The 60,948-nt window shown below is 35.4% G+C and overlaps 4 protein-coding genes and 3 pseudogenes across 5 annotated transcripts; 6 read left to right on the top strand and 1 right to left on the bottom strand.

Annotated features, from left to right (window-relative positions):
- The first annotated feature begins 3,817 nt into the window (after positions 1 to 3,817).
- Positions 3,818 to 4,762, top strand: LOC119040868 (olfactory receptor 8J1). The gene has a single exon (XM_037133977.2). It carries the CDS (start codon positions 3,818 to 3,820, stop codon positions 4,760 to 4,762), a length of 945 nt encoding a protein of 314 aa, XP_036989872.1.
- Positions 4,763 to 12,096: 7,334 nt separating this feature from the next.
- On the top strand, positions 12,097 to 13,053 carry LOC119040862 (olfactory receptor 8U9). The gene has a single exon (XM_037133972.2). It carries the CDS (start codon positions 12,097 to 12,099, stop codon positions 13,051 to 13,053), a length of 957 nt encoding a protein of 318 aa, XP_036989867.2.
- Positions 13,054 to 17,045: 3,992 nt separating this feature from the next.
- LOC119040861 (olfactory receptor 8U9-like) lies at positions 17,046 to 18,006 on the top strand. The gene is given in 2 exon segments (XM_037133971.2): positions 17,046 to 17,375; positions 17,377 to 18,006. Coding segments are annotated over 2 exon segments (960 nt in total).
- A 4,739-nt stretch (positions 18,007 to 22,745) lies between these two features.
- Positions 22,746 to 27,503, top strand: LOC119040849 (olfactory receptor 5AL1-like; annotated as a pseudogene).
- Positions 27,504 to 38,993: 11,490 nt separating this feature from the next.
- LOC128625775 (olfactory receptor 5AL1-like) lies at positions 38,994 to 40,156 on the top strand (annotated as a pseudogene).
- Positions 40,157 to 46,047: 5,891 nt separating this feature from the next.
- LOC119040865 (olfactory receptor 1038) lies at positions 46,048 to 51,701 on the bottom strand. 2 transcript variants are annotated; one of them, XM_053659171.1, is made up of 2 exons: positions 51,682 to 51,701; positions 46,048 to 46,996 (listed from the first exon to the last, which is right to left on the bottom strand). In XM_053659171.1, exons 1-2 carry the CDS (start codon positions 51,699 to 51,701, stop codon positions 46,048 to 46,050), a joined length of 969 nt encoding a protein of 322 aa, XP_053515146.1. The 2 variants fall into 2 exon arrangements, with proteins under 2 accessions (XP_053515146.1, XP_036989869.1); XM_037133974.2 differs by lacking the exon at positions 51,682 to 51,701 and having other exon boundaries at positions 46,048 to 47,007.
- Positions 51,702 to 59,609: 7,908 nt separating this feature from the next.
- On the top strand, positions 59,610 to 60,617 carry LOC119040850 (olfactory receptor 1038-like; annotated as a pseudogene).
- The last annotated feature ends 331 nt before the right edge of the window (positions 60,618 to 60,948 follow it).

Here is a 60,948-nt window from a genome sequence, read left to right as displayed (position 1 = left end):
GTTTCCCCTCAAAAACAAATAACAAAAACCTGAGTTATTTTCTCTCCTTGAACAGGACTCCCGCCTGGAATCCTGGAATAGTCTTCCTGTAATTTTTTTAATAGTGGGTTTCATCACATGTGTTATGTTTCACTCACATGTCACCCTCTCAGAGTTTCTTTCCCATAACACCCCTTGTGAAATAATTCTTCCAGGTTGCTCTGATGCATCTTCTTGTTTAATTACTTATGACACTTACTATACTCTGCAATGATCTTGTTTATATGTTTCTTTGTCAACCTTCTGTCTCTTCCTTATTATTGACATAGAAAGTCCATGATGTGAGAAACAAGTAATTTATCTGAAGTTTGAACATTTCCTGGTACACATAAGACATCAGCAAATACTTGGTGAAAAATAAGTAAATAAATAAGTAAATTAAAGAAATCAAGGGAGGACTTATATTTGGTGTCAGAAGCAAACAGATATTAAACAAACACAACAAACAAGTACTAATAATCTATTAGATGTTATTTTTTAATCTGGTAACTTTCTTTTTATTTTATTTTTTAAATATATTTTATTGATTATGCCATTACAGTTCTATTTCCCCCTTCATTCCCCTACACCCTGCAGACCCCCCTCTCCCACCATTCCCCCCCTTTAGTTTATGACCACATGTCTCAAGTTCTTTAGATTCTATATTTCCCATGCTATTCTTGCCCTCCCCCCTATCTATTTTCTTCCTACCTTCTATCCTACTTATTTTTTGTACCTTCTCCCCCCTTCTCATTTTCCCCCTCCCCTGTTGCTAACCCTCCAGGTGATCTTCATTTCTATGGTTCTGCTCCTGATCTAGCTGTCCTCTTAGTTTGCTATTTGTTTTAGGTGTGGTTCTTAATAACTGAGTTGGCTGTCTTTTCACTGTTTATCTTTTTTATCTTCTTTTTCTTAGGTAAGTCCCTTTAACATTTCCTATAATAAGGGCTTGGTGATGATGAATTCCTTGAATGTGACCTTATCTGAGAAGCACTTGATCTGTCCTTCCATTCTAAATGAAAGCTTTGCTGGATAGATCAATCTTGGATGTAAGTCTTTGGATTTCATGACTTGGAATACCTCTTTCCAGCCCCTTCTTGCCTGTAAGGTCTCTTTTGAGAAATCAGCTGACAGTCTAATGGGAACTCCTTTGTAGGTGACTGCCCCCTTATCTCTTGCTGCTTCTAGAATTCTCTCTTTCATTTTAATCTTGGCTAATATAATTCTGATGTGCCTTGGTGTGTTCCTTCTTGGGTCCAAGTTCTTTGGGACTCTCTGAGATTCCTGGATTTCCTGGAAGTCGATTTCCTTTGCCAGATTGGGGAAATTCTCCTTTCTTATTTGTTCAAATAAGTTTTCCATTCGTGGCTGTTCCTCTTCCCCTTCTGGTACCCCTATAATTTGAATGTTGGAATGTTTAAAGATGTCCTGGAGGTTCCATTTTTTTGAATTCTTGTTTCTTCATCCTTTTCTGTTAGGTCATTTTTTTTCTCCTTCTGGTCCACTCCTTTGATTTGAGTCCCAGTTTCCTTTCCATTACTATTGGTTTCCTGTGCATTTCCATTCATTTCAATTAGTTTATCCTTCATATGTTCCTCTAATTTGTGACTAAAATCAACCAGTTCTGTGAGCATCCTGATCACCAGTGTTTTGAACTGTGCATCTGAAAGTTTAGCTATTTCTTCATCGCTTAGATTTATTGGCTCTGGGGCTCTGAGTTGTTCTTGAGCCATGTTTTGATCTGTTTGTTCCTCTTATGGACGAGGAGGTGATTACCACGGCAGGGCCACCCAGGTCGCTGGTTTGTGATGCTGTATGTGGGGGCGAGTCAGAGAGGGATAATGGCGGTCCCCTCTGCCACTTTCCTCCACTGGGGCCTGCAAGATCTGTCTCACCGCGTCGCTCCTTCACCAGTTTATCTGCGCTAGAATGTGTGACTCTGGTCAGCTTTCAGTGAGTCCACCGCCTTGGGCCCTCAGTGGGTCCACCCACTTCTCCACACCTGGGATCCGCCCATGGCTGCTGGAGCACCTGGGTCAAGGGCCCGGGTTGGTCTGGTGGATCTTTCCTGCCCGACCCTGCTCTGCTACTGGCTCTGCCACTGGCTCTGCCCCTCTTACCAGTTTGGCTGAAGGGTTCCTTGTTGTCAGACTTCCACGTAGTTCAATTTTCTGTGGCTTGGCTGAGTTTTTGTTGCCAAAACTTTAAACTTGGTTTAAAGTTGGTTTGTTTGGTTTAAACTTGGTTTGTTTTTAAACTTGGTTGTGTGAGAAGGTGCAGTGCTTCCACCTACACCTCCATCTTGGTGGAAGTCATAGATGTTATTTTTGTTTCATTTCTCTAATTATTTTTATGCATCATTACAGAACAGTTTTCTATTTTTTATTTTATTTTTTATAGAGAGAGAGCATGTCAACAACTCTGAGCTTATACAGCTCAGCCACTTTTGACATATTGTCATTTTAAAAACTATTTAGGTATGATTGGATATAAAAAGCTGTACGGAGTTAATGTACAATACATGATTTGACAAATTTAAAGATAAATATGCATTACAGAAACCATCACTACAATAAACATCCATCACACCCAAAACTTGTCTCTTGTCTTCTTTATTATTATTATGATTACTATTTGCTATTATTTTATAATTATATATACTTCTGTAAGTATATGTAAAATTTAGCTAAACATTAGATTTTGTAACTTCAAAGCTGCAGATAAAAGACAATCATAGGGCTTCTTTGGACCAACTGCTTCCCATTTGTCCAATTGTGATGGGGAAAACCCCCAGTTGGCTTCGTTAGGAGCAGGTTAACATCCTTAATACAAAATTCTCTGAAAGAATATTCAGTCATATTATAATTATAGTGTGTGGATTAGAGGGAAAATACATGTAATATAATTATCACAGATCATTAAAATAAATATTTCCTAATATTACAACAATAAAAAATAACAAATATGTTAAAAATATTAAGAGAAAGATTAACTAAAATTAAGGCTAGATGTATCTTACCGAATTTTAAAATAATATTATGAAATCATATAAATAAAAGTACTGGTTAAACTAAAAACAGTGAAAAGCATGAGGATTTGCATAAACTTGTGGGACAAGAAGGAAAAGGAAGAGTGTCCAGTAAAGCACAGAAGGGATGGAATCTTCAGAGAAAAAATTTTAAACTGTAAAGATAATCATAACCTGTTAAATAAATCTGTAGACACACCTCTATGTATTTCTGTTTGAGTTAATTACACAGAAAATGAGTAAAAACAGTAAACAAATGTGGGTGGTAGAATATGCAAGTTCACTGTGCTAATAGAAGTTACAGAAGATAATAAAGAAAATGGGACAGAATAATGACTAACATCCACCCTGAAAAGAAAGCAAGAGTCTCTGACACAGAACTTGTAAGAAGATATTCCATCATTTCTGGAAAATTCCTCAAGTTTTTCTCATACTCAGTGCAAGGGACATAATATAAAATGTTTGTTTGCAAGCTAATAATATAGTCATAATTTAATATGATGGTAAAGAAGTAAATCTTCAAAGTTCATGATGCTGGATCATATGTTTAAATTGCCATACTTGCATTTTTTCTCTCTGAAATGATTGGAAAGCTTATGTATTTGACCTAGAACATTGAGTTTAATTACTGAGTTAGAATAATACATGATTCCTGAAATCTCTCCCAAGGAATTGCCCCTGCCATTTAAAGACAGTGCCAGGAAATAGTTCCTTAAACTCTCTAACCACTTTTCCTTTTCTTCTCCAAACAGATGACATCTAAACTTTTTCATGGCTCCTGAAAATTTCACCTGGGTCACTGAGTTTATTCTCACAGGGGTCTCAGACAGCCCAGAGCTCCAGATCCCACTCTTCTTTGTTTTCCTGGTCATCTATGGGCTGACCATGGCAGAGAACCTGGGCATCATCACCCTCACCAGTGTCGACTCTCAACTTCAGACTCCCATGTACTTTTTCCTCCAGCACTTGGCTGTGGTCAATCTTGGCAACTCTACTGTCATTGCCCCTAAAATGCTGATCAATTTTTTAGTAACAAAGAAAACCATCTCATACTATGAATGTGCAGCCCAACTGGGAGGGTTTTTGGTTTTCATTGTAGCTGAGGTTTCCATGTTGGCTGTCATGGCCTATGACCGGTATGTGGCCATTTGTAACCCCCTGCTCTACATGGTGGTTTTATCTCGCCAGGTCTGCCTTCTGCTCGTGTCCCTCACTTACCTCTACAGCTTTTCCACAGCTGTTGTGACATCATCTTCTGTGTTCTCTGTGTCTTACTGCTCTTCCAATGTAGTCAACCATTTCTACTGTGACACTGTCCCTCTGTTAGCACTGTCCTGCTCTGATACTTCCTTTCCAGAAATGGTCATTTTTGTATCTGCAGCTATAAACTTGGTTTGTTCTATGACCATAGTTCTAGTATCTTATTTCAACATTGTTCTATCTATTTTAAGAATACATTCATCAGAAGGAAGGAAAAAAGCCTTTTCCACATGTGCTTCACATATGACAGCAGTCATAGTTTTTTATGGGACACTATTATTCATGTATTTGCAGCCTCGAAGTAGCCATTCATTGGACACAGATAAAATGGCTTCTGTGTTTTACACACTTGTGATCCCCATGCTGAATCCCATGATCTATAGCCTGAGGAACAAAGATGTGAAGGCTGCCTTGAAGAGATTTCTGACCAATGTATGTTCTATTAAATCAATGTAACTTCAGAACCCTGTAAGGAAATGGAGAGATGGGTAAGATAGGCTGCCACTGTGTCAGAGAAAACAAAGGTCGGGGGATGACTTACAGGTTTTCAAGTAATCCTGGAAATTAAAACAGGCTAGGATTTGGAATTCAAAAATAAACTAAATGTCTGGTAGTTTAGAAATATACAGAAATATACACTTAGCAATATACAGAAATATACACTGAGAAACACACAGAAATACAAAGTTACTAAGTAACTTTACTTAGTAACTGCGTACTAAGTAACTTTGTTAAGGAGTATGCAGGTAGCTGGATTGAAAGAAGTATTTTTAGGAGTTAGGAGAATCTAAGTTAATAAACAATTAAATAAGTTAAAACTAAGCAATAATATATAGATGAGAGAAGTAAGTCGAACTTTCTTAGTCTTTTACTTCTTTTTTACTTTTGGACATGTTCTGGTACAATGGATCATTTTATCCTACAGAATCATAATTGTAGGTGACTAAAAACCTTCTTACAGCTAAGTCAGCAAACTTAAAGTGATAGTTTATTTAAAATAAAACTCCCTAACTCTTCCTTAATATCATTTCAATGAAAAAATATACAATACTAGTGAGTTCATATTCTATGTGCTAATACATGCTTGAAATGATTTTATTCTAATTCATATAATTTATACAACTGTTTAATGAAAGACACACAATTATCATCATTTAATATGCCTCATTCTGTGTACTATTTGATAAACTTTGTATATAAATTCTAAAAAGTTTTTCTTTTTAAGTATGAAATGTACTGCATTGTGATATTATTACATATTCAATGGACCATGTTTGTCGAAATTCCTTATGTCATTAGAGGGAAAATTTAATTGTTTCAGTTAAATTTTTGTTCTGTTTTCTGGTACTTTTGATCAGTCACTGTACCCTAAAATGTGTTCTACAACTTGGATTATAAAGATGTGAAAAGACTATATTTCAGACTTACCATATCAGAATTGAGTCAACCAATGTGATCATAAATCAATGGAGTACTATTATTCGTATAGTGCACTTAACCATGCTGAGCACTTCCAGTAAAGAAGAACAATAATCCTTCTTCAAATTAATTTACCAAAAATATGTAGAGCTCTAGATAAGCCATGTGCCTGATGCATGAAGACTATCCTAGAAAATATTGTATTTTATTCGGATCCTTGAGTATAGAGAGAATGATAAATGCTCAGTGCTTAATGATAAAGTGGATTAAGTCCATTAGAAGATCATGTACAAACTAACAATGCTATGAGTGCTACTTTATTTATAAGCATATTCTAAATATCTTTTCTACTCCTCAAAAGTTTCTTCATAAAACCATTAAGTAAGTACTCACAAATCTTACTTGTTTAAACCTCCTCTGACTGTGGATCAGACTACTTGGATTTCAGCAATTACTTGTCATATTTTTTTAAAAGACAATGTCTAGAGTAAATAGATGCCGAACAATGAATTTACTAATCTATAATTGTATAGACCTTAGTATTACATTTTACATAAAAAGGGCAATCTTGTTTAAAAATTACTATTTTAAAGGAAATGAGAGAAAGCAAATCTTCTTATACTGGCAATCAAAAGTGATATTGTTTTATGCCTAGCAACATGATGGCAGATGCAAAAACTGGCATCCAGGATGGAAAGGTCCAATGTCAATGAGAGAATGAGGTGGAGAACAGGTGGAAAGCATGAAGACATTTTGGTGCCCTTGTGCCCTGCGTTCTGTGTCTTCATAGCCTGTATAACATACATTATGTGTATGCATAGCCTAAATGTCTCTTAAGGACCACAGATTATCAGAAATACAATACTGGAATGTCATCTTACAATGATAAACAATATGGCACAAGAAGACTGTGTAGTGTTTCTGAATTGTGACTTGAGCATATTAACTATAGAGGGAGGCAAAAAAAAAATCAGAGACCAACATACCAGACTCATAAAACTGCTCTAAAAGCTTAGTTGTTTCTCATATTCAGTAGGGACTGACATCATTTATTGTTACCTACTTATGATGGCAGAGACAAACTACAAAGATATCAAGTATAAAACAGGAGTAAGATTATGACGCCCAAGGGAGGTGGGAGCAGGTAGAAGAGAGTATAGGGGGAATACGATAGAAGAAGACTTGACCTGGGGTGATGAACATACAATACAATGTACAGATTATGTTTTATAGAATTGTACACCTGAAACCTACATAATTTTATTAACCAATGTCGCCTCAATAAATTCAGTAGAAAAGAAAGATCATGACCCACAAAAAAGCAAAACGGAAACAATTTCTAAACTGGAGTTAAATGTCATTGCATTTTTTAAATATATTTTATTGATTATGCCATTACAGTTCTTCTATTTTTCCCCTTCATTCCCCTCCACCCTGCACACCCCCTCCCCAACCATTCCCCCCCCTTTAGTTTATAACCACTTGTCTCGAATTCTTTAGATTCTATGTTTCCCATACTATTCTTGCCCTCCCCCCTATCTATTTTATACCTGCCATCTATGCTACTTATTTTCTGTAACTTCTCCTCCATTCTCCTTCTCCCACTCCCCTGTTGCTAACCCTCCATGAGATCTTCATTTCTATGGTTCTGCTCCTGATCTAGCTCTCCTCTTAGTTTACTTAGGTGTGGTTGTTAATAACTGTGAGTTTGCTGTCCTTTCACCGTTCGTCTTTTTTATCGTCTTTTTCTTAGATAAGTTCCTTTAACATTTCATATAATAAGGGCTTGGTGATGATGAACTCCTTCAATTTGATATTATCTGAGAGGAACTTTATCTGCCCTTCCGTTCTAAATGAAAGCTTTCCTGGATAGAGCAATCTTGAATGTAGTTCCTTGCCTTTCATCACATTTTCTAAAACAAGAAGGTAAGAAAAGCTAAAAATCAAAAGTTTTGCATTACCTACTATGACAAGTTTTGAAACAAATATTTCATTCTGATTCATAAATTAATTTATGTGAAAAGACTTAATTAAAATAATGAAAATGATTTCACTCATATGTGGAATCTACTAAAGAAACTGAACTAACAAGCAAACAGAGACAGACTCACAGATGGACAGCAGATGACAGCTAGAGGGGAAGGTGGCTAGGGGTGGAGGGATTGAGTAAATAGGGAAAAGGGCTCATGGACATGGACAACAGTGTGATGATACTGGGGGGAGGGATTATAAAGGGACTTAATGGTAATGGAAAAACACAATGAAGGTTAAATTTTAAAAAATTAAGTGTACATTGCTAAACAAAAGAAACCAGCCTAAAAATACTATATTTATATGACACGCAGAAGGCGGAACTAAAAAGATGGTAAACAGATCTTTAATAATGCTTCCATGAAAAAACAAATTCTGAAAGTGATGTGTTATATGAAATTTGATGTCATCTGTACTGAAATAAAGTTCATGGACAGATTTGAGGTTCCCAAGATTGCATTTTTCTATTGTCATAATCATTTCCTAAGCATAAAAAAAATCTCTAATTTACCAGTAAGATAAGAGTTTTCCCTTAATTATATGTAGGCTCAAAGAGCTTGTCCAGAGACAAGACTAAGGTTTCTCAGACTTTTTTATTGTTTTCTGCTTTTAATATTGTACTATATATAATGATCAAGCATCCAATACCAAATCACAGCATTTTATTACAAGACACAAACAGAATAGACATTTAGCCAATTGTACCAGATATGTTTCCCAGGTGGACAGACTAGGAGAGGGGGGATAGAAAATGGTATATTTATTAAAGAGTTATCATCTGGAACATAGAGTTTAAACATATATATTCTTATCTTGATCATTACTTGTACAATTGATCTAGGTTGTGATTTCTAAGCATTTTCTATATTTTCTCTTTTAATCAAAGTGTCCTGTTAATATACTGTGAAAGAAAATGTAAGATTCTATCCCTCTCTTCCTCAGATTGTAACCAGTTTTATAATGAAAGATTTCTTTAAATGAAAAGTAAGGACAAATTTTAAATTTATAATCAGTATATAAAATCCACCCATTTTTTCCCAACACACTAATTTGACAATATATTTCTTATTCATCATCTAGTTTGGAGTGAGTAGGCTGCCAGTTAATGCACGAAACCTTTATTTACCAAATGTCTAGTGCACGCAGCATGGAGGGGCAGCCCTTGGAGAAATTAGATACACATTTCACAGAAAGCTATCTGTCAAAAATTTTCTAAAGTCTTATCTGCTTTTAAAAGCAAAATCTGAAGACTGACATTGATAATCTACAACAAAAATACTTTTAAAAATAATTACGATATTTTAAGAGTTAGGAGAATCTTAGAGCAATAGTGATACTCCAGGCAGAGCCATAGATACAAAGTTCTTCAAAAACGAGGAGTGAGATGAATAAAGCTTCAGCTTTCCTCCGCATCCCAGTGGAGCTGGGCCTGTACTTTTCCTGATGATGCTGCTTGCATCATGCTTTGAGGTAAGATCCTTTGGGACAGAGACATCGACAAAACCATGGAGTCATCTGCTAACCAGCTCCATTATGAGGAGAAACAGGAGCACCCTCTATCCAGGTAGGTTCATGAGTATATTTTTAAATGGTGGCTTTCACTCACAGACGTGTAACAACATTGCTACAGTAGCTGAAGATGAAAATTTAAAAATTAAAGGTTAAATACAATGGACTAGGATAAACAAGTTTGAAGTACATTTTGCAAGTTAAAGATAAAAAGTGTTTTCTCTGATTTTATATTTGTCTTAATGAAAGTATCATCTAGGTTTAAAACTGAAACAAAGTGAACAGTTAATCTCCTCAAATCACTTTTTACATATGTAGCTAAGTTGAGTTTCAATACATTCTAGTGATTTTCCCAAGTTCACGTGTAGTTAATTAAAGTCAGAACCAGGTCTAGAACTTAAGGTTGAATAAATACATTATTGTATTCATATATTTAGGATTTATAGAAATTATACATGTACATAATTCCATTTTTTGCATGTTCTCTATTGGAAATTTTTTTTGCTTTAATTATTTCCCTAGTGCTTTCAATAATGTTTTCCCAGGGAAACATTATCTCTAGCACATCTCTCCTCAAAGTCTTCAAGTTACAGGGCCTCCCTTCAGACATTCCCTCTGTATCCAGCACTTAACCCCATCAGATTTTGGAGCTCACTAGTCTCAACCTGTTTGATTGCTATCTTTTTCTCTTTGCACTGTAAGCTTCTGGGGGGCTGAATTCTGACCATTATTTGTTGTCACCTCAAAACCCAGAAAAATATTTAATACATAAGAAATAGTCCATCAAGATTCTATTTTAAATATTTCATCTTTATTGTGTTCTCTCCATTACCATTTAGTACTCTTATACCCCCTCCACCCAGCAATCATCACACTATTGTCCATGTCCATGAGTCTTTCTTCCTTTTTGCTTAGTCCTTCCAGCCACTAACCACCCCACTAGCTGTCATTCTGCCCTCCATCTATGTGTGAGTCTGTCTCAATTTTCTATTCAATGCATACAAAATTGCAAATGAGGTATTGACTTATGTTTCTCATATATGTTAGCTATAAATGTATATAAATCTAAATATATACATATATATACTTAGATTACACGAAATAAAAATTCCGGTTTAGAATCTCTAAGGAAGTTTGGCATATGACTGACCAAATTAGAAACTATGTCAAACCATGCTTTCTAGATTGATAATAGGTAGAGTTTTTACTCAGAATTAGTGGCAACTGTGTTAGACAAAGGTCATCACTGTGTTCCTACGGATATTTCACAAAGTAAAGAATATGACCTAAAAATGAGGAAAAAATATTTAAATATAATTATCATAATATCAATCTTAATCTTAAATTAATCTTTTATTCTATATTACCTAACATTTGGAAGAGACCACAATAGTTAGTAAGTAAGTAAGTAAATGAATAAATAAAGCAGCCTGACCCTCAATCATAAAGTGTTTAACATCTATCCAGGGAAGCAATATGGAAACTGGTGGTTGTTATAAATCTGAGGAGAAATATAAGTGAAGTATGTCTACAGTGATTCTAGAACACAAATATAAGCTATGGTAACTCAGCATGGGAAGTAGTTCTTTAAAGAAGAAGTGATATTGCAGCAGGCCTTAAAAGATAGACAGAATTCTCACTTCAACTATGTTTTTTGAGAGGGAAAGGGACTAGGAATGGTGAGGACAAAATTAGAGAAGCATAGAAGGGGATGTTGTTATCAGCAAATGGAGACCAGTTACATTAATTGTACCAGTGGAAGTCCTCTAATGTCAGAAGAGTGGCGTGGAGTTGGGGTTATAAAATTGTTCAGGGACAAGACTGTGAAAAGTCCCACATGCCTTCAAATGTAACTCATGCTTTATTTATTATAAATCAAAATGGTTAGTGTGTATCAATGTCAGAGATTCTTGTTGTGGAAGTAGAAAAGACAAATGAGAGAAAAACAAATGAGAAAAATATAGAAAATTTGAATAAAGCTTTCTTTCTTTCCAGCTTAGTCTATGGTCTGCTTTTTCAGGGCTCTATCTTCAGACTCTAGTGTCTGGAAATTAACAGTTCTAATACATATTACTTGATAAGAAAATGAATAATTTGAAATAGGCTCCTAAGGAGGCAGCAATTAGGCATAAACAAGACAAATGTCAAGGACAGAACATGCAGATCAAGTGGGGCATCTCTCCTGGAGCTACTTATAAGTCAATTCCTTATCTACTTGTATTGGTGGAAATGGTGATGGTGTTCTGTGGGAAAAGTATAGCTTTTGAAACTGTGTAACTACTAGTAAATCGTGAATTCATTTTTTAAAAATCTATTTGAGTACTATTTGACATAAATAAAACAGAACAGAACATAGTAGAGCACAAAAGAGCATACAGAATAAGTGTTCCTAATAGCATTAGGACATGTGGAATTCTGTCTGCACAGGTACAATGGCATCTGGCAAAATGATGCCACTGCAGATTTGCCTTCCTTTGTGCTATGTCTGTTAACATGTTTTAGTAAAACAAAAGCTTACGCATTTTAACAAGGCAGCTTATAGTTTTAAATACTTCACTGAATAAGACCTTTGAATAGAAGCCAAGGCAATGGGGACTGTTCTACAGCAACCACCTTTGCACACACAATGGATTTGGGAGAAGAGAGGTGTGCCTGCCCCACACACATCTCTGTCTGCTCTCCATCCTGTGCCCAGAATACCAGTCTGATACCACTCTCTGTTAGCAACAAAATCTCTACAAAGTGTTAAAATATAAAAACACCATGTATGGCAATGGCAACTTGAATTTCCCTCTTTTCTCTACTTCCTCATGTAGATACCTTAAGGAGATATGACACAGACCAACTGCACCCAAGTAAAGGAGTTCATTCTCACGGGCCTCACAAACCAAAAGGAGTTGAAGATGCCTCTCTTTGTGGTTTTTTTAACTATCTACCTCTTCACAGCAGTAGGCAACCTGGGTTTAATTTTAATCATAAGAACAGATGCAAGACTCAACACACCAATGTATTTCTTCCTTAGCAACCTGGCTTTTGTCGATTTTTGTTATGCATCAGTCATTACACCCAAAATGCTTGGCAACTTCTTGTACAAACAAAATACAATTTCATTCAATGAGTGTGCTATTCAATTAGGCTGTTTCCTCACTTTCATGGTATCTGAGTGTTTGCTACTTGCTTCCATGGCCTATGACAGATATGTGGCCATCTGTAACCCTCTCCTCTACATGGTTGTAATGTCCCCAGGGATCTGCATTCAGCTTGTGGCTGTCCCCTATAGCTATAGCTTCTTAATGGCACTATTTCATACCATCCTCACCTTTCGTCTCTCCTACTGCCACTCTAATGTCATCAATCATTTCTACTGTGATGACATGCCCCTCCTCAGGCTAACTTGCTCAGACACTCATTCCAAACAGCTATGGATCTTTGCCTGTGCTGGTATTACATTCATTTCCTCTGTTCTAATTGTCTTTGTCTCCTATGTGTATATTATTTCTGCCATCCTGAGGATCCGCTCTGCTGAGGGCAGGCGCAAGGCTTTCTCCACATGTGGCTCCCACATGCTGGCAGTCACCATATTCTATGGGACCCTGATCTTTATGTACTTACAGCCAAGCTCTAACCATTCCCTTGACACAGATAAGATGGCCTCTGTCTTCTACACAGTGATCATTCCTATGCTGAACCCCTTGATCTACAGCCTTCGGAACAAGGATGTAAAAAACGCCCTGAAAAAAGTCACCATCAGTAGAAAGAAACCAGGCTTCTGTGTTCCTGAAGTTTAAAAAGTTATTTGACTATACGGAAGTGTCTTGTCCTTTATGATCTGTTTTCTTTTTTAGTAATCAAACTAGCAGAGTGTCTTATCTTCAGTTGGTTCTCAGTAAAGATTTATTCTCTGCAAACTGAACTCATTCTCCAAATTCTTTGTAAGCCAGTTTGGCTTAAAATAATAATTTATGTGTAGCAAGTATCACAAGAATTTACATTGTGTTATTGCTCAAGTAAAAGAAAATTACATATTAAAATTTCATGATCTCATCTGTTAGTTACATAACTAGTTGCTGGACAAGAATAGACAAAGTGAAGGCTCTTGGAATACCAAGTTTAGGCTTTTAAGAGTATTTAAATAATATATTTATGAATGCTTTGATAATATATTTCAAATTAAATGCCAAGGGACCACTCCAAACTAATGGTGTCAACCAGGAGTGATTCTTCCCCCAGGGGACACTGGGCAATGTCTGAAAACAGTACTGATATTCATCATGACAAGGCGTATAAAGGACAACTTTTGATCTCTAGAGGGTTGAGGCTGGAGTGTTGCTACTTGACCTACCGGGTGCAGGAAAGCCTCTCACACAAAAACTTATCCAGCCCAAAACAGTTGCAGTGCCAAGGTTGAGAAAGCCTGCCCTAAACAATTGTTTCCTAAAAATTACTGGGGCGATAATCTCATTCTAAAGGGGAAGCTGTACCTGTACTGTTCCTCAAAACCAGAGACAATGTTAATTGGTCCCCAGCCTGCCTTGGGATCCCTGTGGGTTGTGCACTGTAATTTTTCTGATGATTTTACTTGCATCAAACTCTTAAGTGTGATCCCTGGAGATAGAGTCTCTGACAAAACCTAGCAGTCTGTTGCTGCCAAAACCCATTTGGAGAAGAAGTAGGAATGCCAATTACTCAGGTAGATTCATAGACTGTATTTTAAATTTGGAATCAAGTTAGGTATTTTTGAAAAAAATTAGAACAGAATATTTTTAATAAAACACTTTGAAGGCATATTTTCTGAAAATAGGGTAAGGAGTATTCTTTCTAATGTTATTTCTGTATATATGATATTACATAAAATATAGCTCTTATTAGTTTGAAATGAAAATGAGACTTGAGCTCTCCAAGATAGAATTTATTATACTGTTTGGATAAGTTAGGCACCAAGTTCACTAGACTGTAATCTATACCAAAGCTCTTCTTATTTTTGCAAAAGCTAATAATTTTACCTATGATGAAAAGAGAAAATATTGAAACCAAATCATCAATATGTCCCTTAATACGCTGAACATATATAAAGGACATTAATTATGAGTTAGGGGGATGAATATTAAAAGATTATTACAACAATTAATCTTTAACTCTCCATTACCAAGTATCTACAAGGGGCTATATTAGGAAATGTTTGAAAAGTCATGGCTTCTCCCCATGAAGTCTACATTCTATAAAGAGAAGAAATGTGGAAACAGATGGCTGCTATACGTATGAAATGTTATGGAAATGAGTTATGTGTAAAACATTCCTTGAGCACAAAGAGGAAAACTGTTAGATATTACAGCCTGGGAATTATAAATGAGGGAGGTTTTTATAGGAGAGCTGGGATTTTGGTAGGCCTTGAAGAATAATTTGTTTTCCCTTCAACTCTTCATTCTCCATATACCTGGTAGAGATGAGAATAGAAATAAGCATTTATGAAAGTAGGGAAACTTCTAAGGGCATGTAGTAATTAGAGACTGCAAAACAATTGTTCTGATTAGATTACTGAATGTTGGTTGTGGCAGATGAGAAGAGATATGAGTATAATTTAAATACAAAAATTATATTCAATATTTTATAATTTTTAAAAATAAATATCTGGGTTGGATGGTAAAAGGATGAATACAATGGGCTTTCAAGTTATTTGCACACATGTGCCTCGAGATCAGGGGAGATGACTCGCTGAAGGTCTTAGAGCTGCCAAGCAGGGAAGCCTTTCCTGTGATCTTGGGACTTGGAAACCAAACTTCCAGTCAAGCAGTTACTTGTTTGTTTCTAAATGAATTTTAAGTATTTGTGGGATCACAGTTTAAGCTTTTAAAATCTTTAATGTCCTACCTATTGCATGATGGTAATTGGCAGCAATGATCAATATTAGTGTATTCATTGTCTTCAGATAAATGCTCAAAAGTGGAACTGCCGGATCATATGGTAGTTATGTTCTCCACTTGTTTGAGGAAACTCCATACTGTTTTCTTTAGTGCTTATAGCAATTTACATTCCATCAGTAGTGCACATGTTCTCTTTTCTCTACATTCTTGCCAACCCTTGTTATTTCTTCTCTTTTTGATAATAGCTCTTCTAACAGGTGTGAGGAGATAGCTCATTGTGGCTTTGATTTGCATTTCCCGGATGACTAGTGAGGTTGAGCATCTTTTCATGTGCCTATTAGCCATCTGCATGTTTTCTTTGGAAAAATGTCTAGCATTTGGATCTTCTGCCCATTTTTAATTGAATTATTTAGATGCTTTTTCTTTTGCTATTGAGTTGTATGAGTTCTTTACATATTTTGGTGGATATCAAACCCTTATCATATATATGATTTAAAAAATCTTTTCTCTCATATAACAGGTTGCATGAGAACTTTCTGAGATCACCTGAGCAAGAGATGCTGCACATAAAGGCCATTAGTCATTGAAAAGACAGGGAATATTAGTTCATTACCTCTCCTATATACCAAGTCATGTCCATTGTGTACAAAGCAAGTTATTATTAGTTTCTGCAAATGTGTATTTAATTTTTATAGGATAAAGAGAAAGGTGACAATGACATTATGAATTTAGTAATGGAATCTTTATTTCTTATGTATTATTACCCTGTCCTAAACCAAAGTTTACATTAATGGTCATATTCCATTTATGAACAACAGCCCAAAATACATGTAAAGAATATAAAGAGATTTCATTTAAATTAATATAGTCTAGAAATAAAAATTAACATAAAATGTAAGGCAAAACTATGTTTATAAATGCACTACCAAGTGGTAGAATTCATATATATCTATATAAATCTATTAGAAAGGAGATACCACTTTTATTTCAACTAAGCAGATGTTTTTAAAACGTGCTGAGGATCTTCATTGCTTTTGGTCAGGAGAGATGCTGCTTTACACATAAAGCTGTCCATGAAATAGTATAACAAGAAGCATTTGGAGAAACTGAGGCATGAGGGGACAGAATAAACTGGGCATGTTGAGAATATAGTGGTGGGTGAGCTCCTGCATCAGAAATACACAAGGTTGAACTCCAGCTGTGCCAGCGACTCCCTGTCTGAGCTCACTCCAGGACTTATCCTCTCAGAGACAGCTCTCCCTCATCTGTAAAACTGACATAGTAAGCCAGAAAATAAAGAAACACCTGTGAAACATGTTACTGCGTTTTTCATAAAGTTATCCATTTTGAGTATTTGCTTTATACACACAATTAAGAGGATTGTGTAGCAACCAAAATCGGTGAGCTCTCCACAGTAAGGAATGAGTGTAGAGCAGACAGCATTCTGCATCTGTCAGCATGGCTGCAATGTGGGCTTTATAAAACGGGCACAGTGACGGGTTTGTCAGAGCAATGTCACTGCAGAAGATTCCTTTTTTGTGTGTGTTGTTAATGTTAAGACTCTTAAAATACCAATCATAGTTTCCAAGTTTTGATTAATTAATATTAAATTTTAAATAATGTAATACTCAAGAGCTTGGAAAAGAGAGCCAGTCTGGACTAAATCTTACCATACAGCTCAACTTTATAAATGCAGTTGATGTGGGTGAAAGAAATAAGTCTTTCCTCTAAAATATCTACTTTTTCACTTTGTCTCATCCCAGAGTCCAAGTATTGTACTAATCATTTTAATACTAGTATTTTCACATTAGTAATACAATTGATCTTCAGTATGCTAAGGTTTAAAAACATTATTAAGGTTGAAAGGTTAATTTAATTAATATGGATTCTCCTCTCTCCATCCAGACACAATGAAATCCATGGCCCAGATTAATTGCACTCAGGTTAAGGAGTTCATTCTCATGGGCCTCACAGATCGTTAGGACTTGAAGATGCCTCTCTTTATGGTTTTCTTATCTTTCTACCTCTTCACAGTAGTAGGCAACCTGGGTTTGATCCTTGTCATTAGAACAGATACAAGACTCAACACACCAATGTATTTCTTCCTTAGCAACCTGGCTTTTGTCGATTTTTGTTATACTTCTGCCATTACATGCAAAATGCTTGGGAATTTCTTGTACAAACTAAATGTTATCTCCTTCAATGCCTGTACTGCTCAGTTAGGCTGTTTCCTGGCATTCATGACAAGTTGAATGCTTGCTACTTGCTTCCATGGCCTATGACAGATATGTGGCCATTTGTAACCCTCTCTTCTACATGGTTGTAATGTCCCCAGGGGTCTGCATTCAGCTTGTGGCTGTCCCCTATACTTATAGCATCCTAACGGCACTATTTCATACCGTCCTCACCTTTCATCTCTCCTATTGCCACTCTAATGTCATCAATCATTTCTACTGTGATGACATGCCCCTCCTCAAGCTAACTCACTCAGACACTAGTTCCAAACAGCTATGGATCCTTGCCTGTGCTGGTATTACATGCTTTTCCTCTGTTCTGATTATTTTTGTCTCCTATGTGTATATTATTTCTGCCATCCTGAGGATCCGCTCTGCTGAGGGAAGATGCAAAGCCTTCTCCACTTGTAGCTCCCACATGCTGGCAGTCACCATATTCTATGGGACCCTGATCTTTATGTACTTACAGCCAAGCTCTAACCATTCCCTTGACACAGACAAGTTGGCCTCTGTCTTGTATACAGTGCTCATTCCTATGCTGAACCCCTTGATCTACAGCCTTCGGAACAAGGATGTAAAAAATGCCTTGAAGAAAGTTGTCATGAGTAGAGACAAGGCTTTTCTGTTCATGAAATTAAGAAAGTGACTTAAGCAAATAAAAAGTTTTCTACTTTCGGTCTAATGTTTTTACTCTCAAAAAATATCAGAATGTCTAGTCTTTTTGAAAAATTTTTGGGGGTTACATTTGTTAATAAGATTATATAGGTTTCAAGTGTGCGTTCCTATGATATATGATCTTCATACTGTCTTGTGTGTCCACCACCAACAGTCAAACCTTCTTCCATCACCATATATTTGCCCCCCTCTATGCTTTACTCCCTCTCTCACCACCCTGCCCTCTGGTAAGCACCATATTGTTGTCTGTGTCTATGAGTTTTTGTTTGTTTGTTTTTCTTGTTTGTCCATTTGCTGCATTTTTATATCCCACATATAAGTAAAATCAGATGGTTCTTAACATTTTTGTCTGACTTATTGGACTTAACATGATATTCTCAAGGTCTGTGTTGTTGCAAATGACAGTATATAAGATCTGTACTAGAAAAGTCCAGGCATTTTTAATAAAATGAGAATGGTTTGTGCAATATTGATGTAACCTGGCAACCAAGGAGAGTGAACTGGAATGCACATGCATGAACAATGACAACTTCACTGTACTAGTCGGGGGGGCAGTAGATGTTGTTTAGTGAGCATGTGTACTCTGTGGCCATCGCACTCAAAATGCCTGAGCAAGTAGAAAAATGAACGTGCATCAAATTTTGTGTTAAACTTGAACATTCCTCTGTGGAAACTATGCAAAATTCAGAAGGCCAAGCTATGGACACCTGGTGATTGACAGCTTCATCACAACAATGCATCCACTCATGCCTCACATCTCCTACAGTTTTTTGGCTAAACAGCAAACCACTCAGGTGATGAAACCTCACTGCAGCCCAAATTTGGTGCCCTATGATTTCTGGCTTTTTCCAAAATTGAAATCACCTGTGAACAGGAAGAAATTTCAGACCATTGAATAGATTCGGGAAAATATGATGAGGCAGCTAATGGTGATTGGAAAAACCGTGTGAGGTCCCAATGTGCCTACTCTGAAGGGAACTGAGGTGTCATTATCCTATGTACAATGTTTCTTGTATCATGGATCCTCTTCAATACATGTCTCTATTTTTCATAACATATGGCTGGATACCCTCTGGACAGACATTACATATATATAGATGTCATATCTCTTTTATCCAATCATCTTTCAAAGGATACTTTTGTTGTTTTCAAGTCCTTGTCTAATCTTAATATTTTATAAAGATGTTCTTTTAGAATAAAATTTCTAAAAGTAACAGTAACCATAAGGATTTATGACCATAACCTCATTTTTTAATGTAAAATGTATTAAGAAAAACAGTCTTAAGTTCATAAGAATGTATGCCAATTTCCTAATTTCTCAAATGAAAGAATGCACAAAAAGCCATTACCTGAATATTTAATTAGTTACAGACAGAACAGGGACCAATGTTCAGACTCTTTACTCCTGCAAAACCCCAAGTTCAAAATCCTCTGGTTGCATCAACAATATCCCAGACTATACAAACATACATAGTCTGAATATTTTTTCTGATTTGTTAGTGTCTTGAAAAAATAAGACAGTATAAAACTTTTTCATATTTATACAAGTAACAAATTATCTTCATTAAAGAGAATAGTACTACATCTTAACTTTATTTATATCATTAATTTAACATGTCTTTCTACTTACCTAGAAGTCTGGTTTGGTCTCAAAAGACTGTTTGAGAGAACTGCTTGTTTTTATACCTATGAGACTTCATTATATTCTTTTTAGTTTTCTTTAAAATATAATAATAATCTGATTCAAGAATATAATCCCAGGAGGACATCACTCATTCAAAATAAATATAGTCAAAATAATTGAAACATTAGATCATTTTTTCCAGGGACAAGGATCTTATGCAGTTATACCAGCAAACCTTGGGTAAGTTGCTTCTTGTTGATTAACTTGTAGCTTATAACACAATGAGCCCAGAAGACAATGCAGCCTAGTGAAAAACATACATGCTTCTTGTCACAGAATGGCTTTGGAGTATGTGTGGGCTTTCAGGAGCTTATCTATTAAATAAAACGTTCCTGAGTTTGAAGTCTACTTAACGATTGAACAACAGGGAAAAAGTAATACTAAATTGTAAGCATTAGCGTATCATCTTTTTTCTTTCCACAAGCTTAAAGACCTGAGTTCTCATCTCAATGCTAATAATGAATTTGAGGGAGCAATTGATAAGTGAGAATTACAACACACAGCTGATAGCTGTGATAGAGTTAGAGCTATGGATAGTTGAACATATGTTTCAAATAACTGCAATGATAACTTTACAATTTTTAATTACGCAGAAAATGGTTTCGAGTTTATGATTCATTCATACCACTTAATAATTTGTTTAAATCTAAGAGCCATAAGTATGCTTAATGACAAAAGACTAGAAAGGTGCTATTAATGCCCAGATAGATATTACCTTCAATTAAAAATATTTCTTAAAAAAATCTTAAATCAGGGTCCACTTTGATTTTCCTGTATATTTTGATGTATCATAGAGACACAGGGCTAGTCTGATCCACAGGTCTCAATGTCTCTTCCCTCATCTTTGATTTAAACATACTTACCTCCCATTTGATGATTTTAGTTGCTCCTAAATTATCACAAAGTTCCTATAGCGAATTTTGAGTCAGTATTCTATATACCAAATACCATAATTAAGTCGAGAGAATTCATAACCTCTCATCAGACTGCTGCATTCACTGTGTCGCAGCTGTTGTGTTAAAGAGCATGGATTCCGTGGAGCTTAACATGAATGTGAACCCCAGGTCTAACATCTGCTATATCAGGTCCCAGATAGTTTACTCCACTTATGCATGCCTGTTTCTGTCACAATATGAAGATAAAAACAATATCAGCTGCTAAATTTATTGTTATAGGATCAAAACAGATAATGGATAAAATATTGAATAACAAAAAATATTTTAAAGTGATCATTTTTAAATTTACAATAGTGTGATCAAGGCCAAGGGATTGGGGAGTGAGGGCTGGGTACAAGGGGGCAAATGAGTGGGGAGAATGGGAGACATCTGTGATAGTGTTGATAATAAAAAAAAAAGAATTTCCAGTTAAAACTGAAGACTTGCTATGTAACATTCATATAGAAGGAAAATTGTCGAGATTTTTACTTAAAATTAGATAATGATTTTATAAATTGTTTTTATCCTTTTTTGAGGACAAATTGTTTTCAATTAAAAAGTATTTCAAACTTACTAACAAATTAATTCACCTGTGGAATATACGACACTAAGACATTTCTCCCCAAAAATGTGGGATTATTTTTAGTGGTAAATAATTAGGAATAATTCATATTCACATGGGCACAAGTTATAGGACTACCAATATGAAAAGTTAATATGGAAATACTGACAAACAAAAAATTATAAAATAGCAATAAATATATACATGAGATTGAAATCAGTTTTCTCAAAATAGAATATAATGCACAATGTAAAGGATAAATAGAAAAGAAGGAAGAAAGGAAAGGAAAGAGAGAGGGATAAAAGATGAAGTAAGGAAGGAAGGGAAGAAAGAAGGGAAGAGTAAGGACCATGATATCACCTCATAGATGTAACTACAGTTAACTTTTCGGCATATAAGATTTGTGTATCTTTTTCTCTGTAAACATATAATCTATAAGTGACATGAATATAGAAGTCATTTATCACTATGTAACCTATTTAGCATGTTGCTCTTTTTTTTAACTTGTTGTATTGTGAACATTTTTAGTTTGGGTCATGATTATCTGAACTCTCAGTTGAGTTAAAATTTCTAATATTACACATAACATAGTATATAACTATAAGTTTTATTTAATTAATAATTTAACAGAGTTATTGACCATCTTCTTTCTATTAGATACTATTAGAAGTACGTGATTAAGCTGGGTATAAAATAAAAATATTATTGCTTAAAAATAACATTTTCAGGGTTAGGATGTGTTACAGACATGTTAACAATTGGTCACAACACAGTGTGGCAAGTGCTATAATAAAGCAATTGGAGAATACAAAAAGGTACATATGAGAGACTATTAACCTGGCCTGAAAAGTCATGAAAACCTCTAAGAGGAAGTGATTTAACAGAGTACAGAATGTTAAACAAAAAGAAAGTCAGGCAAAGGAAGTGGTGGCAAAAGACCACTTAGCCATAAGAAAAGATGAAATACTGCCATTCGTGACAACATGGTTTGACCTTAAGAATTTCATGCTAAGTGAATCAGTCAGAAAGGACTAAGAGCCATATGCTTTCACTCCTCTATGGGATATAAAATGGAAAGTCAGAAACACAGACAACAGTATGGTGATTACCGAAGGGAAGGGGGTGGGAGTGGCATGGTAGAAGGTAAAGGGGGGCAAATATATGGTGATGGAAGATGATTTGACTGTGGGTGGTGGGCACACGGTTCAATACAGAGATCACGTATCACAGTGATGTGCACTTGAAACCTATACGACCTTATTAACCAATTCCACACCAATAAATTTAATAAATTTTTTAAGTGAGCAGAGAATAAAGTGTGTATATAATGCTGGCCCACAATCTGAACAACTAAGGCAGTTTGGAATGTCTGCAATATAGACACTATATGAAGAATATCACAAGAGACCAAACTGATCTAAGAAGAAGGAACTAGATTTTCAAGAGTTACGTCAGCCTCATTAAAGAACATGGAATGTATCTTCAGGACAATGAGAAGACACTGAAGGTTTAATCAAGGGACTATAAGAATGAAGTTTGCATCTGTAAAAGTTTATAAATACAAGGAACAGAGAGCAGTAGAAAAGACTGGAGGCCAGAATGAAAGTTAGTCGTCAGTTGCAAAACCAAACCAAATAGTCATCGTGACTGGATCAAGGAACTGACTGAAGTGAACAGACTTGAAAAGTATATAAGGTATAAAGTTGTGAGGAATTGGGAACAAATTAAATATTGCCACGAGAAACAGAAAAGCATAGCAAAAAAACAGACTCTTGACTCAGAAAACTGAGTGGATAATGGGACCGTTCATTGACATAGAAAATATATATTTCAGGTCTTAACTACCAGATCCAAATGGAGATACCAAATTCTTTTCTGTATGTGATACTTCTGATGGACATATAGAATGCCTAAGTGGTAACTTCTGGGAGGCATTTAGATGTACAAAAATTGAATGAGTGAAAGAAATCAGGAATAGAAATATAGAGAGAGAGATGCCTATTGAGGACATAACATGGGATAAGACCACTGAACCAGAAGGTGTAAGAAAGGAAAGTGGGGGCTTTGGAACAAGCTTGAAGGACATGTATAATCTGTGGATAATAAAAGCAGAGCCTCGAAGGTAAAGACTTAAATGCATAGGTAATAAACTCAGAGACTACTTTGTTCTGTAAACCAAAGTTGTATTCAGATGAGTTCATCGCTGCCAAGTCGCCAAAGAAAAAGAAGCTTTATTGGATTTGGTGATAGGGAAGCTGATATTAAACTTGGTGAGGAGATTTCTTTGTTTAATGGGAAAGGAAAATGGATTATACTTGGTTACATTATAAATAGATTGAGAAATTTTGGGTAGATGTGTGTTCTGAGATGTTTGGTTGAACAGTGGAAAAGGAAGAGAAAAGATAAAGGAGTAACCAAGATAAAGTTTCCAAGATGTCAATCAAAATTTAAGGAGAGTGGATGCTTTTCATATTTTCTTTCTTACACGCTTTTTAATTGTATATCATTGTTTATGCTTTTACAGTGGTCCCCACTTTTCCACCTTTGCCTATATCTTCACCATCTATGGGGTGCATGTGAAGTTATCAGAGACAGTGTAAATGATAAAAGGAAATCAAGTTAATTATCTTCAGCTCTGTTTAGGAAAGAAGAGGATAATTTTAATTTCACTATCTTTTAAGCATTCCAAATCCAGTTTGGATTTATAAAAATGTTCTGTGAAATTTAGTTCTTCTAAATGTTGTCCAAATGTTTGCCATTCACTTTAGACCATTTAGATACTTGAAGATAGACACTAAAATGGATACAGAGATTAGATCAGATCACAGGCAGGAGTAGGGAGGGGCCATAAGAGGAAGTTACTGGAGGCAACCGTAAACAGCCTAGGAAGGGACTGGAAGCTGAATGCCTCCAGAGCATATGGAATTATGGGCCAGAAGATTTAAAATAAAAGGACGGCAGAGAGTGGCCCTCGGGCTCTCTTCCTTGAGGATATCTGGATGGTCCTACTTCGACTGCCTGAGTTTTCCAAAGGATGGTATCTCGGATGGGAGAAGAAACTCTGGGTGCAGTGTAAGGTCAGGCTGGTCTGGCAGGAAGAAGGTGGTGGGTTATTCTCCTTTAGATGTTTTAGAGGGGACAGGCTCTGAGGCAGAAGCTTACCATTCTTCCAAACTTCTGTGTCCTCTGTATCTTATGTTGTTTTAGTTTGTAAACAAATCCTATAGAAATAATAAAATTAAAAACTATCAGGGGTAATGAGAGGGGAACTCAGGACTTAGAGTTCAGCCTACCTTGATAGGTTTAAGTGATTAAAGCTGTAACTAAAGAGTTAAAGAATTTAATTGGTAGGCTTAGGTGACTAATGCATGTGAAAAGTTGTTTTATTACCAAACCTTTGACTCTGAAATTTTTCCCAGAAGGTGGTGGTGGGCAGCAAGACCCCACTTGCTCTCATGTAACAAAATAATGTTTCTTCATCATTTACAGTTGTTTTACAATCTAAAAAATTATTCACTGCTGTTTATTTTGCCAAAAGACATAGCTAGAAAATCCACAATCCTATTTTTCCTCAATGTCAATATTATATGTGAATTTTAAATAATAAAATGAGGAAGAAGAAAATAAATTGACTATAACAAATAGGATGCCTGAAAATAGTGTTAATATTTTCATTAAATTTATTAGTGACATTGGTTAATAAGAGTATATTGGTTTCTAGTGTACAATTTTGTGATACTTTCTCTGTATGTGGTATTGTGTTCCCACCACCCAAAGTAAAATCTTCTTCTGTCAACATATATTGTATATGACCCCCTTTACCATGAACTATCCCCCAAACTCCTTCTTCCTGACAACCACCATACTGTTGTCTGAGTCTATGAGTTTATTTATTTTTCTTATTTGTTCATTTGTTGCTTTTAGTTTTATATCCCGTGTATGAGTGAAATGATTTGTTGTTGTTGTTGTTTTACTTTTTCTGTTTTCATTTAGCATGATATTCTCAAGGTCCATCCGTGTTGTCACAAATGTCAACGTTACATCTTTCCTTATGGCTGAGCAGTATTGTACATATGCACCACCTCCTCTTTGTCCAGTCATCTAGTGAAGGATACTTCAGTTGTACCCATGTCTTAGCCACTATGAATAATGTTGCAATGAACATCAGGGTGTATATATCTCTGTGAATAAATGTTTTCAAAATTTTTGGAAGAGGGGTTACTGGGTTATATGATAATTCTATTCTTAATTTTTTGAGGCACCTCCAACTGCACCAGTTTGCATTCTCACCAGCAGTGAGTGAGGGTTCCTTTTTTCCCACAGACCCTCCAACATATATTACTTATCTTCTTGATTATAGGAATTCTAAGCGGTGTGAGGTGATATCTCATTGCAGTTTTCATTTGTATTTCCCTATAGCTACAGAAGTTGAGCATCTTTTCATTTATCAATTATCCATTATGTCTTCATGGGAGAGGGGCTTGTTCAGGTCCTCTGCAATTTTTTAATTGGGTTATTTGTTTGTTTAGTGTTGAGTTCAATTAGTTCTTTTTTTTTAATATTAAATTTTATTTAGTTACTTTTCAAGTACATTTTTTTTAATCTATTTCTCCCTTCCCACCCCACCCCCCTGCCCTGTCTCCCCCCTCCCTCCCATTCCCCCCCCCCCAGGTCCTCATCTCTGTGTCTTTCATACTTGTTCCTCAAAATCCCTCCCCCTTTTTCCCCTTAAGTTCCTTTCCCTCTCCCCTCTGGTCGCTGCCCACTTGTTCTCTATTTCAGTGTCTTTGTTTTTATTCTGTTTGCTTGTTTGTTTTATTCTTTAGCTTCCTGTCAAAGGTGAGAGCATATGGCATTTGTCCTTATATTTTTGATAGCAACCCTTTGTTGAATCTGTTTACTATGACTTTTATTTTATATCTCCCACACCTAATTTTAGTAATTTTTAATATTCTTAAGAAATCATGAAATGATCATTTTATGAGATAAATTTAAGGCTTAAACAATCATTTTTATATGTGCTTTCCAAACCACTTACACTCTTACTGTTCTTTTTTCTTTATATTTGAAGAAAAATACAGTACAGACTTTTCTATTATATCGATTGTAAAATTTTAATTGAAAGAAAAAAATTTAATCCTTTTTTTTTACAGTGGATTTTTCTATCTTGGAATTTCTGCCTGGACCATATTCTTTTCAACTGAAATCATAAGTAACAGCCACACCTTGTTCAGAGTGCCTATTAAAAGTCTGTTTTGAGTGAATTTAACATAACAGGGCCCTGCCCCACATTTAATTGATTATATCTTAACAAAGTCAAGATTATTCAGAGCTTGTGCTCCAAAGGAGTTTATTGTAGAATTGTTTTTTTTTTAACAGCAAAAGGAAATCATTCAGTAGTCACTGAGTTTATCCTGTTGGGCCTAACAGATAATCCAGAACTTCAAGTCATTCTCTTTTGTGTATTCTTACTGATTTACTTAGTTACTACCTTGGGTTCTGGGTTTGATTGTGCTAATTCAGGTCAGTCCCCAGCTTCACACACCTATGTATTTTTTCCTCTGTTATCTGGCTTTTGTTGATTTCTATGGTGCCTCCGCCATCACACCAAACACCCTTGTGAACTCCCTACGTGAAATTAAATGTATGTCATTTTATGCATGTGCCACTCAAGTGTGTTGCTTTATCACATTTTCAGTTTGCAAATTGTTCATGCTCTCTGTCACGGCATATGATTGGTACATGGCTATCTGCAACCCTCTATATAGTTCTCATGCCGAGGAAACTCTGCATTCAAATGGTCACTAGCTCTTATATTTATGGATTGACTGTGGGAATCATACAAGCAGTGGCGACATTCCACATGTCTTTCTGTGACTCTAATGTGGTCATCCAGTTTTACTGTGATGATGTTCCCTTGATTGCTCTGGCCTGTTCTGATGTTGTTCATCATTGCTGGGTTCAATATTTTCTGTTCTCTTACCATTGTTCTTGTATCCTATGTATTCATTCTCTTTGCCATCTCAAGGATCCGTTCTGCTGTAGGAAGACAGAAAGCCTTTTCTACCTGTGCTTCTCACCTGTTTTCTATTACTATATATTATGGAACCCTCAGTTTTATGTACCTTCAGACCAAGTCAAGCCACTCACTAAATAAAGACAAATTGACCTCAGTGTTCTATGCAGTGGTGATTCCCATGCTAAACCCATTGATCTACAGCTTGGGGAATCAGGAGGTAAAAAATGCTTTGAAAAAAATTATTGAAAAGATATGTTATAGTAATTAATAATGATTTATGTTATAACTAAAGAAATGCTGGATATGAATTTAGGGAATTTCAAATCAAGGCTTGTACAGAGGTATAGAGCCATTAGGTATAGGAACCTTCATCCTCAGGGACTTTAGTTTCCTGATCTCTTTTTCCTTGAAAATGGCTATTTCATTGCTCTTGCTTACACATAGTAGATATTTCATCTTACTGGCTTGCTTAACTGTTGAATTGTAAAAGAGAGATGAAAAATCATCTGCTCTTTTAACCATGAGATGTTTCCGCAATGTAGATAAAAATAAGAAACCTTAAAATCATAACTTCATCTTATTTCACTGTGATTTTGAGAATTTTAAGTTTTCTTGAGAGGCATCAACTATGTAAATAATAATCCAAACACCAGGTAAGATTTTCTTGCATAGTTTAACAGGGGGTAAAAAACAACAAGGTGCTGGGTTGACAAATTTTTACTTTAAAAGCAAGGAAAGTGACCTTACTTGTCACTTTACAACTTCCCGATTGATATGGTTGAACATTTCTATGGTTGCACAAAGACTTTACTTTGTTAGAAGCATTTTGGTTTACAACAAAACTGAGAAGGAAGCAGAGATTTGTCATATACCCTCTACTAACACACATGCACAGTCTCCCCATTATCAACATTATTTACCAGAATATGGTATCTTTGTTGCCATTGATAAACAGTGACAGATCTTAATCACCCAAGTTTACCTAAGGGTTCACTCACGTACATTGTATGAGTCTGAAAAACTGTGTAATGACAAATCTATTATTGTAATACTTTCAGAGTAGTTTTTACTGCCCTAAAAATCCTCTGTGTTCCTTCTGTTCGTCTCTCCCCTACCACCCTCAGCCTTGGCAACCACTGATCTTTTTATTGTCTTCATGGTTTTGCCTTTTCTAGAATATCATAGAGTTGGATTTATACAATAAGTAACTTTTGTTTTTCCTAAGTAATGTGCATTAAACTTCCTCTGTGTCTTTTCATAGCTTGACAGTTCTTTTTTTTTTTGCGCTGAATAATATTCTATCATCTAGATGTACTACAGTTATTTATCTCTTCACCTACTGAAGAATATCTTAGTTGCTTCCAAGTTTTGACAATTCTGTATAAAGCTCGTAAGATTGCCCATGGGCAGATTTTTGTGTGGATATATTTTCAACTCATTTGGAACACAATTGCCATATTTTGTGGTAAGAGTATGTTTATTTTTGTAAGGAAGTATCGAACTGTCTTGGCTGAACATTTTAACATGATCATTCAAGCACTACCCCTTCTAGACTTTCCTCACATTCAGCCAGCACTTTATCTATACTGATGGAAGTTCTTAAAATGCCCTGTGAATTTCTGTGTTCCAGATATATGTTCCCTGGAACCATTGTGCATTGGCACCCTTAACTTCTTACAATAATCAAAGTTGATTACCTTAGCCACCACACTAACTCACTGGTCCACTGGTATGAAGTACTCTCAGATTCTATTCCTTCAGGCCGCAATTTCTCCATATGAAGTAGAAAGTCAAATGTTCTACCCACTGGAACAATTTTCTTTCTTTCTTTCTTCCTTCCTTTCTTCTTTCTTTCTTTCTTTCTTTCTTTCTTTCTTTCTTTCTTTCTTTCTTTTTTCTTTCTTTCTTTCTTCCTTCCTTCCTTCCTTCCTTCCTTCCTTCCTTCCTTCCTTCCTTCCTTCCTTCCTTCCTTCCTTCCTTCCTTCTTTCTTTCTTTCTTTCTTTCTTTCTTTCTTTCTTTCTTTCTTTCTTTCTTTCTTTTTCACTTCTCTGCTTCCTTCTCGGTTTTCTTTCACTATCCTTCAGGGCCACCTCTTAGTGGGACTATAATAAAACAAAAGTCCTCTTCTGACTATTTTGTGTACAATGTAGTAATCCTTCTTTGCCGCAATTTCTCCATATGAAGTAGAAAGTCAAATGTTCTACCCACTGGAACAATTTTCTTTCTTCCTTTCTTTCTTTCCTTCTTTCTTTCTTTCTTTCTTTCTTTCTTTCTTTCTTTCTTTCTTTCTTTCTTTCTTCTTTTTCACTTCTCTGCTTCCTTCTCAATTTTCTTTCACTGTCCTTCAGGGCCATCTATTAGTGGGACCATAATAAAACAAAAGTCCTCTTCTGACTATTTTGTGTACAATGTAGTAATCCTTCTTTGCACTAGGCCCAAATCTTACTGGGAATTTTCTCACTTGGAACCTCTAACATATGAAACCACAGCACCTATTGACAGAAAGGAATCTGAGAAGCAGAGATAAGTTGTATAAGAATCTGGGCTACTTGTTCATGTAATTTGCTAATGCCATTTCAACCAGGTTCTAAATAAATCACTTCCATTTCCAGTGGATTGCTGTTGTGCCAGCCGGAAATTATGAGCTGGTAGATTTATAACATCTAATACATGATGGACAACTGATGTTAAATTTTTATTTGGTTTCTTTTTTCTACTAAGGCATGGTAGAATGTGGAAAGCTATTTTATTTCTTCATCAGAGAGTCTGGCTTTGTTCCAAGGTCTGTGTGGTAGTGTGGATTTGGACATTCTAAAGCTCAGACATTATTCTTTTTCAATACAGATATCTCCAATATCATTGGATCACTTGCAGAACTTCCTATTTCTCTAGAACTGAATCAAATCAGGTAGTCTGCTGAAATGCTCAATAAAGGCTCAGAGCTATAGGCCCAAGCATAGTATATGTTACCTGGTAAGCCCAAATTATTCCAAAAAAAAATGCCATACATGTTTCTGGGTTATGGTAAATTTGTGGTACAAAATGTGTCCTTTACTTTGGAGTTGTGCAAAGAGTACTATTTATTTAACTTAAAGCAAATGTACAGAGGAAATCATAGGACCCTGAATCTTTGTGGGGATTTCTCTCTCCTAACTTCTGACTCCTATATGTTACCAAGGCATCAAGGGATTTTGCCATTCACAAGTCATCAGGGATGCTTAGCAACATTCTAGTAGTGTGGTGAACCTACATGTTTTATAAAATATTAATATGATGAGAATCTTAAAATCAGCAAGAAAAAAACATCTAGTTACATACAAGGGTACTTCCATAAGACTATCAGCTGATTTTCAACAGAGATTTTTGCAGGCCAGAAACAAGTGGCATGGTATATTCAACATGGTGAGAAAACCTACAAAAAAAATACTGTACCCAGCAAGCTTATCATTCAGAATTGAAGGAGAGATCAAGATTTGCTTAGATAAGCAACAGTTGAAGGAGTTCATCGCCACTAAACCATCATTACAAGAAATGTTAAAGGGAATTCTTTAAGTGGAAAAAAAAAGCCAGCACTAGAAATAAGAAAATAGATGAAAAATTATCTCACCAGTAAAGGCAAACATATAGTAAAGGTAATAGATCATCCACTTATAAACATAATATGAAAACAATTAAAATGGCAATAAGCACATACCTATCAATAATTACTTCAAGTAGAAGTTGTCCATGTGCTCCATTGAAAAAAACGCAGGATGACTGAAAAGATATTAAAAAAAAAAAACAAGACCCCTACATATACTGCCCACACGAGACTCCAGACTGAAAGACACACAGAGACTGAAAATAAAGAGATGGAAGATACTTCATGAAAATGAAAATGAAAAAAAGGAGAGAACTGGGATAGCAATACTTATATCAGACAAAAGAGACTTTAAAACAAAGGTTATATAAAAAGAGACAAAGAAGGACCCAGCTATTCTTTTCTTCAGATAAGCCCCCAGAAATGGAACAATTCAAAAAGATATATGCACTTCTGTGTTTACTGAATTAATCACAGTAGCCAAGTTATTGAAGCAACCTAAGTATTCATCACTAGAAGAATCGGTAAAGAAGTGCATGTGTGTGTGCCTATGCACATACAGAGGAATATTACATAGCCATGAAAAAGAAATAGATCTTGCCATTTACAATAACATACGTAGACCTAGAGAGTATTATACTAAGTGAAATTAAGTCAAAGAAAGACAAATGTTGTATCATTTCATTTAGGTGTAAAATCTAAAAGACTAAAAAAATGAACAAACAAACTGACCCATACAAAAAAACTGATCATTGCCAGAGAGTTGGGCAGTAGAGGTATGGGCAAAAAGGTTAAGGGGATTAAGAGCTACAAACTTATAAATAAGTCATGGGGATATAAAGCACAACCTAGGGAATATTAATAATAGCAATAATATTACAGTAACTTTGTGTGGTGATGGATAGTGGACTTTTTGTGGTGATCACTTTATAAAATATATACATGTGAAATCCCACTGTTTCACACATGAAACTAATATAATACTGCAGGTCAACTGTGCTTGAATTCAGAAAAGAGCTTTAGACATTTCAGAATAAAAATTAAACATGAAGCTTATAAAAATATCAAGATGACTTATGTCCACATTTACAAAAATTTCATCTTCATTGAGGTATAATTGCAAATAAAAACTGTGTATATTTAAGATATGTTACCTGATGTTTTTATTTAAGAAAACATCATGAAATAATCACCACAATCAGACTAATTAATATATACATCACCTTACATAATTACCACTTTCTTTTTTCTTTATCATGATTTTTTAATTTTCAATTACAGTGGACATACAATGATATATTAGTTTCATGTATACCAAATAGTGATTAGATATTTATATGAACTATGGAGTGATCACTCTGGTAAGTCTAGTACCCATGTGTCTCCCTTCCTTCCTTCCTTCCTTCCTTCCTTCCTTCCTTCCTTCCTTCCTTCCTTTCTTCCTTTGTGGTAAGAACATTTTATATCTACCTTCGCAGAAAATTTCAAGTATACCAAATATTATTGTAAGCTAGAGTCACATTGCTGTACATTATATCTCCAGTTCATATTCATTTGCATAATGAAACTTTGTATCCCTTGACCAACATCTCCCTTTTTCCTTGTCCCCACCCCCCAACCTCTGGAAACTACCATTCCACTATCTGCTTCTAAGACTTCAGCTGCATTCGATTATGCATTTAAGTGAGATCATGTAGTCTTGTCCTAATGGGTCTGACTTCTTTGACTTACCGTAATGTCCTCCAGGCCAATGAACAACACTTTCACAGAAAAGAGTTCACATATGCCTGAGGAAGTCTGAGATTATTTTTTTCTTCTTCTTTTACTTATTTATTTTTGGATAGGGAGACTAAGGTTAGGGAAATTAACATAGAGAAGAAAACATCTGATATCATATTTGGAAAATAATTATTGTAAGATTTATTTTTACTTAGGTGAGGTTATTATCCTTTGGTAGATAGATAGAACAAAACAAAAGAAACCCTTCTGATTTTAAAAAAAAATGATAGGTTCGTTCATACCCCTAAATGTAATGATTATAAAGCAATTACACTTCATTGATCTAATTTATCATATATATTATTCTCAAGTGAAATAATTATTGTGAATCCTTTTATCTACATTCAAATACTTGTGTAGTTATGCCCCTTAAGGACCGTGACCTTCTGACATGCTTTATCAAACAGAATGTTCAAAAGTGATGTTACATTGTACAACTTCGAAGGTTATGTTTTTCCTCCATATGAATGTATTTTCTTCATAGGAATGTTAAACATTTGGACCCAATCTACATGTTGTTGGAAGCACAAGGTAGACACATAGAAATTGTCCCATTGGATTAAAAAACAAAGCACTCCAGGAGACAGGTGCACCAAGTGCCAGCCATGTGAGTGAGGTCATGTTGGTCCATACAGCCATCCTGCCACCCCAGCCACTACCACGTGGACAAGGATGCCCTACTTAGCCCACCAAGTCATAAGATACAACAAATTATTGTTGCTCAGGCCACTGAAGTCTTGTGTGGTTTGTATACAACACATGGTTAAAAAAAACAGTAATCACAGAATAAATTACATATTTTTTTGACTTTTGGAAAATATATCAATGCTATTACCTCTTATTTTTTCTTACCAAAAGCAATCCAAAAAATAGATTTTGTGATTTTTGACAGGAGAAAAAAATTTAAATATCTTTCTAAAATATTTGATGAATGTATTCTCAGAGGTCTGTAGCTGTGTACAGACTTTCTTGAATTTCTTCCAAGTCTCCAAAGGAAACCACACTTAGTATAATTATTATAGACTAGTTAGAAATGAAAATGCAAAATAAATAGGGTGACTTCTTCACAATTTATGTTTAAGATGTTTTTATTGATGTTTTTAATTCTGTTAGGCAGAATAGCACTACAAAACTCTGAATAGTATTTCTAGGGTAAAGTATCTGCATTCAGTAACACTTGATTTTTTTGTAAAAATAAGAAACTGTACATACATTTTATACCCATGTATCTATTTATTATTCTATGCATAGGTGTATGTGTGTGGAATGGGGATAAATATATTTTGTTAGAGAGTTTAAAAGGGAGTGTTAATTTTTCTGTGATTTGCATACCTTTAAATGTTTCCCATCAGACTTTAGGAAACAAAATAAAGTTTATTTTAAATTATCTTCCTCTTTGAACAGAACTTTCCAACAACTGTTTCCAGAATTTGAACTAAGAAAATAAAGGACATGTGGACAAAGCCAAAGGAGATAGGATCAAGGGGAGGTGCGAAGGGGTGGAAATGAAGACAACTACACCAGAACAACCATAAAAAAATAAGAATAAAAAAATAAATGTACCTTCAGGCTGATAAGAACTTTCTGGCTTTGTTATTTGCCTACAGTTAAAAAAAATTATTACGTTTCAAATATAGAATTAGATCTTTGGTGCAATCTAAATTATTATTTGAAGCCTGCAAAGTACAACAGCAAGTTAACTCACTTTGGTCTAATGCACACCTCGGCCTCTTACTAAAATTCAAAATTTAATGAAGTCTGTGCTAAAGCATAAAATGTAAATAAAATTAGCTTACTATTTTGTGAGTTGTTTTCCCATGAGTTAAAATAATTTTTGCTTTTAAAGCCCTGGCTGGGGAGGGGTAGGGAAGCACTTCGTTCCCCCCCCCCCTTCCTAGAAACTTTTTTTTTTGCTTTTAGCTACTAATTCTTTATGGTCCTTGTGTTCACTATAGAGATCTGAACTTTCAAGTGATGGCTCCTAACCTGTTAAGCAGACTGGGTCCCAAAAGATTAACTATAACATAATTGCTCATGCTTGTGAGACCTCATTGCATTTTTATGTCAGAAACTCTTTGAAGTGATGTAGTACAAGGGAAATGTTCTAGAGGAGTGAATAAACACTACAAAACAAACAATACTTAAGTAAAGTTAAGTATTATTGGAATTAGCAGAGTATGGACTGGTTTTGCTATGGATTAGTCAATGGTGGCATGTAGCAGAGGAAAACTGAGGTGGCCGAGGTAGTAATAAAAGGGTTTAGAGTAACAAATTTTGTATTTATTTGTCCCATTATTCTCCTAGTATATTTGGAGCATCTAATCACTAAGTCCTGCTAGATATTGTGAAAAAAAATGAGAAAATAGAACTATATCTTCTTACCGAGATTTTGAAATTTAGAGTAGGTCACAGAATAATTAACAGGTGAAGGAATAGTTGGCTGTAACATGGTGAGAGGTAATGAAAAACCTGTAGAAGGAAGTAAAATTTGACCTGACTTGTGAGGGATAAATAGAATTATAGTTGCCAACGAGGCAAGGGGTAGATACAGGGGGGAGTATTCTGGCCCAACCACGTACAAAATCTGTGATGACATCTGAGAACCCGTAGCATGCAACATGAGTGAAGTATGGTGATTACATGAAGAATCATGTAAGATTTTTACATGATTAGGCTGATCAGGACTAAGGCGGTTAGGCCGGTTTGCAAAGACGGGTTTGCTTGTCAAAGGTTGGGTTAACCATGTAAGAATTTTGGCCTCTAAAATGAGGCCCTTCTCTCATTGAGAAGTGGCTTCTCAATGAGAAACAACAAGCTAAGATTACACGTTTAAAAGTACACTCAAGGTGTGATACACACGGAGATGGGTGGCTAAAAAAAATATGACAGGGCAAGAATCCAGGAAAATGTGAAAGAAGGTTAAACAAATAAAAGTACAGAATGTGTTAGAACTAGACAGATCTTAAAAGATAGGTTAAATAATTAGTAGCATTTAATAATTGTTTGGTTATTGGTGGAAGTTAGATACATGGAAAATGTTTTTTTCTTTTTATTAAATTTATTGGGGCTGATGCTGGTTAATAAGATTGTTCAGGTTTCCAGTGTACATTTCTAGAACACATGATCTCTATATTGTATTGTGTGCCCACTATCCAGCATCTTTCATCACCAGATATTTTACCACCTTTACCCTTGACTACCTCCCCGCCAAGCCCCCTGGGCTCTGGTACCCACCACACTGTTCTCTGTGTCTATGATTATTTTTTGTTTTTCTTATTTGTTCATTTGTTGCTTTTAGCTTTACATCCCACGTATGAGTGAAATCAGATGGTCCTTAGCAGTCAGCATGACATTCTCAAGATTTATCCATGCTGTCACAAAAGACAGTATTTCATTTTTTCTAATGACTACCATTCCATTGTATGTATGTGCCACATCTTTATCCAATCATCTATCAAAGGCCACTACAGTTGTTTTCATGTCTCAGCCATGACGAATAATGCAGCAGTAAACATAAGGGTGCATATGTCTTTGCAAATAAATGTTTTCATTTTTTTAGATAGAAAACCAGAAGAGGGTTGCTGGATCCTGTGGATCCTCTATTCTTAATTTTCTGAGGAGACTCCATACTGTTTTCCATAGTGGCTGTATCAGTTTACATTCTCACCAGCAGTGAATGGGTTTCTTCTTTCTCTACAATCTCTCTAGCACTTGTTACTATATGTCTTGTTGACAATGGTCATTCTAACAGGTGTGAGGTGGTATCTCATTGTAGTTTTGATTTGTATTTCCCTAGTTGCTAGTGAAGTTGAGCATCTTTTCATACATCTGTTGGTCATTTGCATGTCTTCTTGGGAGAAGCATCTGTTCAAGTCTTCTGCCCATTTTTTCCTATTTATTTAATTATTGTTCAAGTACAGTTTTCTGTCTTTTACTCCCATCCAAGCCCCACCCCAGTGTTCCCCACCTCCCTCCCATTTCCACACCTGTTAGTTTTTGTACATGTGTCCTTTATAGTTGTTCCTGTGAATCCTTCCCCTTTTCCCCTGAAATTCCCTCCCCTTTCCCCTCTGGTCACTGTCAGCCTGTTCTCTATTTCAATGTCTTTGGTTATATTTTGCTTGTTTGTTTGTTTTGTTGTTTAGGTCCCTGTTAAAGGTGAAATCATATGGTATTTGTCTTTCACCACCTGGCTTATTTCTGCCCATTTTTTAATTAGACTGTTTATTTGTTCGCATTTGAGTTTTATGAGTTTTTAAATATAATTTTGGGTATTAACCCCTGTGAGAGTTGCTGTTTGAAAATATCTTCTCCAAAAATATTTGGTCCAAAATATCTTCTCCAAAAATATTTGGTCGGTCGCCTTTTTGTTTTGTTGGCAGTTTCTTTTGCTGTGCAGAAGTTGTTTAGTTTGATATAGTCCCATTCATTTATTTTTGCCTTGCTTCCCTTGTCTTTGGGGTCATATTCATAAAATATCCTCTAATACCAAGGTCCATAAGTTTAGTACCTATATTTTCTTCTATGTAATTTATTGTTTCATATCTTATATTTAAGTCTTATATATTGTCTTGATTCATTTTGATTTAATTTTTGTATATGGAAATACACTGTAGTCTAGTTTCATTCTTTGGTATGTGGCTTTCTTATTTTCTAAGCACCATTTATTGAAGAAGGTTTCTTTTCTCCTTTGTATGTTTTTGGCTCCTTTGTCAAAGATTGTTCATCCTTATATGTGTGGGTTTATTTCTTGGCTTTCAACTGTGTTCCACCATTCTGTATGTCTGCTTTTCTGCCTATACCTCAGCTAATACCATACTCAATGGTGGAAAAACTGAAAGTTTTTCCTGTAAGATCAGGAACAAGACAAGGATGTTCACTCTCACCACTTTTATTTTAACATAGTACTATAAGTCCTAGCCAGAACAATCAGGCAAGAGAAAGAAATAAAAGGCATCTAAATTGGGAATGAAGAAATAAAAGTATTACTTCTTGCAGATGACATGATTATACAAACCCCTAGAACTCCACCAAAAAACTAATAAAAAAATAAACAACTATACTAAAGTTTTAGAATACAAAATTAATGTACAAAAATCCACTGCATTCCTATATACTAACAGTGAAAATTAAGAAAAATTTCTTTGGCAATTACAACAATAAGAATAAAATATCTAAGAATAAACTTAATAAAGAATGTGATGGACGAGTTTTTTTTTTTTCTTCCCTCTCTCTAAAAATAAAAATAAATAAAATATTTTAAAAAAAAAAAAGAATGTGATGGACTTATATGCTGAAAAAAGACAATGAAATGGAAAGACATTTTGTATTCATGGATTGGAAGAATCGACATAGTTAAAATGTCCATATTACCCAAAGCAATATACAGATTTAATGCAATCCCCATCAAAATACCAATGATATTTTTAAAGAAACAGAACAAAAAAATTACAAGATTTGTAGGAAACAACAAAAGACCTCATATAGCCAAAGCAGTCCCGAGAAAAAATAACAAAGCCAGAAGTATCACACTCCTTGACTTCAAATTATATTGAAAAAATAGTTCTGGGGGTGGTTTTTGTTTCTTATCCAGATAACTAGTTGAAAGATGGCACAGTTCAATGAGTTAAAAAAAATAAAATAAAATTGATCTCTCTTCTGCTTGAATAAAGATTATTAATATCTGCTCCCTTTTAATTAGCCAGCAACTAGTTTGTATTTCTACAAATACCCTAAAAAATTTTCTCCTTCCACTTTACATCTGGATGTTTGAAAATACAAGTGTGTGTTCTTAATCACTCAATGTTTTTTTAATTCTGTTATGCATATTTTTAAAAATAACTACTTATCTACATTCCTAAGATGTTTTTCCCCTTTAATTTACAAATACTATGTAACAATTTAGGGAAAACTAAGAATTGTAGTAAAAAAGCAAAATAAAATAAAAATTATCCCAAATATTTAGTATAGAGATCATCAGTATTCAAATTTTTAATGGCTTTTCATATTACCTCTTCTGGAATTAAGTTTTTGAATTTACTGTTTCCTATTAATTAAAAATTTTCAAAAAATTAGTATCATTTTGTTTAAATATTCCAATAATTAAAATTATCTTTTTTGTTATCTGTTTAAATAGCTCTTAGTCTTCATTTTTTATTAAAATAGTTGTGGAATAGATTATTCAGTTATGTAAAATTTTAAATAAAATAACTTCTTTCTGTCTTTACAAATCCCCACAGAGTTTCGTGTTTTGAAAATTTTGCCTAGAACAAGCCACTTCATTCTGTGTTCAGAACTAATGTGAAGATTCTCCTTTCAGTGTGATTATGGTGGGTCAGTATCATTTCCTAACATCTGCTTGGTTATTGCCAATGAAGACAAGAACACTAAGAATTTGTGCTCTGGAGGGTTTTAAGATGTAAAAACAAAACTTTTAAATCTATTCTATGGCCACAGGCAACCATTCAGCAGTGTCTGAGTTTATCCTCTCAGGACTCACAGATAATCCAGACCTTCAAATCATTCTTTTTGGCATGTTCCTCATTATCTATTTAGCTAGTGTCATGGGTAGGTAATCTTGGTTTGATTATGCTCATCCAAGTCAGTCCTCAACTTCACACACCCATGTATTTTTTCTCAGCCACCTGGCTTTCTTTGATTTTTCTTTTTTCTTTTTGTCATCACTTCTTTTTTTAATAATTTTATTTAGTTATTTTTCAATTACAGTTTTTTGTCTATTTCTTTCATCCCAACCCCCCCCGCCCCATGCTCCCCATCTCCCTCCCATTTCCACCCCCCTTAGTTCTCATCCCTGTGTCCTTCATATTTGTTCCTCCAAATCCCTCCTTTTTTCCCCCCTTAAATTTTTTTACTTCTGCTGTCACCCAGAACACCTTGGTGAATTTTCTGCATGAAGTTAAAAGAATAACATTTTATGCATGTGCCATCCAGGTGTGCTGCTTCATCACATTTGTAGTTTGTGAACCGTACCTGCTTTCAATCATGGCATATGATCAATATGTTGCCATCTGCAACCCTTTGCTGTAATCAAATCATTGCTAGCACATACATTTATGGATTCACTATGGGTCTTGTACAGATAGTTGAGACATTCCACTTGTCCTTTTGGGACTCCAACATGGTCAACCACTTCTACTGTGATGACATTCTTTTGGTTGCTCTGTCCTGTTCTGACACCCAAGTCAAAGAGCTGCTGTTGTTAATCATTGCTGGATTCATTACCCTTTGCTGTCTTCTGATCGTTACCATTTCTTATGTCTTCATCCTCTTTGCCATCCTGAGGGTCCATTCTGCTGAAGAAAGACAAGGCTTTTTCTACCTGTGCTTCCCATCTGACTTCCATCACAGTATTTTATGGGACAATCATTTTTATATACCTACTGCCCAAGTCAAGCCATTCTCTGAACACAGATAAATTTGCTTCAATGTTTTATGTGGTAGCAACTCCCATGTTAAAACCTTTCACCTATAGCTTGAGAAACCAGGAGGTAAAAAACTCACTGAAAAAATAAAAGAAAACTTGTGTTTAGCTATTAAATAACTGAAAATTATTTGGACAAGGAGGGGTCAGAGGACTTTGAGTTGTGTCTTGTCTACAGTCGCAGTGCTGATAAATAGTAGAGTCAAATTCTTCCTTCAAGGGCTCAGAGTCACTCAAAATATGTCTCACCTACTGTCATTCTCAGTGATTTCCATATAAAAGGGATTTTGTAAATTTGGAGTTGTTGAATTGTAAAAGGAGAGATAGAGAGAGAAAGAAATCTGAATCCTGTCTATCACTTTACCTTCATAACTAAAGAAACAGAGAATGGGAAAATAGTAGCTATATCTGAATATTGTGTCATTTTTGGACACTTCAGCAGTACTGAAATAGATCAACATTGGTATCTTGTATTTCAAGCTTGCTGCATAGACAATCTGGAAGATGTGTCAAAATTTAATGGTAATAATTTTTGGTTCAAACACTCTGGATAATTCTCTGCATTCAGCCTAAAGAATAGCACCAGCAGAACTGCCTTGACATTGAGCATTTAGTGACACTGAGTTTGTATCAATTTAGGTCACTGCAGCCACTCAACACCATAGTAATTCATTAGTTATCCTATGTAAATTGTGGTCAGAAATGTGGATTCTTCATTCTAACAGTGTGGACAACAATTTTAGCTTTTCCAAGTAATAGCTGTTGCCATTGATAAATTACATTTTTGTATCTTGGTTTCCTCATCTTCAAAACACAGTAATATTTCCTTTCTCTCAGACTGATTATAAGATTAGGTAAGATTATGAACATAAAAAGCATTGCACAGTTCCTAGCAAATAGCAAGCATTTCATAAATGTGAACTATTATATTTAATTATTAACGCCATTGTACCAATGATCTCTTTGTTTTGAATACATGTAATGGGGTAACAGCTTTTTAAAAAACAGCTGGCAACATAGTGTTCTAACCCACAGACATAAACACCAGTGTGGTGATGGCCAGAGGAGGGGTGGGTACGGGCTGGGTAAGGTGGACAAAGGAGGGGAAAATGGGGACATCAGTAATCGTGTCAACAGTAAACATTAAGATAAAAATAAAGTGAAAATGGAAACATAAAAGTAAAGAATTATTTTATTGTGATCTCTAAAACAAGTTAATTCCTTTAAATTTCTTTTTGTGTGTATGAACATATTTTAAACTGAAATTTTTGAGTTCCTCCATTACTGCTATTAAAATAAGCATCATTTATTTTCTTGAAAAAAGAAACCACTTTTGTTACCTGTAGTAAAGATTGCATTAGTAAATTATAAATTTTTTTATTTATAAACTTTTCTAAATAAAAATAAAGCTATGATCTATGAAATGTTTTTCTGTGTGTCAGATGCTGGTTAAAGTGCTTTAAATAGGCTGTCTCACTTAAGTTTCATAACACCTTCTAAGATGGGTATTTTATAGAATAAAGAAATTCAGAAACAGTTCCATAGTTTATTAACACATGTTGCTAGTAAATGGAAAAACCAGAGTTCCCTTTTTTCAGTAGCAAAGCTTACATTTTTAGTGACTATCGTAAATTTCCAACTGCAGTAATGCAACATTAAAAAAAATTGAACAGTGACTCACAAATTGTCACACAACACTAGACTCAAATTAAAAATTTCTGGTGTCAAACACGTAATTAGAATGGTATGTGAGCCTGAACATGGCACAATAAACGGGTCCCCCATGTTGCTCACATACCTGGACAAAGAGTAAAGGGAAAAGTCACCATATTTGGGGCAAAGGGCCTTCTGCCTTTATCATCTCATTGCCCATCAGTGATGTGAATTTCAAATGTTTCTCAGAATCTCCCATCTCCTCTCAAAGCCAGATTGTTAGCTGTTCTTATAAAACCTAACCATACTTCACTTTGACACTTCAATGTCAGTGGGTCCTCTTTGCTTATATAACTAACTGCCTTGGTTTAGAACCCAAGAAAAGGACCTGAACAACTTTGGAGCATAATTTTCTCATATAAATTGAGACTTGGATAAATCACCTCAAATGGGCATTAACTTGTGTGATTATTTACATAACAAGATATCAACACTTTATGTTTAATTTAATTACATACATACCAAATTAAGAACTAAGAAAGTCTGAGGAAAAAAGAGGCCTATAAGTATGTACTGACTCATGATTCTTTATAGATTGCACTCTAATTTACTGGATGACATAAATTATGTACAAGAAGTGGGCATCTCTGACCTAATACATGAATGAGAAATAAAATTGAGAGAATAAGAGGGAATTATAAGTAAACATTAAAAAGTATAAATTAAATTTATTAGAATCCTTATATTCTAGATGGATTCTTTAAATTTTATGTTTCTAAAGCAAATGCTTTTTTTAATTTGCTAAAATAATTTTTTTAAATGTATTGTTGTTCAGTTACAGTCGTCCCATCTTTTTCCCCATTGCTCTCCCTTCCCCTTCGCCCTCCATTCCTAGAGTCAATCCTCCCCCATTGTCCACTCCCATGAGTCCTCTATTCATATTCTTTTCCTTGCCCCTTCACTTTTTTTCCCCTGCCATTCCCCTTCCCCCTCCCATCACTGTCAGTTTGTTGTTTATTTCAATGTCTCTGGTTATATTTTGCTTGCTTGTTTGTTTTATTGATTAGATTTCACTTATAGGTGAGATCATATGGTATTTGTCTTTCACTGCCTGGCTTATTTCACTTAGCATAATGCTGTCCAGTTCCATCCATGCTGTCATGAAGGGTAGGAGCTTCTTTCTTTCTGCTGTGTAGTATTCCACTGTATAAATGTGCAACAGTTTTTTTATCCACTCATTTATTGATTGATACTTAGGCTGTTTCCAGCACTTGGCTGTTGCTAATAATGCTGCTTTGAACATTGGGGTGTATATGTTAAATTAAATTAAAGCATATTTTAAAGAAATTTCAATTTTATGCTTTTTACAATTATTCTTTTTTAAGGTAAAATAGGTTAAAGACCACTTACTTTATCTACTTTGTAATCTTAATTTTAACATATTAAACTTGATGTGTGTGACATTTGTTAGTATTGGTAAGAGGACTAAATGAGTTAATAAAGCTACACGTGTAAAATTAGGCCAAACAGAAGTAAATACCAGATAAACCTCAGCTATATCTTTTTTTCTGTAAATGTTAGTACAGAAATTTTGGTATTGTGTGACAGTCTTTCATTTAAATAAAACATTTAAAAACAAGTTATACAGAAAGTGTGCTGTTCTTAGGAGAACAATTAAGTCTTCGCCTAACAAGCTGAAAAGAATAGAAGAAAAACTAAATTAAAGAAAATATTAGAAAGTCTGAAGCTTTAAGTATTACCATGTTTATAGGAAAATGTCTTCAAAATGATCCATGGCAATGGCCATAATGATAATAAAGCTGCTATTACCAATGCTATATTAGTTCTCAATGACTGTGTCTTGGTCCTTACATGTATTTCCACCTAAATGTTTATACACCAGTTTATAAGATAAGAATTTTCCTTATTTTACAAGTAACTGCAGCTTTTTATGCCACCCAACTGGGGGAGCAAGCATCAACTTTGGGGCCAAACTTTTTGAAATTGATCACGTTCTTCGCTAATCTTGGACACCACCAATGATGGATTATTATTTTTTTAAACAGCTTCTTATTTCTATGTCCAGATACAAAAATATTATGGAGACTGCAGAAGGAAAAGTGAAAATACAAACATTTTCTATTAATAGACCTGGAGACAATGGGAAGAGTGTAGATTTTGATACTTTGAGGGACTGGAATTTCAGGGATGAGCCCTGCTACCTGGACCAATGGCCGGTGTACAGTTATACAGGTTGCAGAGAAAATATATGCATCTGCCCAGTAAGAAGCTGAATAACATGTCTATCAAGTACACTAGAATGCCTTGATTCCTGAGAAAAACCAGGTATACCTTAAGAAGTGATTGCTGATAGTAAGGAATTAAAATTGTGAAAAGATGTGAAACTTGAATTCAATTAGTCTGTTGCTGTTGTTAATCATTTTATGAAGCAGAGAGGCACATAGAAATGCCAGAAGAGCTGTGTGTATTTCTCAGGTGAGGCACCAAGATTATTCAGGTGTGAATTTACCCGTAAAAAGATAGACTGTCTATGATGTTCTCATGTGTCTTGTATGTGACATGTGAGAAAAGGTATGTATATCTGTTCATATAAGTATACATTCAGTAGACAAAGTGTGGTGAATATAAACATCATGTTTCTCTGTCAAACTTCTCTAAAAACCTGAGAATTCATTCAATTCACAAAGTTCTAAAATTACCTGCTAGCAGAATATCTGAATTTTTACAAATTAAGTGCAAGAACACAAAATAATTACCCACTATTGCAAACCTCAAACTGTCCTTGTCACAACTGCAACTTACCACAGTTTCTTTCTAAAACAGTAAAATAACAAAATAATATTAACTCCTTAATTCATTTTTATTGAAATGTCAAATAAAAGCATATCAAATTATCAATTTTTTATAAATTCATGTCATGATCCTGAAAGAGTGATTGAATAAATAACAGGTACCTAAGCTTATTTCTATTTTAACAAATTTGCAAATACACTGAATTTATTTATTTAAAAATAATTCATTACAAATCATGTTCTTCAAATTACATTTAAAAATCAGATAATGACTATTAAAATCTAGATAATCTATGTTATAATACCCCTATGTTATTAACACCTACAGTGTTAGGAAAACAAAATTCAGAAAGCCTTGAATTTACATTTAGAATTTTCATATAAGTAGTTAGGTGACCTTAGTTGATTTAAAAATAATTGAGGCCCAGAGGTGAAACTTCACACACTTCTGTGTTTTTAAAAAAAATTTACTAAGACTCCTTGATTAAGTGCCTGGTAGATAATAGAATCCTAACCAAGGCTGAACTTACTTAAAGACCGATGACTAATGAATTAAACTTTAATTACATAATAGCACATATTTATATAACAGACATTTACTTAGCACTTATTATCATAAAATATTTTTCTAAGCATTTCATAAATATTAACTTGCTTAATCTTCAAAAGAAACTAATGAGTCAGATCCTCCTGTTATTGAATGCCGGTTCTGCTGCCTGCCTCAATAAAAGCCAAACTTCTGAGACAGGTGCTGGTAAAGAAGAAAGATTTATTCAAGTGCCGGCAACCTGAGAAGATTGGGGACTGTCGTGCCAAAGCCCATTTCAACATCTCTGTGCAGGCAGAGGTTTTTATAAAAAGGGAGAGGGGAACAGAACAAAGGGAATAAAGGGTAGAGGGTTGAAAAGTTCTCCATGTGCAAACAAGCACAGCCCATTCCAGTAAGGACCTCAAAACTGGTCAAACAATGGTCTGGTTGTGTCATCCTGGTTTTATAGTTGTACATCAGCAAACCTCCCAGAGTTGAGATGAATGAAAGTTGGAATCTGTATCTTCTGAAGTTTGTTCCTAGAATTCTTACAAACATGCTGCTTATCTGCAAGTGGGATGGGTTACAATTCCCCACTGTAACACTTTTATTTTCTAAAACTGGAGAAAGAGTCACAGAGTTCAGGCCGATTGTCCAAGGTTGCACAGCGAATAAAGGAAGGAGATGGAATTCAAACTCAGGCAGTCTTGGTCCCAGAGTCCTGAGTTCTAACAAAAAGATGTTAGTGATCTACCGCTGCCTTTGTTTGAGATCCACGAGTGTGTGTTTATGAGTGTTCCTGTGCTTGAACATAATCTTAGTGGTCTCTAAAGGCTGAACAAGTGTCTGAATCATACTGAGTTTCCAGGATTGGCCTAGGTCTTTGTAGAAAATGTCAAGGTCTGTCAAAGTAACGGTCACATTTTTAGTTTTATACTGAAAGAAATACATGAAATGTCAGCAAAAGAAAGCCTAATATCGTTCCTTTTTTACATTTAATAAAGCATCTATTGTTATCATTTTCTTAATTTTAATATTCTGAGGGTTTCACATCCTTTATTCAAGACTTTCTTGGAGGCACCTTTCACCTCTTTGTTTCTGAGACTATAGATGAGGGGGTTCAACATGGGGATCACCACCGTGTAAAATACAGATGCCATTTTGTCTGTGTCCAGGGAGTGGTTGGATTTTGGCTGCAGGTACATAAAGATCAAGGTGCCGTAGAAAAGAGTAACAGCCACCATATGGGAGCCACAGGTAGAAATGGCCTTGCGTCGCCCTTGGGTGGAGCGCATCCTTATAATGGAGGTGATGATAAAGGTATAGGAGATGAGGACAATGGAAGAGGAACAGATCATATCAAAGCCAGCAAAGGCAAAGATCAGAATCTCCTTCATGTGTGTGTCTGAGCAGGACAGAGCCAAGAGGGGGATGTCATCACAGTAAAAATGATTAATGACATTGGGGCCACAGTAAGTTAGACGGAATGTGATAATGGTATGGAACAGGGCAACCAGAAAGCTGTATATGTATGGAACTGCCACCAGCTGAACACAGACCCGTTTTGACATCACTGTTGAATAATGTAGGGGACTACAGATGGCCACGTAGCGATCATAGGCCATAGAAGCTAGAAGGAAACACTCCGTGATCATGAAGGTGAGAAAACAACCCAGCTGAACGGCACAGGCATGGAAAGAAATGGTGTTGTATTCCACAACAAAATTCACCATCATCTTCGGCGTGATAGCAGAAGAGTAACAAAAGTCAACAAAGGCCAAGTGACTGAGGAAATAATACATAGGTGTGTGGAGCCGAGAATCAGTTTGGATTAAGGTTATCAATCCAAGGTTACCCAGCACTGTGACCAGATAGATGACTAAAAACACCACAAAACACGGGGCCTGAAGCTCTGGCCGGTCTGTAATTCCCTTGAGAATAAATTCAGTGACATAAGTGATATTAATTTCCATCATTTATTCTGGCAAATTTTGTTGCAAGCTGAAGAATAAAAATGACACTTGTTACAGATCCTGCCAGCTTTGGGGAAAGGTGATCACTCATGTCTTCTCACCTTAAACCATGTCTTCCTGTATCAAAAACACACCTTAGCTCTCTAATGACAGGGGAGACTGGCCCAAAGAGTCTTTTACTTCAAAATAGTCTTCTTAACACTTATTTTGCTTTGTGATTTTAAAAGATAAGGAAGGATGTTGGTTAAAAGTTGAATACTATCTGAAAAAAATCTCATGAGGCAACTAACACTAATATTTCAGTGGTTTTGTTGAAACTATATTTATGCATATATAAATATGGCAGCACAAAAAATGTGCAATTCATAAATGAAACTACATTATTTCTTTGCATTTAAATTTTGTGCATCTTCCCACAGCTTTAAAATATACCAAAATAATCTATTATGACTTACCCATTTTCCTATATCTCATTCCCAGTTATATAGATTAAGTACTTTATGCTCTGCAAGCTAAAACAATTAGCTTGTTACAAATATGTGAAAACATTCCATTTTATTTACATAGGAATTCAAGATACTTATGATTTCTGTTCAATTCAAAATCTACAGTTTGAAATTTGTTGCCCAATGAGTTAATCAAGTAGTTTATCAGGTTGCTAATTATTTTAAATCACATGTAGATAAACATCTTTCTCCATAAATATGTCCATTTCTTTCAAGGGCTTAAAATATCCAAAGCACTTACCCTAGTAGATTTCACTTTTTAGTAAACACATCCTAAGAAAATATTGAGTTGTGAGCACAATTGTATGGAAACATAAATATGTAGGTGAAGTTCTTGATGTGTGCTTCAAAGTAATTGTAATTACTTGCTTTTCTGCCAGCCCTGGAAAACAGGATTAGTCTCATTAAGCCTCTGTGAATTTTATTTTGGCTCCTGGCTTTATTTTCCACAGAAGAGATCCACAAAATCTGAACAGAGAAAAGGTTTGAGAGATCATCATGTCTAATTCCTCCACATTTCATATTTTATTTACAGTTATTATTATTTCTGTTGCAATCGAATGCAAGCACTCAGTCACAGGGAAGAAGAAAATGGTCATTGGGAAACCTCCTTTCTCCTATTCTCTACTTTATTAGTTAAGGTGTTTCCTGATTTACTCACAGTCTAGCATTACTCAGGACCTGCCCTGTACTTTATTGGGGTGTGCATGGCTCCTCCAAGCCAAGCAACCTGCATTCCAGAGTTCACCAAGCAGGGCTTTATTTACACCAGAGCTTACCAATAGCCTGCAGAGGCTCATGGTCTGCTACCAGCGTACTGCAGGTGTGCAGACATGGTGACTTCTTCATCCCACAGTTGCACCCTCTGTGCATCCCTCAACAAATGCAAATGACACAGCAATACCGAAAAAAGGTTGTGAAGTCAAATCAAAGTCTGATTTGACTTTGATCACCTTAGATCCCTGCTTGAGGCCACACATTTTTTTTTCTGAGAAGCAATGTTAGAGAAAGAAAATATCAATAGACTTATATTTTATTTCAAGACTCAAAAATTGCAGTAAGTAGCCATTCTTTTTCTAAAAGAAAAACATTTTATCTTATGCTTGGGGTTTTCCAAAGGCCAAGGATATTTAAAACCACTGTTTCTGACACTTAAGTGTAGAGCTACTCATATATCCTTTTCTGTACCAACCTTTCCCCTAATATTTTTAGCAGCCATTAATGGTTTTTGCCTGAATCAATTATTGCAATGGACATTGGAAGTAATATTTGCATTCTTCTCATATTGGACCAAGGCATTTTATCTGAGTGAAATAACAAAAAAAGTAAATATAGAGCCATTCCTGGTAACTCACCCTGGAAAGAAAATTTTAGACAGGAAATATTACCAAACCTTGTATTTTTCCTTCCTAGCCATATAGTAACTCTCTTTTGTGGATACCACTGCAGGAGGAAGGGTAATTCTAAGAGGTTATCTGACTAAGTATGAGGACCTTTAAGAGGTTTGTGTATGTGTATGCTTGTAAGAGACAGGGAATTGGAGGTACTTTACAAAGTACTACAAAGCAGAGAGTATGAGAATGAAAAATGGGATTACAATAATAGAGATATTATCTCTAAAAGCAGACTGATCCCATTTAATACCACAGCTCATCAAAGAGAGAGGTTTCTAATGGGAAACTAGGGTAGAGTGGAGGTGTGGAAATCCACTCCGTAGACAAACAGCCTACAAACTCCATAGACTCACCTGCTTAGCCACGATCCTGGCTTCCTGTGAGCTCATTCTGTAGTTGTTTGGGTGATTTATTAGTTCCTAGTTTCCTTGGGATCTAAATATGAACCTCTAGAGATAACTAAATGCTGTAATATTTTCTTTCCTGTTTTTCTCAAAGTGTGATGAGCTAGACAAATTATAATGAGATTTTTAATCATTTAATGATCTGTATTTATGGAAGAACCATACTTCAAGTATACCAGGTATACCAGGCTATTCCTGTGAAGGCAAACTAGGCTATACTACTGAAAACAACATAAAAAGGCCACAAACCTTTATTCATTTAAATAAGAACTCAAGATTTGTGAAAGGATACGATTCACACTTCGATCCTGAGTAACTTACTAAGGAGACCTTGAACAATATTGACACTCTTTTTTTATGCCTTAATTTCCTCAACTGTAAAATCAATGGAAATGTGCATCTTTTATGTTTTTTATGAATATCAAATAAATTCATATATGTGAAGGGCTCTATAAATTCTATGGTATTTAGTAAACGTTCAAAAGATAATTGCTTTAAAAAGTAAGAGCAATCAGACACACTCTGTCTTGATGAATCTATACGAAAAGGGTATCATGTTTTTATTCATGGTAAAGTCCAGTTTCTCATTAAATTTCAAACCATTTTAAAATCTGAAGAGCACTATGCCAAGTGAAATAAGCCAGGCAGTGAAAGACAAATACCATATGATCTCACCTATAAGTGGAACCTAATGAACAGAACAAACAAACAAGCAAAATATAAACAAAGATGTTGAAATAAAGAACCAATTGATAGTAACCAGAGGGGCAGAGGAAGAGGGATAATGGGGGACAGAAAGAGAAAGGTCATGAAGAAACATGTATAAAGGACCCTTGGACAGAGCCGAAGGGAGAAAGTATTGAGGGTGGGGTAGGGGAAAGTCAAGGAGAGGCATGGAAATAACTGTACTTGAACAACAACAAAAAAAAGAAAAATAAATACAATCTAATGTATATCATATATACCAGATATATGTGTGTTGAACAAAATTCATGGCAGTTGCCAAAATTCTTTAAAAAGTTGTTTACAGCTTCCAATTTTTCACAATCCTTTGATCTTTCCCATCCAGTGTTTTTCTCCACCACTGAAGCCAGTTCCCTACAGTTTGCCTATAACGTCATTGATAAATACAATAAACATTTTTAAAAATTTACATTCCTCTGAAATTTGAAAGTGTACATTGTCCCATTTCTCATCATTTGTGATGCCACACTTTCTTGTTTTTAATGGTGACAAGAATATTAACATGAGATTTACCCTCTTAACAAATTTGTAAGTACACAATATTGTTAACGATACAAAACATTTTGTAGGACAGGTCTCTAGAACTTCTTCATCTTATATAACTGACCGTTTTTATCCATTGAACAACTCTCTCCTTCTTTTCCCCCAGTCTCTGGAGTTTGACAATTTTCAATACTTCATGTAAATGGAATAGTGCAGTATTTATCCAATGGTAACTGGTTTATTTTATTTAGCATAATATCCTTAAAGTTAGTCCATGTTGTCACATGTGGCATAATTCCCCCTTTTTAAAGCTGAATGATATTTTATTGTAGGTACATAACACAGTGTCTTCATCCATCACCTGTCAATGGATATCTAAGTTGTTTCCATGCCATGGCTATTGTGAACAACCATGCAATGGGCATGGAATGAAGATATCTTTTCCAGAAGCTGATTTTAATTGTTTTGGATACATATTCAGAAGTGGATAGTGGAAAGAACTGATACGCTGGTTCTATTTATACTATTTTGAGGAACCTCCATACCGTTTTCCATAGGGGGCTATGCCAATTTATACTTCCATGAACGGTATGCATGGATTTCAACTTTTCCACATCCTCACCAACATTTAGCATTTTTAAATAATAGCCATACTAACTGCTGTGAGGTGATTTCTTATTGTGGCTTTAATTTGCATTTCTCCCATGATTAGTGATGTTGACCATATTTTCATATACCTGTTTGCCATTTTCAGTCTTCTTTGGAGAAATATCTATTCAAATCCTTAAGTGGATTACATGGGTTCTTTTGCTGTTGAGTTGTACAAGCTCCTTATATATTTTGGACATTAACCACTTATCAGATATGTGACTATATTAAAAACATATTCTTCAGAGCCCTGGCTGGTGTAGCTCAGTGGATTGAGCAGAGGACTGCGAACCAGAGGATCGCGGTTCGATTCTCAGTCAGGGCACATGCCCGGGTTGCAGGCCAGCTCCCTGCAGGCCAGTTCCCAGCAGGGGATGCACTAGAAGCAACTATACACTGATGTTTCTCTCTCTCTCTCCTTCCCCTCTAAAGATAAATAAATAAAATCTTTAAAAAAAGATTCAGTTTATATATACATACATATATATATATATATGTGTGTGTGTGTGTTCTTCCATTCCATAGGTTGCCTTTCACTCTGTTTAATTGTGTCTTTTGCAAGCAGAAGCTTTTTAGTTTAATGGAGTCCTGTGTATCTACTTTTGTTTCTGCTCCTTCTGTTTGTAGTGTCATATCTAAGAAGTCACTGCCACGCCCAAAGCCATGATATTTCTCTGTATTATTTTCTAGGAGTTTTGCAGCTCCAAGTCTTACATTGAAGTCTCTAATTCACTTTGAGTTGCTTGCTGTATGATGTTAGATAAGGATCCAATTTCATTCTTTTGCGTGTGGATATACAGTTTCCCCAGCACCATTTGTTAAAAAGACTGTTCCTTTCTCATTATTTATCTAGGTATTCTTGTCAAAAGTCAGTTTTATGGGTTTATTTCTGGTTGCTCTATTCTGTATTATTGATCTATATGTCTGTTTTTATGCCATTACCATTCTGTTTTAATTGTTGAATCTTTGTAATATATTTTGAAATCAAGAACTTTGATGCCTTCAGCTTTTTTCTTGTTTCTCAAGACTCTTTAGCCATTCAGGGTCTTTTGTGGTTCCATATAAATTTTAGGATTATATAAAATGCCATTAGGATTTTAGTAGAGATGACACTTTTGTTGTTTTTCTCTTATCACACTCATTTCACTGTTTGACTGTACTTTTCTGCTATTATTTCTTCTAGTTCCTCCTGTCTTTCAGAATCCTTTTTTATGCCACATCAATTATTAATGAATTTCATATTTATTTTTCTATCTTAGATATCTCCTTTCAGTTTTAGTTTTATATCCAAATGTCTAGATATAGGTTTCAGTTGGATGTCTTGAAGCACCTCAAGTTCTACATGCCAACACCCACATCTTCAAATCTGATTTTCATCCTGTGTGCTTTATCTTGGTGAATGCTACTATGCAGATCAAATAATAATATTCATCTTTTAACTTTTTTATTTCTTTCCAAATTTTGTGTCTATTTTACTTTTTAGATATTATCATTTTTCTGGGTTTTTTTAATCTCTACTACCACTCTCCAATCTCAGTATCATTTCTTGTATTGAGATTTATCAGATATGATTTAAGGCAAATTATTTAAATTCTGTGAGCATCTCTTGTGTAAAAAGCAGCATTTTGCATATGACACAACATTTTGTAAGGAATAGTGATATAATGTACATAGACCCTTTTAGTACCTTGCTTGGCACATAGTAATTGCTAAATAAATTCTAGTCAGTGCTTTTATTATTGTTTATATTATCATTCTACTCATAATTGTTAGAATATTATCAATTTGCAATTTTCAAAGTGATTTAATATCCATCATAGATTTATTCATCAAAATTTCCCTGGGCTGTAAGTAGCATTTGCACTTTTCAGTTGAGGTTCAGAGTTTATGACTTTCCCAAGAGGACATGGGTAGATGGTAGAAGAGCCGGAGCACAAATGTAGATCTGGCTTCAAATCCTCTTCTCTTCCCACGACACTGTCTTCTCTCCCAAAGGAAGACGCTTCAAGGCAGAGGACATGGCCATCCCTGAGGAATCAGATAATTAACTCCATATACTCAGGGCAGATGCATATTCATTAATTTTAAAATAAAACTTTTTGTTTGTTGAGATTGGTTTCAGTTAATATGTCCCCATGAAAAAACTGAGAAGCATCGTTTTAATAAGGCCCCTTGAAACTGATTAGCAAGTAAGTAAACTCACTTTCAGCAATTGCAGTGGGGAATTTTGTTTGCAGTAAAGAGTATTGTAATAAGACCCAGAGAGACAGTTTCATCATCCACACTTAGGCAAACTCTGACTTCAGTTTCTCTTCACTTAATGATCTGCATTTTATTTAATTAAAATCATCACATGAAGAATGGTAGCTACTGGAAATGACACTTTTCTCAATCTTCCCAGACACTTGAAACTTTTGCATCCTGACTAGAAGTGGAAACACTGACCTAATTGCTTCCATATTACATAGTATTGCCAGGCAGTGGGCACTGGGGAACTTCTACATTCTGTGATGAGATAACTGCATGTAAACCAGTCCCAAACAATTTAGGAATATAATTACTGATTAATTTTTTTCAAATATTGTGTCCAACTACTGCTACTTTGTTCACAATTAAGGTTTTTAACATATGCTATAACCCAGAAGGCCTGGCAAGAATGTTAATGCCACCTAGGATATCTAAGGATGCCAGTGGAAGTTTAATTCTTCCCTCACTAAAGACATACAAAAGTCAGCTAGGTCAAGCCCTATTCAAATGTAAATAGAATTGAAATATCACATGTCTGGCACACATTCTAGCAATAAAAGATAACATGTGCCATATGAGCCCAGTTTGGGTGGAGGGGATGCCTTGCTGTTTGCAATAATGAGGCAAAGAATTGGTTTCAGCAAACCTCCAGAAGACAGGCTATGAAGTGAACTATGATAAAATGCTTATGACTGCGGTTTGATCACTTTCCAGAAATACAATAAGACACAAGAATCTCATCACAATAGAAATGGTATATTAAAAGATATCAGATCAAGTCACGCCATGAAAAACATACACAGCAAAGTTGCTTGGAAAAAATCAAATTTGTTATTTAAATGTGCCAAGAAAATAATTGCATATGTGTGTGTATTTAAATAAACCTAAAGAAATACAAAGGAAAGCATATGCAGAGGATTGACTGTTCATGCATCGACGTAGGAATTAAGTATCAAAAATTTAGTAAAGAGGGACGGCTGGGAGGATGGGCTGGGATGGGGATAAAAAGCAGAAAACTGTACTTGAACAATTAAAATAAAATTTTAGAAAAAGAAAAAAAAAGCTTCTGTAAATTAAGTCAAGAATTCAAAATAAAAGTAAAAACCACTAAACAGAAGCTTCTTTTCAGCTACTTTATCTGGGGCTCCTGACACTAACTGGGGATTCAGTGCATCATAGTTAAATAGTAAATGCTTTTCACAGGAAATTTTTGTCAATTTGACTCCCAACAGTGCCAAGTTCATTGTTTTAAACTGGTTTCTTCTTTTTTATATATTTATTTAATCAATAGTAAAATATAAATTTTATTTTTATGTATATATAGTATATATGTATATACATATATATTATACATGTCTATATTATATGCATATAATGAATTTATGTATATATTTATCACTAGTAAAATATAAAGTTTACTAATAATATTCATTTTACTAATGATTAAATAAATATACATAAAAGAGAAAACACCATTTTTAACAATGAGCTTGGATCACATGGAGGGTTAACAACAGGGGAATGGGAATAGGAGAAGGGGGGAGAAGGTACAGAAAATAAGTAGCATAGATGGTAAGTAGAAAATAGACAGGGGGAGGGCAAGAATAGTATGGGAAATATAGAATCTAAAGAACTTGAGACACGTGGTCATAAACCAAAGGGGGGGAATGGTGGGGGAGGGGTGTGCAGGGTAGAGGGGAATGAAGGGGGAAATAGAACAACTATAATGGCACAATTAATAAAATATATATTTAAAAATTTTTAAAAAGAATGAGCTTGGCAAAATGAAATATAGATAACAATTAAAGTTAGTGCAGAAAGCCCATGCACATCCAGCCCTGCTGGAAGTTAATTTGCCAAAAGCTTGTTGAAAGATTTGTTTCCTGGAGAATGAGTGACTGACTGAGTCCCCAGTCTGTCAGGACCATCAATCGATAAAACCACTATAAAGAGACTAAAACCCCTGTCCACCCAATAGAAAACAGACACGACAAACTACACAAGTAAAATATATGTGTAAATGATATGCGAGGGGCAAGGGAAGGGTGATAATAGTAATTCATGCTTTGTAACACTTACGATAGATGGGACAAGATTCCAGATCTTTACACTCTTTAACTCATCTAAACCTCAAAACAGCACCTGAGGCAGTTACTACATTGTTTTAAAGATGACGGCAACAAGACACAGGATGTTATGTGACCAAGTCCTACAACAGCACATAATGGCAGAGCCAGAACTTGCACCCAGATAATCTTCACCTCTGAAGAAGGGCCCAGGAGTGAAGGCCTGAGATATCAAAAATATTTTTTCAGATAGAGGGAACAGATAGAAATATCTAAGGCTGGAGTGCCTGGGAGTACTAGATGTTAGTGTGGAGAGAAGGATGCAAATAGGGATTTAGCAATTAAGATCGCTGAGGTCAGAAAGCCTACCAATTGCCAAATGCTTCTGGATCTTGTGGGCCCTAGAAAGAATTATGGAGTTTACTTGGGGTGAAATGTGCAACCATTGCAAGACTCTGTACCAGGGAGTGAGATAACTTAACAGTCTAATTTATTGTTTAAAATAATTACTCTTTTAAAAATCAACTGGAGAGGGCAAGGATGGATACAGCAAATTTACTTGAAGGGAAGGTAGAAACAGTACATCAAATGATGACATCGGAATCCCTCCAATTCAGATCACAGGGAAAGAGAAGGGATAAGTTTAAACAAATGGTGACAATATATTAGAGGTGGTTTTTTTATTTAAATCTCCTGCCATTTATTTTTGGTTTTCTCTGTTTTCATTATACAAATTGTATTGCACACACATCACCAAGGACTAGTGATTTCATGGTGAGATCATTCTAGTTCAAATATGAGCTAACTTTACCTTTGACTTTATGGGCTGATATTTTCCTGTTTGGAACTTTCTAATCACAAGGGCAATAATCTTGGGGCAGTCACGTCTGGGGAGCCTTAGGCACTAACACTGCAGGGAATAGGGACTCAGTATATCAAGGCCTGTGTCACACATTCACATACACTCCCTACCCCAGAGAGTCACTGGGGAGGAGACCCCTGTGAAAAGTCAGGGGAAGATTTCTCCCACAACCAGGTAGGTTGACAGGTACAGCTAGTCATCTTCACAGCCCCCTTGCCTCAAGTCACCCACAACTTTTTCCTCTAAAAAGAAAGCAGATGACCCTGTCTTACTCTGCTCTAACTAGTAAAGCCAACATCTATCCACAAGAATGAAATAACCTTAACTCTCCCAAAATGTTTCCCTCACTGGCCCCCTGAGACTTAAGCACTTTTTTGTGAAAGAAAAAAGCATTTTTTAACTGTTAATAAAACTTCAGAAGCCAATTCCTGTGGAAGAAGAGCATTTGTGTGTGTGAGAGTTGTCTTTTGGGTGAAAACTTGGGTGGTTTTTAAAAAAATGTGTACCAAACACATTCACATGTGAAAATAATCTGTAAAAATGAAAGCTAGTCTTTTCAAAATTTGAAATTGATGGGGATGTATAGGTTTTCATGTTTTTCCTTTTATTATGGATGTAGAAGGAAGGAAAATAAACTGGTTATAGTAGGTGTGCAAAGAAAAAAACTTCAATGCTAAAACTTCATTAATTGTTTATAAAACATCAAAAGTGATGTTTATCATGAAAGACTGCAAGTAGGACCAGAGTCAACAGGTTCCTATGTCTGGAAGTGGAAAAATGCTGGCCAGGCCAGTGCTTCCTCAGTTCCTCTTTTACTCTACACCCAGACAGTGAGCTGTGGTTGCAATAGCTGTGTTAAGATGCCAGTTCAGAAAGACAAGTCAGTTCAACAATTTCATCCAAACACTCCTCCCACAAAGTGGGCTTTAGCTGCACCAACGAGAAAGTAAATGGATAAGAGAGAAAGTCATTTTATGTCATATTTTATGTGTATGCATGTATGTGTGTATTCATATATATACATATGTACATATACATATATAAATATATAGATGTGTTTTGTTTTGGGAGAACACACTATGTATAAATTATACTAGTAAATTGAGTCAATAGAAGAAAAAGAGAATTTCTCAGCACTTTCACCAAACTGTTAAGAAAAGTTCCTTTTGGACAATTTTTTTTTTTAGTTATTTTTCAAGTACAGTTTTTTGTCTATTTCTCCCATCCCAGCCTCCCCCCCTTGCTCCCCACCTCCCTCCCATTTCCACCCCCCTTAGTTCTCGTCCCTGTGTCCTTCCTATTTGTTCCTCCAATTCCCTCCCCCTTTTTCCCCTTAACTTCCCTTCCTTCTCCCCTCTTGTCACTGTCCCCTTGTTCTCTATTTCAGTGTCTTTGGTTTTTTTTTTTCTGCTTGCTTGTTTGTTTTGTTGTTTAGCTTCCTGTTAAAGGTGAGATCATATGGTATTTTGGACAATATGTTTGGGAAGAGACACTATTTACACACTTTCTATTTACACACTTTATTTATTTATTCATTCATTCAAATTTGATATGGTGACAATTTCTTATTTTATTTTAATTCCAAAACTAAAGTTAGCTTTCTCAGTCATACAGATGGAAAAAGGCTTATAATTCCCAATAAACACACCATGCGGGTGGTTATAATCATAGATGAGTTACATGCAGAAAAACAAGCTGCATTAATTCTGCTGTGGATGTGGAGATGGGAGGACATGGAAGGTTGGGGATGTGAGGACACTTCATGAATATGGTGGCAATTTGAGTGTGGGCCTGCGAACCAGACAATCGCGGTTCAATTCCCAGTCAGGGCACATTCGTGGGTTGCAGGCCAGTTCCTAGCGGGGGCCAGTTCCCAGCAGGGGATGCACCAGAAGCAACCATACATTGATGTTTCTCTCCCTCTCTCCTTCCCTTCCCCTCTAAAGATTAATAAATAAAATCTTTAAAAAATATATGGTGGCAATTGGAGGAAGACACTGCTCTGTATTTTCTATGAATATAGACTGAATAAGGGGAAGTGACTTTTAGCAACCTGAAGAAAATTGCCCACAGTCTGGCTCTGTCTTATTTCCCTTCCTCCTCATATAGTCATACAGATTGCTGACTGACTGAGAGCTTGAACCCCTGAGCACGGACCACGAGGTGATACTGATATAGTCACAATTGTAGAGACAAAGGGGATCACGTTATCAATGATAACATTCCAGACAGGAAAAAACTGGAGTACTACTTCCTGAAATTATTCTTTCTTCTATCCGAGTTGACCACCTTTTAAAAGTAGAAATTTTTGCCATTTCACTGAAACTTTAGCAAGAATTATAAAAATAATTTCTAACTATAAATGTAGGAAGTAGTTAAAATAGAACACTATAGAACACTTTAACTTAGAGAACATTTAAATATATATATATATATTAGCTCTGTTCACAAGTTTTTTTGATTTTTAGAAAACAGTATCTACAAATGATTAGATATATTATTCAAAATTTGTCTGACCAATAAATAGAAAAAGGCCCTTTTTGTTTTCTCTGCATTGAATATTCTGATTAACTTTCCATTTAAAATGATATATAATTGTTAAAATAGAAAAAATTCTATTCAAACAGATAAAAAGAGTACATTACAGTTTTGTTCCACCAAGATGAAAATAAAGGGGCAGAATTTTTTTTAAAGTTATTTCCTGCCCTGGCTTGTGTAGCTCAGTGGATTGAGTGTGGGACTGCAAACCAGAGCAACTGGTCTGATTCCCAGTCAGGGCACATGCCTGGGTTGCGGGCCAGTTCCCAGCAGGGGACGCACAAGAGGCAACCATACATTGATATTTCTCTCCCTCTTTTCTTCCCTTCCCCTCTAAAGATAAATAAATAAAATCTTTTTAAAAAAGTTATTTCCTCATCCAGTATAATTTAAATAACCTAAATCTAAAATATTAAGACATTTACAAACACATAAAGTTTTTTTTTTGTTTTTTTAATCTTTACTTATAAAGTCTTCAACTGATTTATTTTCTACTGTCTCTCAATTTTTGGCCTCATAAAATTATACACAGAGAGAGATGATAATTTGAAATGAGATGTATTTGGTTGTTCTGATTGATATTCTACTTCAGTGAACAATAACTTCTGAAGCTAAAGCACGCTAGAGTTGGTGTCGGATGACATTTCCTCAGTCCCAGTGACTTTTTTCTGGTTCCATCTTGTCTTTTTTCACCAGTTGAGACCCTGGAATAAATGGCTAAAAGGAATAGCATGAGGGTGACAGAATTTTTTCTTTTGGGCTTTTCAGTGCACAGGGAGATTGAAATCATTCTTTTTCTGCTCATTCCAATGGTCCATACTCTCTAACTTTGGTAGAAAACATTGGGATGATTTCATTAATCCAACCAGATGCTCAACTTGACACACCCGTGTACTTTTTCCTCTGTAATCTGGCCTTTGTTGGCGTTTGTTACTGCTCTTCAATAGCCCCCAAGTTCCTGGAGACCCTCCTGACCCAGCACGGGTCTATATCTTTCCATGCATGTGCAACACAGCTGGGCTTTTCCCTGAACTTCTTGATCTCAGAGATGTTTCTTCTTGCAGTAATGGCTTATGACTGTTATGTGGCCATCTGCAGTCCTCTTCTCTACAGGGTGATCATGTCCTGAAAGGTGTGTCTGCAGCTGGTAACAGGCCCCTACTTACACAGCTTTTCTGTTGCTTCGCTCCACACAGTTGTTACCTTCCAATTGGTCTATTGTGGCCCCAGTATTAGTCATTTCTACTGTGATGATGTATGTCCCTTTAATTGCCCTTGTCTGCTAGGACACCAGCCTCAAAGACGTCTTGATTTTCATCTTTGCTGGGTTCAACATGATCAGCGCTTTGACCACTGTCCTTATTTCTTACTTATACATTGTGGCTGCCATTCTGAGAATCCAGTCTACAGAAGGGAGGTGCAAAGCATTCTCAATTTGTGCCTCTCATCTGACTGCTGTGACTATATTCTATGGGACCCTGATCTTCATTTATCTGCAGCCAAAATGGAACCACTCCCTAGACACAGACAAAATGGTCTCAGTGTTCTATACAATAGTCATTCTTTTGCTGAATGCCATGCTCCACAGTTTGAGGAACCAAGAAGTAAAAAGTGCCTTGAGAAAAGCCATTAAAAACTGTTACAGCCTGCCTCTAACAAACTTTAAAAAGTGTCTCGGAATAATGCCTGACTTGGAACAAGGCCATATGCAGATATGTTGATTTTATAATCTTTTGATGAAATTAATACATTTTTACCATTCTTCATATAAGTAACATTATTTTATACATGAGTTCTATTTTTTATTTATTTTTTATTGATTATGCTGTTACAGTTGTTCTATTCCCCCTCTTCATTCCCCTCCACCCTACCCCCCCATCCCCACCATTACCCCCCCTTTAGTTTATGACTATGTGTCTCAAGTTCTTTAGATTCTATATTTCCCATACTATTCTTGCCCCCCATCTATTTTCTATCCACTGTCTATACTACTTATTTTATGTCCCATCTCCCCCCTTCTCCTCCTCCCACTGCCCTGTTGCTAACCCTCCT

The sequence above is a fragment of the Artibeus jamaicensis genome, unplaced genomic scaffold (genome assembly GCF_021234435.1).
Source record: "Artibeus jamaicensis isolate MK-2021 breed Jamaican fruit bat unplaced genomic scaffold, CSHL_Jam_final scaffold_614, whole genome shotgun sequence".
Classification (NCBI taxonomy): domain Eukaryota; kingdom Metazoa; phylum Chordata; class Mammalia; order Chiroptera; family Phyllostomidae; genus Artibeus; species Artibeus jamaicensis.
Note: the sequence above shows the minus strand (reverse complement) of the source record. Positions and strands in the feature narration are given on the sequence as shown.

Excerpts from the sequence above, each read along its gene's own strand:
- LOC119040868 (XM_037133977.2), top strand. The coding sequence starts at position 3,818 with ATGGCTCCTGAAAATTTCACCTGGGTCACTGAGTTTATTCTCACAGGG.
- LOC119040862 (XM_037133972.2), top strand. The coding sequence starts at position 12,097 with ATGACACAGACCAACTGCACCCAAGTAAAGGAGTTCATTCTCACGGGC.
- LOC119040865 (XM_053659171.1), bottom strand. The coding sequence starts at position 51,701 with ATGGAAGAACACACACACAC. Across the intron at positions 46,997-51,681 it reads ATGGAAGAACACACACACAC|TAATATCACTTATGTCACTG; the intron begins ACATATATATAT and ends AATGATGGAAAT.